The sequence below is a fragment of the Ptychodera flava genome, chromosome 3 (genome assembly GCF_041260155.1).
Source record: "Ptychodera flava strain L36383 chromosome 3, AS_Pfla_20210202, whole genome shotgun sequence".
Classification (NCBI taxonomy): Eukaryota; Metazoa; Hemichordata; class Enteropneusta; family Ptychoderidae; genus Ptychodera; species Ptychodera flava.
The window spans coordinates 10,136,635-10,199,283 of record NC_091930.1 but is presented as its reverse complement, the minus strand read 5'-3'; the positions used below and the strand labels follow the sequence as shown (position 1 = coordinate 10,199,283).

Sequence of the window (62,649 nt, the reverse complement as noted above, 5' to 3'; positions counted from 1 at the left end):
ACCATTATTAAATAGTAAATGCAGACACTGTGAAAACGTGGGTTTATGTAAATTAAATTGCCAAATTTCAATATTCGGGACCTTGAACGTCAATCTTGAAATTGTTAGCATGAAATTCATTTATTTGGACACAGACCCAGAACACCATCTCTCTAAATAGTAAATACCTATTACCTGGTCATGAAGGCTATAGCACCCGTCTATTACCCTTCGTGGCAGTGTGTTACCAGAAACACATGGCTAATCCACGAGGACGTGGGCCGAGGGGTATAGCGATGTGTTTCTGGTAACACACGGCCACGAAAGGTAATAAACGGGCACTATAGCCCGAACAAAGACCAGATTATAGGTGTTTTATAACAAACCACACGCTTATGTTGTATTATGTCAGTATACATAGTTTTTAAAGTGTTTCGATATTTTTCACCGCAACATTCCATTGTGACAAGTTTAGGAGGCGATGTTTCCACAGCGGTTTCAGTTGTACGTGATATCATTTTCTTTCAAAAAATTGTCTATGCATACCCAGCAACATGCTTAGTTGCACTTTATCTTTTTCGTCGATGAGCTGTTCAAGTTCCTGCGCTGTTGGAATGTAGGAAAATGTTAGAAAATCTGTTTTAGAGAGAGTCTCGTCGCTTATCCAACCATTGTTGCAAAACTGCAGACGACACTACGGTCACGTGACCGGGCACTTTTCCAAATTTGGTCAAAACTATTTCCCTAGGGAAATAGCTTTTCAAAAAATACCCTCTGACGTCACTTTTGTCGATTCTGTGGGGACTAGACGTATCTATTTTATCGTCACGTGACGTATTCTGGCGAATCAGGACACGGAATGATCATGTGGCGTGTCATAAAACTTCCTATTAAGAAATGAATCTATCATATATATCTAATATATCTACAGAGTGTACACAAGATTACACAATACAAAGATTTCTTTAAGATTATTTATTCACCCAGTCTGTAATAATTATTCTTTATGCTATTGCCTCTTGTATTCAGGTATAGATATCATTGCTATTTTGTACAGGGGAAGTATACATCACCTCCTAACCCAAACACCAGTTTTTGATGAGCAAAGAATAATTATAACGGTGATTCCTCTTTCAACGTCATGGTCTTTATCATTATATTTTCAATGCAAGAAGGAAGGACATATCGCAATGGCACCGTATGGTGTCAGTGTCAAAAGATCCATTTAATGATCACCGTTATGTCATGAAGATGATAAGCAGATTTTGATAAAGACATTTTATTGCTTCAAAACCCATTCACAAACTTTGTGAAAGTCAAATGGAAAGTTGTCAGTATATGTAGGCAGGTCAGTTGTATTGTCAACATAGTTGTTTAAGAATTGATGAACAATGGAATGTTTGCAATTTTTACAGGATGTATCTGTTGCCTATACCTCCATAAATGACCCTTAACATAAAGATATGTTACGCTCATCCTTTGATCTACGTAATGATATAATTAAAGTATATCCCTTTAGGGTTTTTATCCAAAATGCTATAGTAAGCTTAATTATAAGAAAATTGTGTCCCCTTGCTACAATGACAAGGCGAATGAAAAGTATTGTAGGGGCTTTGAAATATATATTGTTTTCACAGAAACGCTCTCTAATATCATGACCTATTTTGATTTTATCAGTGGAAATGCACTGAGCGCACTAAGTTACCACAACAGCTCAGAATGATTCTAAAGAGATGATCACGTTCACCATCACAAAGTAACACAAAGTTGTCTTTAAATCTATTTAAAGAATTACAGAAGTTAACTTGATGTCCTACGAATACATCACGGATTGCTATTTTGTAGGTAAAAGGGAACGAATATTTTGAGGTGCCTTCACTGTGTTTATTTGTGAAAGCATGACAGTGATAACCAGTGAAAATACTGACAGGTATTCCACTGAGGAAAGAAGTCAATGTCGGCGTAGTACTTGTGCTTTAATTAAGCAATAAGCCACACCCATCGACGGTATACCACGAGATTTGACCAGTTCACGACATATGTGCACGAGCGATAGTGAATGCATATACGTGTACGGAGTGAAATGGTCGAAATCGAGTTGTATACCCGTTGCCGCGGTGGTTTATTGTTATTACTAGCAATTTTAAAGTCTGACATGAGGCGTATATGCAGTCACTATTCCTCGTGTTCTAACCGTATTACATCGCCAATATAGCACGATTATTTTCACGTCGTCTCGACCAATCGGATCGGCAGTATTTGCGCGACCAATATACTGGTATGATATATAAAATGGCATCTCGCTTAATGCTATTTTTTCAGGTATATGTTTTGCTTCAGTGCGTAGCTGATCGGCATGTGTTGTACCGAATCCCAACGACATTCACCTTATGACACGTTTACCAGTCCAAGAAGCAGTAATTGTCCTAGTGGTGCATGATTTCTGTCAAATTAGTATTCTCCGTTGATAATGACTCATCGTTACTTTATAAGCATACTGAAACAATGATTACGAATCATAATTTGCATTCTACTGATTAAAAAGGGAGTCTGTCGTCGTAACTGCGCTCAAGGTCGTACGGGACCCATACGACTAATGTGAACACAGTATCCAAGGTACATTGGCGATTGATTAATGTTAAAACATGTTTGTTGTAATGTACACCTAAAGATTTAAATGTTGCCTCTATTTTGACGTGATGCATCTAGATATCGTGTAGGAACTACATTGTTTGTCAACAAGAAAGTCTTACAGGCGTGGTTCCGACGACCCCTCCAATATGACTCGAATCCATGGTAGAGATGGGTGGTTTACCCAGTCGTGTTGTGGACTTAAAATCTTGATTTCCACGGTCCTCCGTAATGAGGGAAGGACTTCGGAAATTAAAGACAACATTACATTCCTGTAAAAGGTCAACCCATCTCCACATCGGATTTTAATACCATTGTGATCGATGAATACATTTTACTTTGTGAAATCAAGCATAAGATAAATTGAAGTACTTATGCCACGAAAAAAAGTTTTCTAATCGATATATACCCTAGCGATAAGAATCATGAGCTAGGTCACTGACTCGAATGAGGAAAACAGGACACTTATTGTCCTATATCTTTCGTGGAAGAAAAGGCTTACCTTCAGACTGGAATAACTGTCAATAGAGTTTTACATGGCGATGAGGGCGCATTGCATTAAGAAGCCACGTATAACTTGATAATATTTCTATGTGAACAATTTTCGAGAAACAACACCCGTGACAAAATTCCTCTGTTTCTTACATGACAGTATGTACACCACACGTGACTCAAAAGATCTCGCAGAAGAAGAACATTATTATTGCCCAATAGGGTATTCTTATGTCACAGAAGGTATTGGCACGATAACTGATTTAAGTATTTTGCTTTGTTAGATTTTTATTCGTGTATTGTTCAAAAAAATTGAAGTGCAGTGGATTACAGCGCAAAAAATAACACAACAGTTACTTAACGGTCGACTACCTACGGGCTGTCACCGCGTGCTGTCATTCCACAGCGCCATCAAGCGACTGAAATAATAAATTTTCACACATCGTGAAATAAGGTATCACACTCTTAATCTGGTTATATGCGTCTACACAATTTGTATAGAACAGGAAGATAGACAACAACGGGTATTTTAAGCGAATATTATTATTTGGAACGCGTGGTCCGACGTCATTGAGGGTGAAATGCGGTAAAACGGAAAGTTACAATTTATTCGTCCTCAGCGAGCTCGTCCACTCCATCGTGTCACTCGCCTTATTGAGTTCCATCGCTTTGCTTCCTGAAGTGAGACAAGCCTGTGAAAAAAGACACATTCAGAATCAATCCGTGAACCAACAAATTACGTGTAATGGATCCTAGTCATTCAAAAGTACATAGCAACGAATCAACTACGAAGGCTTCTGTCGTGCGAGATTAACATACATGTGTTTTCAATGAGCCAATATTGAAATATGATTATCTGAAGTGGCCGACAACCAACTAAGACGCTTTGAATAACATTCTTTGTTTGCCGTCCGCGTGCTGGTAGGTTTTCAGACAAAATTAAGAAAACAAACACAATGTTAACACTATTGCAATTAAAATATTAATTTTCCAAAAAGAAACCAAATAAAAATTGAGCTTATGTAAATACACTTGTGTTTTTTGTCTGTGTTGTTTTTTTTCCCTGGCTGGCTGGTAGGTTTTTCAAAAATTTCAAGGACGGCAAACAAAAAAAATTCTTTAAATGGCCTAATGATAAGACCACATGCACGGTATTACATCAGCTATCAGAGCCTAATCGACTACAAGATTGTTTGCCTTGCCTACCGTTGTTTATCTAACCGAAAAGACTATCGAAGAAAAGCTACGTGTCGCAATGCGCCGCCTGTACGCTTTAAATAGACGGTTGAGGGCGCATGTCACAGTAAAGAAGAGACAGCGAACGAGACGAAATACGAGAACTTATTGAACAAAGTGTGTATAAATTAGAATAAATAGAATGCCCCTAGGAGACAGATATTTCGACTCTTAAACCGTTACAATACTTTTCCCCTCAACCACTTTTGGGGCCCCATTTAGAAGCTCGTTGGACACATGGGTTGCAGCCATTTGGAATTTCCCTATGCCGGGAAATTTTGGGTAATTTGTTTCGATAGTACCAAAACTAGCAACGGTTGCTCCAATGTTTTATTCGGAATTTGGAAAGTTTCTTTGAGGAAAGTTTGAGCAAACATTATATGAGTCTTTCAATTTCAAGACGTGTACCACTTTAATACAATTACAGTATACGTGACAGGCCTCGATGACGTCACGCAAAATTCATTTTACATAATCGTTCAAAATGCAATTTTGGATAGTGTTGAGCGAATACAATTCGCACTGTACCTGCAACCGCCCCTTGGAACGTCGCCACGTTAATACCAGCTTCATTCTGAATCCAGTTCCTTCGATGATCGAAATAGCATTCCCTCTCGTCCGGTCCGCCTACCAACCCTCCGTACAACGTCTGAGGACTGGGGTCAGGCGAATCGCGTTCTTGCTTACCACACAGTGCGGGCAAATCGGGACAGGATCTTCGTTTTAGGAAAAAAATTGAAATGAATTTTAACACTTTTGGTGTTTTACACACTTTACTTCAGTATTAATTGGAATACATGGCGACTGTAATTGGTCAATGAAGCAAGCTTAAGAAATCGACAGCAATTTACTGGAAACATGTCAAAAGTCGACAGCAATTTAGTGGATATGTCGACAATATACGGGCCGATGCCGATGCGCGCAGAGAGAGAGAGAGAGAGAGAGAGAGAGAGAGAGAGAGAGAGAGAGAGAGAGAGAGAGAGAGAGAGAGAGAGAGAGAGAGAGAGTGAGTGTGTGTGTGTGTGTGTGTGTGTGTGTGTGTGTGTGTGTGTGTGTGTCTGGTATAGGTGAGTGGACAATTAGAAGGAAGCATATAGAAAGACAGATTGACAGCTAGAATATAAGTCAGAGAGATATTAGAGACAGACTGCGATAGACAATTTAAATAAAACTTTAAATATTTTAATGGTAAATTATTGTTAAACAGTGAAGCGACTATAGCTTATCGAGGTAACTTGTATTAAATTTCTAACATAGAAACGTACTATTTATAAGGATTTTGATGACATTTTACTTTTTCAATTTTTTTCACATTGTTCCTCATTTTACATGCATTGTACGCTGATTGTTGAGTAGATATAAGCTTCATTACAATATTTGTTCGATATGAAAGTTAAATTTATTCAACACATTCAAGAATAAGCAAATATATTGGGACTTACGCGCCCCTGTGATGCGGTCGGATGGGGGGATATCGTCCGAAGCCGGTCAGGTAGCTTCTACCTCCATCACCCAGCATGTAGTGGATTTGGCCACGTGCAAAGTCCAAGTACTCTTTGGTGTGAATTCCGTGTTTAGCGGCAATCAGAGCCAGGAAGCTGATGTCCGCTGGAATTGAAGGGCCGAGTACATTTAAATGGTGGTGATGCTAGAACTCTATGCGTCGAGCACTTTGTGCAAATTTTAAGTTCAAGTTGAGTGTACTTATTTGAAAATATTATACGCTGTTTCCAACAAGGCATAATTAAGGTAGTACAAGCCTTGAAACTGAAATACACACCTTTACTCAAAATTTCCTCAAAGAAATAATCCACTGTTTTCTTTTATAATCAGGAGTAAAAATTAGGAATTACCTGACACAATTTGGTACCAAATAAACCAAATTACACAACCTAATTTACATTAACAGCTTCAAAATAGACCACCACAAATGGTAGATCAGAAAAGCATTTTAAAACTCTAAGAGGCCGAGTATCTGTCTAAGAGCGCCATCCGACCATCTTCGTCGTCGTTGGCGGCGTCATCGATTTCATCATCATCGTCATCCTTATTCCATTCCTCATCATGAATATCACTTGTAAAGTCAATGTGTTTTCATCGTCCTAATCATTATCGTTGTCGGCGCCGTCGATGTCGTCGTCGTCATCGTACTCATAACCATCATTATGTCCATTGTCATCGTCGTCATCGTCGTCATCGTCGTTACGTGCTAGTCGTCCTTGGTGGCTAAAAAACGATAAGCAAATCAACATACCGGCTCTTTTCATCGGTCTGTTCCAAGTATACATCGCCAGCCCCTTCCTGGTGTAAGTACACTTATCTCGTTCCCATCGGGAAAGGCCATCCACAAATGGTTACAAGTATTGATCGTCGTTCGTGGTCAGGTACATCATTAACTATAGAAAAATAAAAGTATGAGTGCAGTGTATATTTCTTTGTGAAACTTTCCAGTACATTTTGAAAATTGTTGACCAATGGTTCGCATATTGAATTTACTTTTCCAAAATATTTCGAACTGATTTGACTTGGAGAGATCCCCTCTGCAATGTGATTTAAAAATATTCCCTCCAAGTTGCCAGTTTTCCCCTCTCTCAATTCAGCTCTCTCCTGTTCAAGTTATAAGTCCCCCCTTTCAATTAAACTCCCTGCCACAAAAAGTCAACAATTGCCATTTTATAATACGCAAAAGTCCTTTCCAAACCGAACCATTTTGCGTTCTCTTTTCAGAAACGTATGTACGTAACCAACCAACACTGCGCCATGCTCGCTCGCCAGGCTTTCCACAGCGGTGTAAAATTTCTCTGCCCGCCGGTGATGATACAGCCCGCTAAGAATCTACTTGCGAATACCTTTATACAAACATCTTTGTCGGTTTCACCTTTGTATTTATAAACTCTCCACATGGCATATCACTAGCGCCCCCTACGATACCACTCACCTGGAGGGCGATTGTAACCCTATTTCTCGTGAACAGGGCGTCGGTCTTCTTCAGGTTAAACTCATCGAAAAATTCTTTGGCGTCGTCCAGGTAACTCGTCTCGTTGGTGGCCAGGTACATCCAGAGAGCGGCGTTTGTGAGTTCGTCTTCGTAATCCCCGCCCCTGGAGTACAAATATCGTTAGAAATATTGTGTATGAGGTACGGTGACTGAAGGGCCTTCCATTGCTGAACGCAGTTGGAGCACAAAAGGGCAACAGGCATTTAGCTTTTGCCGCGATATTTGTTACTAAAATAAATAAATAACTAATAGTAAATACTAAAAGTACAATTTCGTACTGTATTGTCAGTTACAATGTTTAAACATAGACAGTAGAAAACTACTGTCTACGGTTTAAAGGGAATGCCGAGAAAGTATATTGACGGACAGCTGTAGCTGTTGACCTTGGCATACATCACAACCCAGGAAAATATACATGTATGTAATAGTATGTATGTAGGTAGATATAGCTAGGTTGCTAGGAAGGCATGAATGCCTGCCTGCCTGCGTATGTATGTATGTATGTATGTATGTATGTATGTATGTATGTATGTATGTATGTATGTATGTATGTATGTATGTATGTATGTATGTATGTATGTATGTATGTATGTATGTATGTATGTATGTATGTATGTATGTATGTATGTATGTATGTATGTATGTATGTATGTATGTATGTATGTATGTATGTATGTATGTATGTATGTATGTATGTATGTATGTATGTATGTATGTATGTATAACAGTGTTTGCGTTTACGCAAAAAATGCGTGGTTTACGCAAAAAATGCGTGTATTACGCATTGAAATTGACTAGTACTCAACGCATTTTTTTTCATTGTAATGCGTTTTTTAAACGCAAAGGAAAAGAGTAAAATGTTTTCGAAACCACTGAACTACGTTGCTAATTTTCAGGCGAGCGATAGTTCCTGAAACTTGCTACACAAAATGAGTGAATAACAGAAATGTTGCCACAAATTAAATGCCAACCGTGCATCGTCATCGTGTCTCACTGTTCCCAAAATTTGATGAAAGCACACATGCAGCATGGCGTCGAAGCAAACACCTCTACTTTCTTTCAACTTTGCTCCACAAGTCCGTGAAAAAAATGATTCAGAGTGTCAATCAAAGGACACTTCTTGGCAACCCAACATGGAGAACACGGCCGAGAAGCGCACTGAAATTGAATCCGCCGTGTCAAAATCAACGTATTGTCCTGCCGTCGCCGATACAACAACAAAGGATCAGCGTCACAGTGAAGCCGTTAGCCATGATGATGATGCACAGGTTACCAAAAAATCCCGTTCACAACCACACGCAGGCTACCAAGAGCAGTGTTAGGCTGAATATCCATAGCTACATTTTGACGTATAAATATAAGTGCCAGTGCCTGGATAAGCTGCAATATAACTCAAACCTTTGGGTTGTTAGATGTGCTTTGACGGTAGCATTTTAAACCCTTCGCTGTTACGTTTCAGCTAGCTTTGGAAACGCAGCTATCTGTGGCGGGTAGCGTGCGTCTATGTGGTCATCAAAAGGTCAACCCCGCGATGGATAGCTGTGGGCCACCTGGCAGCGAAATGGGTAACTTACGACGACCCGACTTCGGTCGGGACTTCGAACGGCAAAATAAACCAAGGTGAGCGTAATTCAATAAAATGACCCGTATCTGCCTGAACTCTGACCGGCCCTCTCTCTGTTCACGTTCGAACGCATGACGTTCTTATTAGCATATCAATGGAAGTCAAAGTCCGCTGTCAGAGTGGAAAATCTTGAGTAGTCCTTGGAAAATCAGCTGATCGAAATATGTAAACAATCCATAGATTTTTTAACAAAAGAATATGATGAATATCAACATCCTTTGACTTCGTTCACCTAAAGATATTGAAAAAACCTCCACCGACATCAGGAGCGGGGATTACGAAGACGACCTCACGAACGCAGCTCTGTGGATGTACCTGGGGCTACCAACAAGACTCACTACTTTGACACGGCTAAAAGTTACTATGACCAGTACGCAATGTCCAACAAGAGTCCCCTGTTTTCTCGTAACAGAGTTCAAAACGGTCTTCAGGTAAGCCGCTGAATAACGATGGATAGACATAATATATTGTGTGTAATCGTGGCCGCTGCGTTATTTTTCACACGTGCATTGTAATATTGCATATTGAATTAGCAAATGAACTTGTCGCCCAGACGCTAAACTGGCTACAAGATTATGGTCTGGTGTAGAATATACCCTTTGATCATGATCACTTTATGTTTGTAACATCAACAGGTTGCAAAGTAAGGTGACCGCCGGAGAAGCCAACTTACAACATCTGTAGCATGTTGGCAAGGAGATTCTTTGGATTAAAGCAGAGTCATACGAATTTGAGCGAATTTGTAAAAAAATCACCCCCACAATAATGAAATAAAAAGTCCCCTACTTGTCTATCATAATTTCCAAAATTGGTTTGCGGGAACTCAAACGTATTTTACTGCAGAATTTTGTTTTATTATTTTATCACTTGTCCGCAAGGAATTTTTATTTCATTGCAGCTAATGATGTATATCGCCACCAACGACTCACCGTACTTAGATTCGTTCGAGAATGGCTTAGCAAGGTGGGGACCTGACTGGATTGTGTACACGAGCAAGGGCCTCGCTATATACACTTGGAATCGGCCCATGAAACGAGCTGATATGTGAATTGCCATGGTTGTTTGATGCTGACAATAGACATGATAATAAAATTGATAGTCTCCGCGACATTGAGTATGATGGCAATTATGGCATATGAGAAAAATTCGCTTTGAACCTTAGATGTCATAGTTAGTGCTGTATATATATATATATATATATATATATATATATATATATATATATATATATATATATATATATATATATATATATATATATATATATATTCCTAAGTTGGTGACTTGTGTGCGAGGCCCTGTAGAATCCCGCGGGATCCTTAGGTTGAAAGGTTAGGTGATGAGTTTAGCCGCCTTACTCACCATCAACGCACAACGAATGAAAAGCCCCATCTAAGAGTCAGGACCGCCCACATTGGACCGACTGATCCATTAGCTCAGTTGGTAGAGCATCCGTAATGTCTACGGGGTGTGGGTTCGAGTCCCGCATGGGTCACTTTTCATTCACCACTATATTTCATATAAAAAAAAAATCGTATGGTGAGTCATTTCAAATTTACCCTTCTCTGGCTTTGCATCATTCATAAGATTGATCCTCACTACCAATAACTGATTCCTAAGTTGGTGACTTGTGTGCGAGGCCCTGTAGAATCCCGCGGGATCCTTAGGTTGCATGGTTAGGTGATGAGTTTAGCCGCCTTACTCACCATCAACGCACAACGAATGAAAAGCCCCATCTAAGAGTCAGGACCGCCACATTGGACCGACTGATCCATTAGCTCAGTTGGTAGAGCATCCGTAATGTCTACGGGGGTGTGGGTTCGAGTCCCGCATGGGTCACTTTTCATTCACCACTATATATTATATATATATATTTATATATATATATATATATATATATATATATATATATATATATATATATATATATATATATATATATCCTGACTTTCGATTAAAATACTCCTTGTAGTTGGAATTTAATTTCTTCTTCAATTCCTATTAAACTTCAGAGGATATCAGTTTCCTGACTCTTGTAGCCGCCAAATACGGAATTAAGAGCGAAGAAAACTTCAAGTTTGCCAGGAGTCAAATCCATTACATGCTGGGAGACGGTGGCAGAAGTTACCTGACCAGCTTCGGACGGTATCCTCCTCTTCGCCCGCACCACAGAGCCAAGTGAGTAATGTGAACGTCGAATGATATAATTCGAGATATGGAAATATTGTTGTTACAGCAATACTTGCCAGTTTTCTTTTCAATATGCTTTCATAACGGGTCATTTTCGAAACAAGATACTTTGAACGACTTATGTTTACCAGGCAAAAATCACTTGGAGACGAACAGAAACGACTATCTCTGTTCTACTCAAGCTATGTATTCTATCAATGAGCTTAAAGACTCCCTAATTAACTAAGGAAAATGCTGACCTTTGGTAGAGTACATTAAACTTCATTCTTACCACATACCTTGAAGTGGACCATCATGTTTTACCTATTCGTAAACCTTACAGCTCAAGGATGTAGTTTTAGAAAATGAAAATAAGCAAAAAAATCGTCATTTTAACACAAAACAAGAAACAGCGTCAAATTTAACGACTGGAAAAACTATTTGGTCTTCTCCAAGAGATACAAGCGACACAGCTATTTACCGGACCTGGTTCTTTTTTTCTCTCTATCAGCTCGTGCCCTTTAGAGTCTGTATCGTGTGGTAGTGCAGAGCGTGATTCGCCCAATCCAAACCGCAACGTACTTTACGGTGGACTTGTTGGTGGACCGGACGAGAGAGACTGTTATTTCGATCATCGACGAAATTGGGCACAGAATGAGGCTGGAATAAATGTAGCAACATTTCAGGGAGCTGTTGCAGGTAATTGGTAAGCCTATAGATTAAGGGGCACACAACTGCTTACTGTATGTATTACTGCTATTTCAAAAACAGTTCAGAAATATGTATTTATATAGGTACGTATGTATATAGGCCTATGGATGGATGGAGGGATAGATTGATGGCTCGATGGCTGGGTGGCTGTTCGTAGATGGATGTATAGATGGAAAGATGGATGGATAGATACTGATCTATCTATCCATCTATCTATCTATATATTACGTCCACGGATGTGTTTCTGTAAATATTCATTGTAGCTATCTCATTATGTATCTCAGCATCATCAGTCTGTCTGTCTGTCTGTCTGTCTGTCTGTCTGTCTGTCTGTCTGTCTGTCTGTCTGTCTGTCTCCCTTTCATATCCTGTCTACTAAAGTCTGTCCGTCTGTCAACGTTGCTGTATGTTCGTCTGCATATCAGTATGGCAGCCGTAATGGGAGCTGAGGTACGGAGGATCTGAGATTCTAAATATTTTGGTTTCCTACGCTTAATGTTTCTGTTCTCTTTCGTAGGTTTGTCTCATTTCCGGATCGAAGCTAGCGCTAATCCAGAGACGATATCCGAAAAACGAAACCTTTTCACGTGACGAAATAGAGCATGACGTCATGAAGACGTGACTCTTGCCTGTCGTAAATAAAATTGAACTAACTAACCGACATTAAATCGGATTGCTACTGTATTATTTCCATTTTATAGTTCAAAATTTCTATGTTACAAATCACACTTTGTTGGCACCATTTAACATTGCATGTTAGATAAGCTTATAGAGGATCAAGAATTTTACGTGCTAGAGGAAATTGTAAGTTATTGTTCATAATTATTTATTTTTTTCTTTTAGATAATGATAGTATGATTAACATTATCAGTTATTCTAGACATTGATACAGAAATCTTGAACTGACTTAAGACAAGACCTAATCATAGTGATCTTTTGATTGAAATTTGTAAGACAATCGTATCGTTTTTTCAATATATCACGAATGTTTGTTCGGTAAACGGTGAACTTTCTCAAGAAACTGCCAGAAAATTTTAATACTTCTAATTTACATCATTGTGTACTTCGAATATACGTGCCTTACTTAAATGAATAATTAGATTCCTAAATTCAATAGCAATGCCTGTCATCTTTTATTTTCAAAATAAACCTTATTTCGAATTTAGTAATAGGCCTAACCGTCTTTGTAAAATAGTTTGGCATACTTGTGGAAAATTTGTAGAAAGGTCCTCTTAACCAGTGTGGGCATTTGACTGTTCAATTATGACAAACGACCAACATAATTTGATCACACAAATCACGGATTCTTATTTATGACTATGTTTTTCAAAAACTGTAATGTTTGGTTTGTAGATTATATACATCTAACAGTATTAGTACCAATAAAGTTCCACTTCTGTAATTAATTATAATCATGTTGAATTTTTCCTATATCAGAGTGAGAAACCACAAGTTGACAGGCAAGAACGTGTTGTCTATTACGATGAGGCAATTTTATCAGGAAGTTAAACGGTCTTCTTTGCATCATGAACGGAATAAAGTTATCGTCAACTTAGCGATATAGAAGACGCCTTTGTCACTTTTTCTGATCGTCTGCATGTTTTGTGAATGTTTTGATTGGTCAGTCTATAATCTACGGTATGTGAGGCTTCGACTTATTCGGACCAGGTTACATTTCAATGATTAAATTTACAGACGTCAGATTTATGTCACCGTCGTTTGATTGTCGAGATGTACGGTTGCCATGAGAACAATGAGGAGATAATTGTATTCAACATATTGAGATGAGAAACAAGCTAATAAGCTATTTTATTCAAATCGAAAGCTGACAGCATCATCAGATTCTACGTGACTGGCGCTGTGAACAAAATTGTACGAAAATGAGATTAAATCGTTCAAATTACGATCAGAACAACACGAAACACATTCTTGCGGATATCTTATCTAGTGTTAGAGCCAAAATATTCTTCTTGGAAGATATGTGATGGTATTATGTTAAGGTAGAATTTGCCTCGAAGACTGATATTCAGACTCTAAGATTTTAATATTTCTTTAGGCAGCGGGGACTTTTTTGAAGTGTTTTGATTAAGCAAATCAGTCCCATGGTTGGCAGGGGGGCGGTTTCTCAAAATTTCGGAGTATCCGATGAAATTCCTCCGATCCCCCAGGCCGTAAATAATGACGGCTCCCTTATGCGAGAAATCATACTCCTGAGAAGTAAGGGCAGTTAGCTCATTTTTTGACCCTTTGCTTTGGTCGTTCATCCCGTGGCAATAAAGGGAAAGCAACTTCCACATATCGTTTATATCTTAGTTGTTTCCATTTGATGAATGATATTGTGTATAATGTAAATTATGTCTGGCTGTTTTATGTAAAGTGTTGATTTGCCATGGCGAGACGTACTCGGTATCTACGCGTCCTACTCTGAACCCGCACTGGAGAGGAGAGACTCATATGACATTGCAATCCTTTGACGCTACGTTTCGAACACAGAGTTTTTTTAATTAGTCGCTTAAAAATAATTTTGGTCGGTGAAACGTGTGGAGTGATTGATAGATTGTACATGTATGTCACAGTGTTACCATGTTGCTCCACTGAAGTTTGTTCTTCAGAAAGGGTAGCTTGAATGTGTACGGTTCGGTCTGGCTGTGTTTGTGTATGCTCGTGTGAATGCCATGGCTTATCAACACTTTAAATAAACAGCCAAACATAATACTAATATATTAAATATACCAAACATAGGCTGATTGACTTTGCTGGCAAGATGGACTCTTAGCTTAGTGTTGGACTGAAGCGAAATATAATGAAAACGGCCGATGATGAACAATTATAGAAATCAGTCTTCACTTGGTGTTCGCACGAACGCAGCCAGGGCACGCCTCCGTCTGGCCAGACCTCGATCGTAAGTTGTATACGTAAGGGCCCTGTCACGCTCTTGTTCCCTAGCATCTAGGTTGTGTCTATTGTGTCTGCGGTCATGGGTGAAGATCATGTAACTATGGCTAGTAAAACGTCCGCACTTTGACTTTTATTCATTTATTCGCCACCATGTATTGCAAAAAGCATACCAGGCAACAAATAATCTCAATAAAATATTTATATTTAGGCTTTCCTACACTAACACATTCAAGTAGATGCAAAATTTATTTACATTATATTTGTAAACTTGGTATTTCTGGATACATTATTATATTTCTGGTATCAATAATACCGGACAATGATACAACATTGAACAAAATTTCATTAATTGATCGTTGCCTGCATTGATTTGTATTCATTCATGTTAATAAACTACACTGTGTGCTACATTTTTTCTCACAATTTTATAACTCCAGGAGTTTCAATAGACTGGGTGGGCTGGGCCCTGCGGCTTGGGCCACTGTCATGCGGCTCGCGCGACGAATACGACAGTGGCCCAAGCACTTGCAGCCCACCAAAGCTACAATTACTGCAGCTACGGATTATCATATGTTGTGGAAAGTTTCCTTTCGCCCAATTTGGGCCGGAGGGGTAAATTATTGCTTAATTATATATCATAGCTTTGTCAATACCAGTGAACTTTGTGACTTCATACCCTGAGGTCATGACTGATAATGCATACGATTATCCAGCATTGTGGGCTAGATGTTTTCTGCATCTACAAGCTATGGGTGATGTTAACAAAATCTGAGTGTCCCTAGCCTAGAAGTCGTGACTCGAGAATGTAGCTTACAAAGTGCAGTTGTTTACACTACGGTGTACGCCCTTCACGATACTGTAGTGCAGCTGAGTGGAAGCAGAGACTGTATCACCCAGAATGACGTCAACGCAAACATACCTTATCTCATGACCTCACATGACCGGTGCCCCTAAAGTAGGGTACTGATAACATGGAAATAAAACTGTGGCCAAGAATACCTAGCTCACTGACAAACAGCGTTATCACAATACCGAACCTCACAATTTGCATATAACCATTCTTTGACGATGCCTTGTCTTTCATGTTTTAACAGTGGGCTGTTTAGCGGAATTGTACGTACCGACCGGCTTGCTAAGTCAACGCTACAAACTACTTTTTTATGACATTATTTGGATTTATATGAGAGGCAATAGAAATCCGTTAACAACGTAAATTTACAACCACACATTGTCGTCTTTTTGACGTGATCGATATCTGCGAAGCCTGACTCAGCTCATGCTACCTTACAATGTGAATATAAATCCAAGTTTAGTTCATTCATGGCTTAGGACCGGTCAGTTTCTATGGCCAGGAGGATGGGGGTTACTATGTTCTGGCAATGATCGGGGTCAGTGTGCTCGTTTGAGGGTAAGATACTGACGCATAATTGTGTGTACATGGGAGAGAGAGAGAGAGAGAGAGAGAGAGAGAGAGAGAGAGAGAGAGAGAGAGAGATAGAGAGAGAGAGAGAGAGAGAGAGAGAGAGAGAGAGAGAGGGAGGGAGGGAGGGAGGGAGGGAGGGAGATTAACGGATTAGTTTATAAGGAGCTCTTTCACAAATTTTCAACATTTTGGCTCACCCTGTCTTCGATAGTTGGTAATAGGGCGGGATGGGGGGAATCACCAGGTTTTTAAATCATTACCGTGAGGATGCGTGTAAACAACTTTTTGATGTCTGCAAAAATAACGTAAATTTACAACCACACATTGTCGTCTTTTGACGTGATCGATATCTGCGAAGCCTGACTCAGCTCATGCTACCTTTACAATGTGAATATAAATCCAAGTTTAGTTCATTCATGGCTTAGGGACCGGTCAGTTTCTATGGCCAGGAGGATGGGGGTTACTATGTTCTGGCAATGATCGGGGTCAGTGTGCTCGTTTGAGGGTAAGATACTGACGCATAATTGTGTGTACATGGGAGAGAGAGAGAGAGAGAGAGAGAGAGAGAGAGAGAGAGAGAGAGAGAGAGAGAGAGAGAGAGGGAGGGAGGGAGGGAGGGAGATTAACGGATTAGTTTATAAGGAGCTCTTTCACAAATTTTCAACATTTTGGGCTCACCCTGTCTTCGATAGTTGGTAATAGGGCGGGATGGGGGGAATCACCAGGTTTTTAAATCATTACCGTGAGGATGCGTGTAAACAACTTTTTGATGTCTGCAAAAAATAACTGCCGCCCGCAGGCCGAAGAAACTGACCAGTCCCCTAGTTCTATCGAAAATACTTAATTAAGTGTTCATAAGGAGAAGATGTATGTTGCTGTGCACGTCGCCATTGGCAATAATCCAACTCTACACAGGGTCAACTGATTTAGTGATCAACAGAGCTATGTGCCAATAGTTTGTTGACTCTATCAGCTTGTATATGATTTATAGGCCCTACTTATAGTTTGCATTGCAATGCTGTTGTGGGAACCGTGCGTAGATAAAGCTGAGGACCACGAAATACAGGTAGCTCTTTGTGTGTAGTGAGTTCCTATTTCACATGAATACTCACAGCTTGAGAAATTTTAAAACAATCAACCAAAGTGCAATATAATAGTATTCATTATGCATATTGTATGAATGTGTATTAGGATGAATGCGCCTCGGGACAGATATTCGGACTCTTAAACTTTTCTTTTCTGATATACCACTTGTGATGTTCATTTCAAAGATCTTGGTGTAAAAAACTTTTTACCGGCTTAATTTCCGAAATCCGAAAATGTTATTTCTCCAAAGAGTTAACTCAGGGATAGCGGTCATTTTGAATTGTAAATATCGGTAAATCTTGGGTTATTTGTTTCTCTAGTGCTGATACTGACATATCGTCTACATGAGGAACTCGAGCGATGAGGTACTTAGCGATCAACAGAGCAGAGGCTCACGAGGGTTTAGACTGGTTTGAGGAGTGTTTATTGGCTTGATTTCACCATAAAGTAACGTGCACGTAGCCAGCAGACATTCTCCCTTAATGAGGGAAATTAAAATCAAATCGTGATGATTTACGAAAATGGTCGTCCATTGGGCACAGATTAAAATACATTTCCATTCAATGTTAGGGTCTCAAAATTACATCGAGTGATTGGTTCGCACTTGATTAAAGCCGGTTTTGTAAATGTCCTTGATTTTTCCTTAATATATACTTTCTATTAAAAGCAAGATATCTCCAGCAAGAAAAAAAAGTTTGCTGAATCACTGATACTCCTTGAACTGTGCTCATATTGAAGTCCGTTTAGGTGCAAGGTGATTGACCTATAACTAAAACTAATATGAGTCCGTAATTATTAGATACGTAACAGTAAATACATATGAATATAAAGGGTACACAATTCTTGCCTAGTAACAGTACCAAAATTAGCACGGTGACTCCCGATTTTTATTCTTGATTTTGAAAGAGAATGGTTGAAAGATTCTTAAGGAAAATTTGAGCAAAAGTTTAAGCTTTTTCTTTCGTGGTTCACACTACCTTAAGCATAAAAATGTTATGCTAACCAATTATATCAATCGAACATATTCAATTGCCTTGGTTTGCGCACTATGTAAAAACATTCGCTGTAATTAAACATGTAGGATTTTAACAGTAAATAAAGACGTTTGAACTGTTGGAGAATTTTAAATCTTTAATTGCACTTCTAGTTTGGACATCAACCGAATGTAGGTTATTTTCACGAGTTACATTTACAATGGCAGGCCGCAAATGGCATATAGAGCTAAGGCTTACCAAACTTTAGTTACAATATGTACATGCTATGATGATTTAAGAATGACTAAAATGCCGGCCCGGTTTTGTTTGTTTATTTTTTCTTTTATTTTCGCTTGAATTTTTTTACAATGACGGCCGTAATACGTATCCTTGTTCAGTGCATCCTCGGAATAGGACATCATTTACTTGTTTGGCGGTTCGTTTACTTTAAGGCAAATTAATTTCTATGTAGACTGAAAAAATTGAAGAAAAATTACACTAATAAACTGTATTACAATTGTATTTGACTCTATATTACATTTTGTTTATGACTTTGTCTCAAGTTGTTTGTTGTTTCTTAAACACATACTGTTCTCGTATGTTTGTTTCTTTAATCGTAGTTTGCAATTTATAATTAAACTTGTGTGAAAGTTTGATTGAACGAAACGAAGGAATACGTTTGATTCTGCGGATTTATTGTCGTTGGCCAGGTGAATATCCGAGCTCGGTTGAAGAATGATGACTCTTGTCTTGGGACAAACAAAGAATGCCTTGTCGTCAGAAAGATTCTCCTGACGACTAACCTAAGACTGTCCTACATACTAATTTACGTTCTTCATAAGATCATATGATTACAATTCTTAACAGAGTACCTATAATCTATAATTCAACAAAGTGTTCTAATTTTTTGAAACCCAAGTCTGCGAGAAAATTCATAAGTACACTGATAGAATAGTCACGATACTGCACATCGTAAATAATAACAACAGGAAAACCGGTATGATGCGGAACAGTGGGTCTAGTATTTGTCTAGTTTTCTCTTCTTTATCGAAACCTGAACTGAGGTGAAAAGAATATTCCTTATCGATCAGAGACACACATTCCTGCAAGGCAATTCATTATTTTATGACAAAAAAACAAGCCAAAAAGCAATGCCGGGACCTTCGATTTTCTGTTTAACATCGCTCAAATGTAATAACTGCGGGCCTTCTGTCTAAATGACAAGACATATCGGAAATATTATGACAAATAAATGAATATTTGGGAAAGTTTTCATACCCTCAACGCCCCGACATAAGCCAGGGAGAAAAGCTATTCACAAGACAAGTATTCTGTCAATTTCGTTAGCCATTTGATTCAGCAATCCGCGACGATAATTTGAAGAGAATGAAGAGTTTCGGAATTTGTGGTTAATTTTGAACATTTTTTGTCAACATAAAAGCATATTGTTTCCCAAGGCCAACTTCACTTGTTACTTACGGCGAGCGAGAACATTCAATATGGGGAGATCTTCCACTCTAATCCACCCTCTTGTCTACCATGGCCATCACTATATCCGTAAAGTAAAACCTGTAACAAGGGCAGCAAACTTTCTCACTGCCACTACCATTTTCATCATCATCATCATCATCAGTGGCAGCAGTTGCTGCAGCATCACCTTATTTCCAAGGTGTGCATTTTGATTGTGCTAGACGCCGTTACGAATTTTGTTCGCTTATTTACGCCATTTTTATCCTATTATTTTTATGTGTTTGTTTGTCCATTAGTAAACTATTTGCCACTTCAATGTCGTCTGCTTCAAATACGTTTGACATCGATATACAGCGCTACAAAGATAGGCGCTTGTCGAAGAAGTAAAGCATTGCATAGACTGTCATAAAAAGCGATTCGGATGAGTAACAAGCTGTCCGATTATAACAGAACAAGGTGGTATTGCGAAAGCAGAGCGACTACACGGCACTATACTTGCACTATCTTTCTTATAATAGTTTTATTTAAAATTGGAAGTGAATTTTTATTTGATACATTTGACGTTACCCCGAAATAATATTTGACCAAGTCTGACCTTTTTGATGCTGTGACGACCATGAGGTCATTCTAAATGTTATCTCTTATACCAGTCATAATATTGTATAAATATTAACTTCAGGTGACGTATTTAAACCCGTCCACTTCTCTACGAGCAAGAACACTACATAGTTGCTCACCACAGTGTCGCACCGTTCAAAGAATTTTCCAGAATTAATTGGCACCATGTCGAGTACACAGCATCACAGTCGAAGGGGAAGTACTGACAGTAGTGGCAATGGAAGTGCCGATGAATACACTGACGGTGATCGTCAGCGAATTGCTGCTGAGACCGACGCCTCCATTGCAAACGTTCATGCCATGGGTCCTTCCGCATTCGCTACAGGTCACCTGCCCGAAGACAAGGACGACGAAGCAAGGGCAGATACTGACCAAAGTTGGAAGAATGCTTCAAACTCTTCTGTCGAGAATAACAAGCCAAAGTAAGTACATTACATTCAGGTAATTTGAGGTGACTAAAACAAGTCATCGTTGATGACACAGTCCCCACTTGTTAATCGGTACTTTGATTGCAGGTCCTCAAAGAGGATAGAGTCCTCTTCATTAGGTCTGTGATAAAAATACTTTTGAATGAATTCGCTTGATACATGTCTGAGTTATGGTTCAGGACATGAAAAAAATCGTAACAAAATGGTCGCACAGCGGCCATATTGGATTGCATCACAAAACAAATTGATGTGCATAGCTATGACATGGTCGATGTCCTTGTACCAACTTTGAATAAAATTGGTCAAAACATGCGGATATGCCTGAGAAATGGCTCTGTACATGAAAAAGTCGTAATAAAATGGCCGCCTGGCGGCCATATTGGATCGTATCAAAAAACAAATTGACGTGCATATGTATGACATAGGTCAATGTCCTTGTACCAACTTTGAATAAAATCGGTTGAGATATGCCTGAGTTATGGCTCTGTACATGAAAAATCGTAATAAAATGGCCGCACAGCGGCCATATTGGATCGTATCACAAAACAAATTGCCGTGCACAGCTATGACATTTGTCAATAAGCTTGTACCAACTTTGAATAAAATCGGTTGAAACGTGCCTGAGTTATGGCTCTGTACATGAAAAAATCGTAATAAAATGGCCACCTGGCGGCCATATTGAATCGTATCACAAAACAAATTGATGTGCATATCTATGACATTGGTCAATGTCCTTGTACCAACTCTGAATAAAATCGGTCAAAACATGCCTGAGTAATGGCTCTGTACATGAAAAAATCGTAATAAAACGGCCGCCTGGTGGCCATATTGGATCGTATCACAAAACGAATTGATGTGCATATCTATGACATTGGTCAATGTCCTTGTACCAACTCTGAATAAAATCGGTCGAAACATGCCTGAGTAATGGCTCTGTACATGAAAAAATCGTAATAAAATGGCCGCCTGGCGGCCATATTGGATCGTATCACAAAACAAATTGACGTGCATCTGTATGACATTGGTCAATGTCCTTGTACCAACTTTGAATAAAATCGGTTGGAACATGCCTGAGTTATGGCTCTGTACATGAAAAAATCGTAATAAAATGGCCGCCTGGCGGCCATATTGGATCGTATCACAAAACAAATTGACGTGCATCTGTATGCCATATGAAGTAATCCTTCTATCAAGTTTGAATGAAATCGCTCCAGGCATCTCAGAGATATCTGCGTGAACGGACGGACGGACGCACGCACGCACGCACGGACGCACGCACGCACGCACGGACGCACGCACGGACATGACCAAACCTATAAGTCCCCCCGGACGGTGTCCGTGGGGATTAGTAAACCTCAGGTGATAGCCCTAAGCTGTACCATGACAACTAAAGAATGTACGAATGCAGATTATGACCAATAAGCCTTATCAGGTTACACTGTGGTGATATCAAAGCATACGTGCCATTTTACGCTGAACCGTCATGTTTGCTGACCTCGTTTTAGTGTGTGGCTTCTTCACGTCGTGCGACTCTTTTGGACTTTGCTTTAATATTCATTTCACAGAAGAGAAATATATCTGCAAAAATAAATCAAGCTGCACAACTCCTATTTGTTGGTTTATACATAGAGAGAGGGTTTACTGGACAAACAGAAAGGCTAAAAACAAACAATAGCTACTTCATGACATTTACAGTATTTGCATAATATATCAAAGTTAAAAATTCAAGAAACTATTAAAGTGTAATGTCACTAATGAAATAACGTCTGAATGTTGACGAGGTAAAATGCTGGGCCATTGTTAAACTAATAAATGTTTGAATCTTGAAAATTGATTCCGAAATAATAATGGACAGTCCAATATTGAATGCCCACAAGCAAAAACACACAACATACCATAAATAGCGACATGAATAAATGTCCCCATGTTTGCACATATGCGTGATAAAAGACTTTGGTTTGTGCATTCTCACTCATGTATATTTGCATGGAAGTGTTTCCATTGTTATTCTTGTGGGTGAAACTAGATAAAACGTGGACTTGCAATTTAAAATACTGAATTCACCAATTATCCTTGGAAATCTAAAGACGCAGGAAGTTTTGCGTTAATAACGGAACTTGATTTTGTCATCTGGCAGTAGTGCGGATTCTCCACCCTTGCAAGCAGTCAGAACACAGTCATTATAATGCAGAAAAGCTGTGTCTAAGATTACATCAATAGAAAGCAACTATCGAAGGTAATAGCGTTTGCAATGTAATGACTGCTTTGAGACGCTGAATGCATCATTATACGCGAAGATGCCTTAATAATGTGATATACCTGTAATATATTCAACTTTTGACCTTTCTCCTAGAAATACGCATCAGTACACTCTCCTACTTATCTTATTTTCACAAGCGATGTTGCAGCTATTCGCTTCTAAACATCAGTATTGCCTATCGCGTTTTTGTTTTGTTTTTTCAGAAAGAATATGGGGAATAAGGCATTGATAGTCAACCACAGTTGGGGAGGTTCAATCCAGGGAGGAGTGACTGATTCTGTTCATCTACTAACCCGTCTACTTCATAAACTGGGTTTATCAGTCTACTGCACCGCCCTCACAGCAACAGAAGCAGAAATCAAGGAAGCCAAAGCATATGGCGTTGAGCTCATTGTGCCATCACCGATTCGAAAATTCAAAGCCAGAAATGACAAACCTGATTCCGATTGGCTGTATAACCACAAAAACTACTTCTCAGATTTGAAAGAGTTGGCAAACGTCAGATTTGTTTTTGGAATTGGAATGGTAACATCAGAGGCGGCCTTTGAAATTGAACGAGACCTCTTCCCGAGAGCAGCATTCTACTTGATAAATCTATTTGACAGTAATCGTATCACTCCTATCATTGCTAATTGCTGTGACTCTGACCTTGACATTCGTTTGGAAGACTTAACAAAAGAAGGACAAGATGCCAACTCTGTCTTTTCTGTTGGAGGAAGTATCTTCAGAAAGTACAAAATGTGTACCGCTCAGCAACCAAAAACATAAAACACTTCAGATTATCACCAATGGTAGATAAAAATGACTTTCAACTTCCTTCTCCAGAAGCCCTCGAGGAGAACGAAAACTTCCAAATATTGTCCGTGTTCCAAGAACATGAACTAGGAAACCTCAATAGGGACAGCGTTATTGTACAGGCCATGAACTCGATGGCCAAGTCCTTTTATAAACACATGAAATCACCACCGACTTGGAAAATTTTAGGAGTTCCAAAGCGATGTGAATCTGAACTTCGAAACCGTTTGAATTTACATTCTAAATTAGATGTTGTGTTTGCGCGAATGCCTTCAGACAAAGGACTTAAGGATGAGCTTTGTCAGTGCCATCTTGTTCTAGTTCCTCCATCATCTACACATTATGTCAATTTAACACTGGCAGCAATGTGCGCTGCTGTTCCTGTTATTATCCCCTGGGGTTCTCTTAGCCATGACTTAATTAAGCGACATTTGCGTGACCATGAAAGTTGGCTTGTTGTCGACATGAACGAGTCTGACGCGTTAAGGGAAGGTATCATGAGATTCCTCTGCCAGTACAATGTCGCCCTTAATAAAGCAAAGAAAATTAAGGAGGAAGTGTGGAACAAAGTAGGGCAAGAGCTGGAAAACATCAATGAAACATTCCTTAACGTGGTGAAAGAAGATGCAGAGGCCATACATAGCGTTACCTTACGAAGACAGCAGTCACCACAGGAACAGAAAGATGGTATTGACTTTTCACACGAATTGTAACATCCCTAAATGCTAGAAAAGAAAAAAAATAACCTTAATATTTCAAGTAGAATAAAAGAGTTAAGTGAAAGATTTAAATATGCTGTGATTTTATCCTTTTATTTATCCCCATTAAGTTATTTTAACAATGGACTGCAAATGTCACCAACTGCGGCAATTTAGTGACCAATTTCCAGAGTCACACTGGTATCTGTCCATCGCATTCTATTGTGATAGGATCATTATGTGTATTCTAAATCTTAATATATTATTTAGTTTTAAAAAAATTAGAGAGAACATACGGCTTTAAATATCATAATTGATGGAACAAGAAGGCGTGTGATAAAATGTCTGATTGTCATTCGTACTTTTACAGATCGTGAAGACGACAAAGAAAAGCAAGCGGTTCAAAGCGAATCAAATATGAGTCCAAGGAAAAGGAAATGGCAAGGACGTGATCCAGGTATGAGTGAATTTAAAACCTGAAGGAGCGTAATTGGACAAGGAATATTATATTTTGTACTCCTAAATATAATTTTTCTGGCTTCGCCTGTTCGTATAATTATGGTTGTTTGTGTTTTGTTGTGAACAGACCCTGCCCCGCGACTGCTATTAACATAATCAGCATACAAATTTTCCCCAACATTCATAGGTGACATGAAAGTGAGGATGAAAGTGAGCGAAGTAGTTCCAGAGAGAGGAAGAACAGTCCAGGAAGTTGAGAGGGGTTTTTATGAAAGTGATGAAGTCAAAAAGAAGACGGAAGAAGTCGGTCAGTCGCTTGATGGGCAACATGATAAGATGAACGTGAAGGGCATTGGTCATGAAAGTATTTCTTACACAATGTCCTGTCAGTCGCTTGATGCTCTAGAATGCCTGGTGGGACAATATGAGAATGGGAAACTACAGGATCTGATGGAAGATGAGTTCCTATCTGATGAACTTCTTGATAAAATTGGGGCGTATTACCTAGCGATTGATGTAACCATAGACTATGAGGAGTATTTGATGTGCAGGAAGGAGCTTATCCAGATATATGGTAAACAGTTATTATTACCATAAGACGTAACCTCTACATTCGCATCTTTGTCTTAACCCTCCCAAAGCCATTGACAATACCTTCCTTAAGAAAATGTTTCATACAATAACTTAAACATGCTTTTTGAATTAAATGGTTGTGTCTTGGTCTTCAACTATCCCTTTAATGTTCAGACTGCATCCGATATCTAAATAGTTTTATTGTTTATGCATTGAACTTAAGCATGCAGAACTAGCTCATATTACATTTCCCATTGATATTCCTTTTTATTCAAACGATGACTGCCAACTTATACAATGCCTATACTTTTGCACCCTATACGCGATACCCTTAACAGCATTAGTTTGAAAATAATCCCTAGCCAATATCATAAATCGCCATTTGAAGAGTATCCTCCTTACCGGTTGTAGGTATTTGTAATGTCAGAAATTTCACCCGATTGAGCGATATGACTTCCTGTTTGAATGTTAACATGATTGAGCGCTTCTTCGCCGATTACATATGTCAAAGTGTTTTTCCCACTCTCAAAAATCTGTAATACAAATTCATTGCTTCTTAACGAAATTGTACAGTTTTGGTATTTACAGCTCTGTGAATATCTTTCCATATCAATGCAGGACTACCTTCTGAGACAAATGACCAAGAACAAGATACTGACAAAACTCGATCTATGAAGTCACAGGAGATTGATGTCTACAAGATACCCAGTAGAGTAAACAGAGCCAGAGACCTTCTAAAAGAATTTGAAATGGAGGGAGAAACGGTGACTGAGACACAGATAAACACACTTGACAAACTTTTGCAAGAAAAGGCACAGAGACGGCTGTTGGATCACCAACAACGTTTACAGGAATCTGCAAAAGGCAAGTGAGAAAAACAGGGAGAAGCAGAACCTCATGACAAATCATGATGATTTATACTCTCACACTCACGGACGCAGACATTAAAATGTCCCTAATTACATACATACTTAAATATATAAACATTGGGTTCGTCTATAAGATTGAGTACATGTCAGATAAACACACAGACAGACAAACATAGATATATAGAGATAGATATATAGACGGACAGATAGATGGATGAATTGATGGCCGGATTGACAGGGAGATGGCTAGGCTGACAAACAGACGGATAAAGATTTGAATATGTATGGACACACAATATCATGCTTACACACATCACACATACCTTCGTAAATACATACATACATACATACATACATACATACATACATACATACATACATACATACATACATACATACATACATACATACATACATGCATGCATGCATGCATGCATACATGCATGCATGCATGCATGCACGCACGCACGCACGCACGCACGCACGCACGCACACACACACACACACACACACACACACACACACACACACACACACATACATACATACATACATACATACATACATACATACATACATACATACATACATACATACATAAACCAACAAAAGTCAATCATCTTATATTCTTCTAAGTTTTGTCTTGAAACACTCTACTTGTGTATTCCAGCAAAAACAACTTACAGATCGCTCTTACTTCACAGAAGTGACTAATGTGCATCTGCTGACGGATGAAGAAATCACGGAGAAGAATGAAGACCTTGTGGCAAAGGTCAACGAACTTACGATAAGTAGTGGAATAGTGAGATCGCAGAACAGAGACAGGGGTCGTGGAAGGGAAATTTTACAATCGGTAGTGACTGATGGAGACAGAATAGAGGAACGAAAATTAAATACTATTTTCAGTGAGTTTGTCGAAGTGAAGTGTGAGACAAGAGACCTCGTGACCAACTATCCTGAAATGGAGATGAAAGCTGAGAAGTTATCAGCGTATGCAGATCATATTGTCCGTGAAGCAGAAATCCCTGAAGAAACAAAAAAAGTGTATATGGATGTGAGACGAGCTGAGAAAGGTTGGTTTAATTTTTGTAATATTGTTAATTTCCTCATAGGTGTACCTTAAGGTAGTATGCGCCTCAAAAGTAAAAGACTTACACTTTTACTCAAACTTTCCTTAATATGTAATCTTTCAACTATTCTCTTCTAAATCAAGAATAAAAAGCGAGAGTAACCGTGCAAATTTTTGTACTAGGGCAACAAATAACTCAGGATTTACAGATATTTAAAATTTAAACTGGCCGCCATCCCTGTGTTAACTCTATCGAGAAAAATAAAATTTTCGAATTTCGGGAAAATAACCCCCACGAGTCGTGTATCAGACTTGCGCTTTATTTTTAGTGCAGCAATCCACAGTTTTGACAGCTTAACATGTAGCTTAATATATAACTCTGTGTTATGCACTATCGTCGCACATTTTGCGTTTATTTTTCATTTTATTTCCCCGTAAACATAAAAAAGTTGACGCGGCAGGTCTGAATTGTCTCGCGCGAGGATGAGGAAAAGTCTTTATTTTTCTTGGCCTAGTAATGATGAATTATGATGAATTGAAATAGACAGTTGGCATTCTTTAACATTACATTGGGAGTATTTGAGCCTTTGAATTATTTATGCTGCATGGTTCATCGCGAGTGAAGCAAATTAAGAGCTCAAGTATTATTTCAATTTTTATGCATTTATGGTACTATTGTTTTCTTCTACAAAGTTTCTTGTTCCATCCTAAAATCAAATTGAAATAACGAATTTTCAATTTGTCAACACAGCCTCTATGTTGATTTTGTCGAATGCTATATAGTTGATGACTGAATTCACCAACAATAACATTGCACAGTGCCACATTCTGTTGTAAGTCCAAATCTGTCATTGTCATCATCGTTTTAAAAGAGGAGAAAATAAACTGTGTTCAAGATCGTTCAAGTAACAACTAGTTTAAACATCATTAACAGGTCATTGTAAATGACACAGTTCCAAGCTGTAATTTAGGTGATTTGATTACATGTAACTGAAGTCAAATAAATAGCAATTACTATGTGTGACTGGCAAGCACAGACACTTATAATCAGAGTTGTATGTCATAGTATATTGTCTTTGAGCACAGGTCTTATCATGTCTGAGTAATGGCTCCAGCCTGACGAAAATCAAAACAAAATTGCCTCCAGATGGCCATATTGGCTAAAAGCACATAAACAGTTGATGTAGATCTATACTTTCAGGTACCTTGGGCTTGTGCCAAGTTTTATTGAAATTCTGCTTGAATTTCTAAGAATGGGTCTGGAGAGACAAAATTACAAAAATGACTGCAAAATGGCTATATTAGATCACACAACAAACTGTTGGCAAAAGGGTAAGGGACTGGTCAGTTTCTTCGACCTGGGGTGGATTCATGGGGGGGGGGGGTTTCAACCTGTCTTTGACTTTGGTGATAGGGGTCACAATGTTTTTGAAATGCCAAATAGGGGGATGGGTCAGTGTGTTTTTGAATTTCGACACAGGCTCATACTTGCCTAAAATGCATTGTGCCAGCCACAAATTTTATCATTCAGGTGCATTTTTCGGCGAGCCCTTCGGTCACATAACTTTGTTAATAATAAGACATATTTTTCAGAGCCCCCTCCAAGTGCGAAACTTTAATATATCAGACACTTATATGTCAGAGATATCTGTATGTTTAAAATTTTTCGGCACGTCCTTTTGGTGCTTTACTTTAAATTATCACACATGCAGGCCTTTGCTGCTTACCTCCCCGTTTTGATGTCTGGTATGCACACATTGTGAAACGGGGAGGTATTAGCAGCAAAGGCCTGTATTCAGCATGCCCTTCAACCGCATGACTTTCATATATCAGATATATAATATCAGAGATATCTTGATGTTTAATATTTTTCGGTGAGCCCTTCGGGCGCAGTACTTCAATTTATCAGAGATATGTATCAGAAATATCTTGATGTCTGTAAATTGAAAGTATGTTTTATAAAGTGTACTAATCATTATGAAATCTGCAGTTTATATGAAAAGCATGCCAAGTTCCTGATATTTTTTTTTGTTTTCTTTCACAATCACATTTTTCTTATAACAGTTCTGGACATCTGGTTATGCATAAAAAGTGTGGAATACATTCGCAGCTCATTCCAAATACTCTATTCAAACTTTTAGAATTGACAGATGGGGGAGGGGAGGGTTCACTCAAAATATTGAAAACTTTAAGGGAGTCACTCAAAATGTGGAGTGGAAGAAGGGGGTTACTCAATTTTTTGTGTGAAATAAATTGAAACCCCACTCAGATTGCAGTATTGCACACATCATTTTCTCAAAATTTTCGATGCTCGTGTTTTTCCCCCTTTGGGTATTCTAACAGTTTTACTAGTAAGAGACAAATTGAAAACACTTGTCAGATTGCACCAGACTGCACTATTACACAAATCAATTTCTCAAATTTTCACAGAATCTATGACAAAACTGAACTGTTGTGAATTCATCCTTTATCATCACAGAAACTAAAATTTAATTGACTTCAGTTTAATAACCATTTGGATAACTAACCATACCATATTCAGGCTTTTCATTAGAAGCTGGTAGCTGGAGAATCGACACAAGAAGGTCACAGATTATCCATCCCTGCATCTTCGATCTCTTGCAAACTGAGAACTGTTTTTCACAAAATGTATTGTCATTGTTTGGTTGTTGAATATTGTTACTCAAACACTGATCATGCAATAATGTAATAAAATATCAGTGTTCACTGTCATTTTCAAACAATTTTACCGAGTGCAAAATAAATTGAAACACCCTCAGATTGCACCATCACACACATGAATTTCTCACAATTTTCTATGCGAGAGGGGGAACCCCCTCTTGTGCTCTCCCCCTTGGGATGTTGTAACAGTTTTACTAAATAAACAAATCATTGACAATGACATAGTCCCTCCGTGTAAATGGGAATTTATCAATGGAAATGACAAAAAAATTGAAGTCGATATGATGCACATGAAACAAGGAATGCGGGTGCAAAAGTCCAGTGCGTGACTGATGCCCTTATTGGATTTGATTGTGAACAAGAAGTGGCATAGGGTTATGTCCTTTTACCAAGTTTGACAGAATTAGGTATGTCATGCCCTGGCTTTTTAAATGTCAAAATTCAAATTATATGCAAGAAACTGGTCCAGGCAAGTCTGAGTAAGGGCTCTTGACATAAAAAAGTCAGAATGCCAGATGTGAACCAAAAATGTCCTCATGTTCAGTAAAGAAGAGACTTCCTATAATTAGCTATTGATACTGCTAAAATTAAAACGCCTTTCTTGACTGGTAAATCTTTGTATGATCAACATCTGCAGCAAGTGTCATCAGATTTAGTGCAGTCATTCAGAATATAGATCTCTCATTACAAACATTGTTTCCCTATTCATCCAATCTGGGGTGCCACCCTAATCACAAAAGGTCATTAAATAAGTCAATAAATAATTTATCAACAGGATGTCACTTTTCAGTTTTACGCTACTGGAAGATCAATATCTGATCTATGTTTCATAAAATTTGATGCAGGATTTCTGGACGTATCACACTGATAAGGAAAAGTCATTAATTATGCAAATTAGAAAGCAATTTACATGATACTGATAAATGTCCTTACACACAATTAAAGCAAGATGAGCTCAACATCTATACAAATCATAGCTGAAGAAGTATTTCTTGACGTATTATGAAAATCATTAAATATGCAAATATATAATTAGTTGACATGATATGATTAATGTCTCGGCATGCTACTAAAACACGTTGAGATCAACATCTGTACCAAGTTTCATCAAATTTGGTGCAATATTTTTGATCATAGCACATTAATCAGGAAAGTTCATTAAATATGCAAATTAGAAATTAACACTCTACTGATAAATGTCCTTATACACAGTTAAAGCAAGGTGAGCTCAACATCTATACCAAATTTCAACAAATCTGAAGGAGTATTTCTTGACATATGAGCCTAATTATTAAAATTCATTAAATGTGCAATTACGCAATTAATTGACATGATATGACTTTGCATGCTACTACAACACTTTGCAATCAACATCTCTACCGAGTTTCATGAAATTGCAGCAATATTTCTGGACATAGCACACTTATTAAGAAAGTGCATTAAATATGCAAATTAACTCTTAATTGACAAGATACTGCTGAATGTCTTTGCATGCTACTACAACACCTTTAAATCAACATCTGTACCAAGTTTCATCAAATTTGGTGGCAATATTTCTGGACATAGCACACTAATTAGGAATGTTCATTTATATATGCAAATTATCTATTAATTGACAAGATACTACTGAATGTCTTTATTCGCTATTACAACACTTTGAGATCAACATCTATGTCAAGTTTCATCAAATTTGCTGTCGTATTTCATATATCCTTAATTACAAAAAATCATAAATGACATGATCCTGTTAACTGTCTTTGCATACTGTTACAGCTCTGGTATATAAGCATCTGTACCATGTTTCATCAAATTTGCGTGGGTATTTCTTGATTTAGCACCCTCATTACAAATATTCATCAAATATGCAAATTAGCTATTAATTGACATGATCTGTCCAAATGCCTTTGCACAAAGTAACATCTCTGGTATGTATACATATGTAAGAAGTTTCATTAAATTTGATTCACTATTTATTGGAATATCAGTGGAATTATGAAAATTCATAATTATGCAAATTAGCAATTAATTGACACAATAATGACAAATGTCTTTATGTGGTATTAGAGCTATGTGTGACCATCATGTATACAAAGTTTCTTCAAACTTGGTGCAATCTCTTAAGAAACAGAGCTCTTTTTCAAAAACACAGCTCTTTTTCAAAAATCACTAATTATGCAAATTAGCACTGATAATGCGTGCCACACCTAAAACAATGGACGTGCATATTATGCCATAGTTTACTATCCTTGTACCAAGTTTGAAAGGAATTGGCTCAGATATGTCTGAGATATCTGCGTGGCCGGACGGATGGACGGACGGACGGACGGACGGACAGAGGGAACCAAAACATAAGTCCCCTCAGACTTCGTCTGCGGGACAAAAAAACAAATTAATAAATACCTCTCAGATTGCACTAGACTGCACCATTGCACACATCAATTTCTCAAAATTATCCATGCAAGAAAGGGGATAGCCGCCTCTGACGTACGCTTTCCCCCTCAGCCTCTCACGTGTTCTCCCCCCTGTACTTTCAAATTCTGGCAATGCATTCAGATATCTTAGTGAAAACCCTGTCATGATACCCATCCAAATTAAACAATACTATATGGTTGGATACTGGTTATAGCGTGAGCTTTTACCTGTACATCTGTATTTTTTGTTGTTATTTTGAATTTCATTTTGTTGGTAAAATTCACCTTTTTCAGCTATCATGAGATAACCTGTGATAATCTAGCACTGGTTAAGCTTTTTATCTGTATTTTGTTGACACTTTGAATTTCATTTTGTTGGTTTGAACTTTTTCAAACGTCATGAGATAACTGATGATAATCTAGCAGGGTACTTCAGGATTTGAAAGGTCTTTACTATTGCTGTATTTTTTATAAATTTTACAAATACATGTATTGGTATTTAACTTTTGTAAGTGGGAGGGGGGTCAGTCAAATTTTGAGTTAGATAGGGGGATTACTCAAATTCATCATGGTTGGCGGGGGTGGGGGTAGGGGGGGTGGGGAGTTACTCAAATTTTGGAGTTTCCAATGAAATTCCTCTGACCCTCCTAGGCCATAAATGATGACGGCTCCCTGGGACAAATCTTTGCACAATGGACCCTGGTTTTATAATTTATTTCGAAAGGGAACAAGTTAAAATTTCCTTAACCCTTTGAGTGCCAAAGTCAATTTTTGTTTCCTTCATAAAAAATACCCAATCACATTTTTTTTCAGAATTTTGCCAAAATTTTGATAAAGAATTGCAGCAAATAAAATGTGATGTCCATTTAGTCAAAAATTATCAAAACAATTTCAAAAAAAATTGATTAAATGTTGCACTAAAATTTTGCTGGGTAAAGTTACAGCTCTCAAAGGGTTGAGGAAGATCGTGATTTTACTCTGGAGCTTTTATGCTGGTACTGTCCGGTATATTAACATGCTATGAAAACATGACATACACGTATACTGACATTGAAATTTGTACCTGATAGAATTCTGTAATCTCTTGTGTTATCACTCCTTGACCAGCCACCATCAAATATATCAAATCCATTCTGTGTCAATAAAATAGTGAAAATTACGATATTTGAAAAAATGAAAAGAGGCCATTTCATCTTCAAAATTTCCATTAAAACAATGTTGTAGGTCTCAGAAAAGTGTGAAAGCAGCATCTACCATGAAACTTTCTAACAGTATATGGTCATTCTTATAAGAAACACTGCTTTTAACATATTCACAGCACAATGTGATGAATACAGTCAAATCTCCATCATCATTACTCCAAACAGTGTACAAATATTGCCTGTCTCATATTGGAGGGGGTCTGTCATAGAGGAATCATAAGAGTATGTGTTGCCAAGGTCGTTCCTGTTTTTACGTTTTGCATGCAGATCTAGAATTGGGGTTTTCAGAGAAAACTGGAATTTCATTTTTGTTTGAAGCTAAATATATTCCATCGACTCAGACCTTCAGAGAAAGTGTCTTTGTTTCTTGCATATACATGTCAATAAAGGTGTCCTGAGTTTGTGAAAGACATCCATATGTCATAGGAAAACAAATTACTCTCACAGTAAACTAGGAGTTCTTCAATCAAGGTGTGCATGTGCTGTGGTTTTGTGTGTACATCACTTCAAGTCATGGCCATTACATAAAAGTATACTCTGACTGTACATCATATGATGAAGTAAATAAAAATGTGTGATTTAAAATGTCATCAGTTTGGTGTTCATGGTTGACAAGGGACTGACTAGATCATGGACATCGATATGTCTGGTAGAGCTTTAAGATTGTATAAGTAGTTCAATATTTGTCAACATTAATTTGGGGATTCTGTAACAGACATCTGGTAACCATCGAGAAATTTCTGGTTTGGAAACCAGAAACTCTGAAGGGGCCATGGTTATCTGACTGAAACCACACCGACACAGTTATCTTACAGACCACTGGATTTAGCCCGTCCAAGTTGCAACGTACCTCAATAGACAGTGGTTACCACCATTAGGTTCTGGACAACCAACCAGTCTTTGCTTCCATTGTTTGAAGTCAATAGATAAAATTCAAAGGCGATCAATAATAATATGCACATTCTAAAAGTGTCACCTGGTCATTGCGAGCAAAGCTATGTTTTGCATTCCTAATATTCATCGTTGATTTCCCAAAACATGTTGCCAGAAATAGCTTTGTGGTTAGTGATTTAGGGTGAGGGCGCTCAAGCAAAAATCTGTAGTTTTCTGGTGTAGGCATGCATTGTTTAGGGCTTGTAGGTGGTGTTAATGTGAAGTTTGAGGTTTGGTTAGGTTGAAATAAAAACACTGTAGGCAAGTAGTGAAAAGGGACAGAGTGGATGGGAAGTATCACTGTCTTTATAAAATTGATGCAAAACTTTTTATTTCACTCAAACCTGAATCATACTCATATAAACTGCAAAATCTCCTGGTAGCCTGGTTCTGACAGAATTGCCCATTCGGTTCTGACAGAACACCGCAAATTGAGGTGTTCGTGGAAATAATGGAAATACACACTGCTGAGAACAATACTGTTATGTAGGGAGTGTGGTTTGAAGTACCGGGTACAGCAAACCCTAATGTCTTTGTTAAAGGTTTAGTCTGTGGTCAGTCTTTAACATTCATCCATTTAGGTAACTTTCTGTCAGGCAGTCAGCTGATTGAACATTTAATATCATTAAGGATACAGGCTGAACCTACCTCTACCTCTTAAAAATTTCAATTTACTGGGCTTTACGTTTGGGTCAGACAGTAAAATTCACACCAGTCAACTGGGAACCGGATCTAAACACTGCACTTCATTTGATAATCTGGGTATATTCAACATTGACTCTGATGCTAAACTTCCCTTGGTTTGTTTCTAGCCTGGATCACAGGTTTCTGGTGGGTTAAGATGGTCAAAACCTGGAGCATCTAGAAGTGGTAATGCAATCCACTGTCAAAAGTTGGAAAATACTGTAAAATGTCTGAAAAAAATTCCCCAATTGACTTTAGATCACAGAATGACCTACAATACAAATCATATTCATAGCTAATCCTTATTACATTGCAATAAATTTTCAAAGTAGACAATAGTTCATGACGGGTAACAGATGTTCAACAGCATCTCAGGAACACATCAATGCTATCTTGCCATTTTTGCAGGGTTTTTGTGTAGATGGGAATGATCGCAGTTTCTGATATTCTAGTGAAAATTTAGCATGATTCTAAATGCATTCTAAATCGTAAGACTTCCATCAAAAATTTTACTCAATATTTTCAGTATTTTGCTCCGAACATACAGCAAAATAAAATCAACTGAGTCACCTAAATGTACATTGATATACGACATATAGTGTTGTCTTTGTGTTAGTTTGTACATTGTTATATCATAATAGTACACTGACGGTGCAAATACTGCAATCTCCTTGGTCGAGACACAAAAGGAACCATGGAACATTCACGATATAGCACGCTTGGCACACGTGCAAGCTTTGGCAAGATCAAAAATTTGTTTTTGATGTTCCATGCTAGAATTTCAATATACTGTTATGATCTAATAGCAATAAATCACACCCAGCGATGGTATACCACTTGATTTTGACCAGTTCACTTCATAATGACTGTACTCCCTATTGCTCATGCATACATTTCGTGAGCTGGTCAAATCTGGTGGTATACCATAGCTGGGCGTGCTTTATTGCTTAACTATCTACTGGTAGATATTCTTCAGAGCTTGAAGTACCTGGGTGGTTGTACCATGCACTGCACTATAGATGTATATGTCTATGATACCTTGGTGCAGGCTTTGCCCTGTCAATATGCACACCATGCATGTTGAATGAAATACAGCATGTATTTTAACCTGCACCTGGAAAGACAAATTTGTTTTTTTCACTGAAAAAGATGATGGACGCTTTCAATTTTTATATCCAAGAAACATTACTTGACTCACAGACTGACTACAAATCTCTAAGACATTCAAAAACACAGAAAGTGGAAATATATTATGAAGGCTTTTGTCGTTCGAGATTAAGATTAAGATAATGGGAGGCTAGGGTGATATGTAATGTCTCATTGATAAACTACATGTATGGCCAACTCAGTGTGCAGGTACTTGCAAAACTTGACATGCAGAGTGTGCATGTCGGCAGGAAAATTCTCTTCCAAGGGCTAATCTAGCATATACCGTAACTTCTTACTTGCAACTTACCTGTTTCAGTTGGCTAGGATCAGCTGAAAAAAGAATCAAAATAAAAGCTCAAAGATTAAAAATGCAAAAAATTATAAAGCATTAATAATTAAATAAATGACAAATATTATTGGTATACGGTAGTTCTCTTTTTGGAGGATGTGATGGCCCTGAAAAGGGCCGTTTGGTTTGTGTGTACAATATGTACACGATATAAAATTTCAGGCTCAGTTGAACCCAAAGACATCTTCAGGGTCTGTTTTCACATCTGGGTTGGTGAATGACATCTCCATTGCCTTATTCATCTGTCTTCATGTCTTCATAAACTCTGACACCTTCAGTGGGATACAGCCAATGTCGGCATCAAAGGCACTTCATCACAGTGGACATGTTGATCTTGTCTGGGATATCATCTCTCATTCTGTCAGCCAACCTGATTTCACTTTCATGGCCTTCAGCAATCTGACTGAAAACGATTTCTTCAATAATCTGTATAAAATGTAAACATCGATAAAACAATAATTCAAAAAGAATTCAAAAATCCAGGCATGTAAAAATGTATAATCATAATCCCAATTGTTTGAGAGTAAGAAGATGGTAATAGAAGATGTTCATGGTTTACATGATAAAGAACATGATGCAACTTGTCATTATAATTCTGCAAATGTCAAGTTTCTCACAAAATCCATTTTTCCATTAGAGTAGGAAAAAATGCCAAAAATAGAATTAACGACAGCCATGACAGGTACTTTTCTTTGGCAAATATCCTATTCATTTTTCTCATCGGTAGAAACACTGTGATTGATAGGGAACACAAATGCAAAAATTTGCTTACTGAAAGAAATCAGAGAGAAAATCTTGGACATAACATAGTCTTAGAGCAACAATTTTGACAGCATTATGTATGGAGGCAAAAGGTAGTCACATGACAATTTATCAAGCCATCTCATGCATGATGCACTAGTATGAAATGTATACCAACAACCGTACGACACACTGAAAGTATTCAGCTGTGTTTGGGGATCCCCCTCTGTTGACATGTTTGTACCCCCAGTACCCCCCTCCCCCATGAAATGGTCCCAGTCACACCTCAGAGATACAAGTAGAACACATGAACTTGTGAAATCCCCTTAAATTTTCTGGTAAAGGAGGAAAATCACCCCTGTTGATGCCATCCTGGATGAAACACTGATATCAGTGTGAGAGTGTTTGCATGGTGAAGAAAGTTTTATAAATACATGAAAGATAAGGAGAGTTGATGAAAGTAATTAGACAGATATAAGGTACAGAAACACAATAACAGTTACTAACTAAGATATGGTGACACTAGGATAGCGAGATAGACCTTACAACACATTCACATGGAGATAACACTGGCAGTAGTCTGATGTTCAAGGTATGGTGACACTAGGATAGCGAGATAGACCTTACAACACATTCACATGGAGATAACACTGGCAGTAGTCTGATGTGCAAGATCATAATATCTAGAAAAAAATCTTTGGTTATTTTCTTCATCAGTGGAAAGATGGGACAAAGAAACCAATTTGTGGGATAGGAAAATGAGAAATGAGAAATGTTCAAACATTTTCATACCGGTATACATCGTCCGCTCGCACGAGTTTGATGGAATCAGAAAATCAGGCGGACCAATCAGAACACACGTTACACTCAAAGAGAAAACCACGCCTACCTTCCCAACGCCGACCACCGCACTGTTTGTGCACAGCTTTTCTCTCATTTTACCTACTAGTGCGTGATTGTGAGCATGTGAGTTGTGTGAACGTCTTGAATGCAATGATCTGTGTTCTGTTTTCATGTGAAATGTGTGAGTAGGATTATGTGAACGCGTTGAGTGGGGTGAACGCGATACAGGGGAGTTTTACACGGCACAAACTAACTCACTACTGCTGCTGCACAGACTAAATAAAAACGCGTTCGATCGCCACAAAATTTTACACGAGGAACTTTTACAAATCATTTTATTTTTTGAAAATTCACCAACTTGAATCAAGTCTCTGGTTTAGCTTCGTCCTGTGACACCCTAATGGCTCAAACGGAGATTTAGGAGTGGGAAGGCAATCTTGCCCGAGTTTAATACAGGATTTGATTGTCATGCATGGGGAAATCTTATTGCGTGGTGGGGATAAAGTTACGGGCGATTTTCTCGTCAATCAGAGAGGTGGCGAAAAGTTCCGTTTCAGTCATCGTGGGTTACGAAATGTATGGCAACGCTTTGTATCGTGTAAAGCGTTAGATATCTCCCAAAGAAAAAAAATCGACGAATAAATATGGCGATAGTGCAGAAGATGACTTTGAAAAAACTGACGCTTGTAGTCCATATGAAAAATTCACCGATGAGTAAGCTTATATTGCTTGCTGACGCTTGTAATCAATGAAAAATTCACCGATGAGTATATTACTTGCTGTGATGAATAGGTTAATTTTTTTTGAACAACATCCAAACAAAATCCGGTTCTTTTAATTGATTTCCAGTATTTCACAAAGTCCTAGTCCATGTTTTCGAGCAATGCTTCTTGTTGTTTCTCCCGCGGCGTGTCGATGTTCTGTTCTGGTAAATCCTGTTCATCGTCTCACAATGTTTACAATTTTCAAAAGATATGAACAAAAGAATAGCTGCCGGCCTTGTTGACAGGACCACAATGTCTGAACAACGTCTGAGTAATGGGTTTATCGTGAAATTTTGAGGTCAAAATTGGAGGAGTGGTTTAACAGATTTACTTCGGCGAGTAGAACTTTTCTATTTCGCGCCACGATCTTTTGAGTTTGGCGGGTTGATTTTTTCACCTTACAAGTTGAGCGACAGCTGGGAATATCTTGCAGTACGACGCGCTGGCGGCTGGGCCTTTGTTTTGACGTTTTGAACACATCAGTTATTTCAGCAGTAGATTTCAGTAGCATGAAATGATAAACAGTGACCATGAATACTTGTAAATGTAACACCGAGAAAAAGTGGGAAAAGACCTATACTACTACATTCGTAGTAACCGATTATCTGATTGGCTACTTACTGGTCACATACAGTCGTGCAGTGGCGCTTTAAAAAACACGATTAAGGGGGTCTATCAGCCAAGGTCTGATTTCGGGAAGCATCCAGCTGCCCGGAGTGGAGACCTTGGCAAGCGAAGATGACCGGTATATGGATCAGTCATTTCTGGCATAGTCATTTTCACGCTCAAAGTAACTTTTTGAACGTCTCTTCGCCAATAAGCAAACTTCGTCTTGAAGTTGAAGAACTTTGTGACCTTACAATAATTATGATCAACCAAACAAAATTTTGTGAGGATCAAAATATTCATCTATAAATACATGAAACAGCAAGCTCAAAAGACTAGTGTATAAGATAATATTAAAGAAAAGGACAAAAACTTAATCCATTTTGTTACAAAGAGACACCAAAAATTACACATGTGATTATATTTTTTGACAGCTCACAAAAGCTTAAGAAAATAATCACTGAACAACAGAATGCATCATTACATGTTTTGAGGGCGTGTTGATCTGAGAGAACAATTGAAAACTGTGAAACAAAAATATTATTTACAATGGCCAACATAATAAAGAGGACATTCAACCATAAACAATTGCAACAATTATCATATGAAGAAAGAATGAAAAGGGCCAGAAAATCTTAAACAAATTTTCATTTTGGCCAAAGTTAAAAATCAAAAACACAAAAAACAATGGTCAAGGTCATATGTTCATTTACGGTCAGAAACCATCTTCAAAGAAGCATTCGACTATAATCAATGAAAAATCTTAGTGTGGCCTTAAGCATAACCAAACAGAACGATAATGAACAATTAAATAAACTGTCAACATTTCATGAAATACATGTAAAATAAATCCGGATCACAGTTGCCAATATGGCAAGAGAAATTGAAAATGCTAAACAAAATCTGATTTTAGTATGGCCTTCAGAATCATCCAATGAGAAGAAGTGTCAGTGTTCTCCACAAATGAAAATTAAAGGCGGGCGGCTAATTAGCATATGTATTTGCATAATATTTGCATACAATTTACATATCACCAGGGATTCACAAGGCACTCCAGTGATGAGATATACTTCTGACATTCTCAATATTTTCTCCATTCAGCAGTGATTAATGGCAAGCTATACAATTTATTTTTACATTTAAATCCTGTCTATTTACTTTAAATAAATAATAAAACATCAAAGTGAAAAAAAAACACATTGAACTATTATACAAACAATACACAATTTAGTAAATATATTGCACAATACGAACATGAAAATTCAAAAGTAGGCCTACATGAGAAGTAATTAGTGTTCGAAATAATCGGTGGCAAATGGTGGCACGTTTTCATGTGACCTTCTGTTACTATATGTTTGTCTGTAGCCGGATTGGTAAAGCCATGAACGTCTTTTTTTTACGTCCATGACAAGTTGACACGGGACTGAATAATGCACTAAGTTACAATGCGGAGTCAGCGGAGCATGCCTGCAGAGAAACATACGTTGACTTTAAAACTCAATTCATAATAAAGGGAGGCCGAAAAAAATATTTCAAAGAGAAAGATTTGAAATTTCATCGACTCTTAGTTCGGCAAACGTACAAAACTTCGACAACTGCGCGGCGTAGGCTGCCATGCATGTTTGTGTGGAGCACGCTGGCGCACAAGATCTCGATCACACGCGACCTTTGAACTATACAGTGGCCTACAGAACCGTATGTACGGTACATAGCTGCTGTATTCGGATGATCACACGAATGATGATTTTAGCTCGTGCAGTTTCTTTTTACTTCATTTCATTGTGCCTTTGATATTTTAAAACGGTCGGATTTGAAACTTGATCAAACGCAACTGCTTCTCAAAGTCAATCGAATGAATCCATGCAAGTTACGAATGCGTGACAGGAAATGACACACATGGCTTCAACGTCATGTGGACGTACACGGATCTCAAAATGGCTAACTTGGCTCGGATACGCAACGACCTGAGCACGCCAAGTACCATACTTTTTTGCATCTGATATTTGTCTCAACCAATCGTACGATTTTAGCCAGATCTGATCGAAATCACTTTTCCTGACCTTCGGATCCTTACAAGTACGAGACATTGGCGGCAATGGCAGTTGACAATAGCATAGATGCTTTGACTGAGTGTCCGCTGGCAAAAATGCAACACCGAGCCTTCGAGTGTACCGTGTCCGTTGTATGAAATGGACGGTGTCTGTACGGTACGGTCGGCAGCTTAACACATTTCAAGCTTTTTGAATTGAAGTCTTAGCCAGTGTTCATCGGCACTACGGCCGTTTCACACTTGAAAAGCTTGCTGAAATAAGAGCGTGACAAAATCGCCGCTGAGAAACATAGGTCTTCAACCACATTTACTAAAGAGTATCGGCGCCGGCGGATATGAAACAGGATCGGGCGAAAACAATAAAAGATCGGGGCCGTCGGGGCCTGGGGAGAACATTGAGGATTGCATGCAGTCGCAAAACAAACCGACAGATGTGTGAACGGTCCCTCTTTATTACACGACGTTGTCAGTTGCTGTCATTTTTATTCAATAGGCTTTCAGATATTGTTCGGACAACTGACTGTGAAAACAGTTTAGGCGACAGAAAACAAAGGTGGGCGGGCGAGATTAAAGGCGGGCGGGCGAGATTAAAGGTGGGCGGCGACAAAAAGAAGCCGGGCGCACCGCCCGTCAAAAACCCCTTGTGGAGAACACTGAGTGTGTTACAATAAATCAAAAGGTCAAAGGGTGAACACAAAAATTTGCCAAGCTTCAAAATCAAGTTTCCAAAAACATACATGGAAATGGTGCACAAACAAAATGTTTATTGCACACAGTATGCAAACAAATAAAAGATACCAATCAGGAAAAGAAATTAGAACTTCAAAAACATTACATTATTAAAAACTGATAAACAAATTACAATTGAGTGATGGCAGACACATCCCACAAGTAAACATTAATCCAGGATTAGTGGTAAAAACAACTGAAAAACACCGTACCTAAAATACCTAAAATAAATAATTCCAGCATAGCCAACACAACAAACAACAAAACAAACAAGTTGACATTTGAACCAATCATTATATTTGAAAATTTTAGGTCAGAGATTATTTGAAAAATGAAAAAGTAAATCTATACATGTATTTACAAAATCAATTTGTGAAGAAACATGACATTACACACTTTAGGAAAAGATGTAAAGCTGGTGAAAACCTAGCAAATAGACAGTACAATGAACTAATCAGCAGACATGTATTTCAAAACTGAAACACACTTAGAAAGACGGAGATACCGGTAGGTATTACAGGGAAATTTCAGTGAAGGCATTAAGAAAAACAAAAATTAAATACAGAAAAAGAATACAATTTGAGAGAAGAAAGGAAAAATACGTTCCTTACAGAAAACAAAAAGAAATACAAAAATATTGTGTATCTGTGATTGAGGTCCAAACAAAACACAACACAACAATTTATGACCTGGCAACTCTCTCTGTAAAACATGAGCTACAGTAATCAGCAATACAAATACCAACCTACATGGACTGAAAACCACACTTTCAACAATAAAATGCAAATATGTTGCCATGGAAACATGTGAGTTACATCAACATGTATCTATAATTGCAGTGTTCTCCCTGAATAAGGTAACAGGGGCGTGGCGCCCTCTTGTAAATTCCGAGCGCCCCCTTGCCAGAAATGAAAAAGATTTATTTTTTTGAAAAATAAAACAATAAAATGTACGGGAAAAAAAGTTGACAGTGATTTACAAGCAAAATGCGAGCGTGAGCGTCGATCCTGCAGACTGCAAACGTAATTCTCATCGATCTTGCAAATCTCGCGAGTTTGTGATGTCATCCGAGATCATAAGCCCATGTGCAACTCATCGAAGGCAGCCATATTTGCATGGCTCAGTCCGTAACGTTACGTTAGCCACGGTCCCTCCATAGGGACCGTGCATTAGGTAACCGACTTAGCTGAGTAAACATGGCAAGGAGCTGGAGGGTAACCAAGGACAGCAGAGTACACTGAAGTTTTTATAGGAGGTTAGAATTTCGTTTGTGTATTCCTTCCCAAAGCAAAACAACCTAATTTTAGGCTCGGTCGGACGTGTATCAGGATGAGAACACGTGAGTGTTATGGTGCTAATTTTGACATCGATGAATAAATGTATGTTTCTAGACTCGCTATGTTTTCGTTTTCAAAAAATGTAATCTTCATTGAAATCCGTGAACTGTAATAAAAGTTATGGAACACTGTTTCAGATCTCTTTTCCTTTGTGTTTTTTATACGAAAAAAATCTGAAAAAATGCTCCCCAAGCCTGAGTTTTATGGTCACCGTGATCATTTTGACATCGATGAATAAATGTATGTCTCTCGCTATGTTTTCGTTTTCAAAAAATGTAATCTTCATAATTGAAATCAGCGAACTGTAATAAAAGTTATGAAACACTGTCTCAGATCTCCTTTCCTTTGAATTTTTTATACGAAAAAAATCTGAAAAAATACTCCCAAAGTGCCACCAAATAACACCATTTTAATCTCTGTTTTCAAAAGCTCCAACGGCAGGAGGGGGGACACCCCCCTCCTGACCTCCCCCCGCGACCGCTTGCGCGGTCGCTTGTGGTGCTTCGCACCACGTCTTCGCCCTCTTCTAAAAAATTCCTGGGGAGAACACTGATAATTGTCATTGAAGCCAAAACGCACAACAATTTACAACCATCTGTAAAACAAGAGCTAATCAGCAAAAAAATACTCACTTTATGGACTGAAAACCACACTTCCAACGATAAAATGCAAATATGTTGCCATGGAAACATGTGAGTTACATCAACATGTATCTGTGATTGATATCAAAACACAACAAAACAATTCACAGCCTTGCATTGCAATCATCTCTCAAGTAAGAGCCAATCAGCAATGAAATTACTCACTTTAATGACTGAAAAACACATTTCCATCAGAAAATGCAAATATGTTTCCATGGAAACATGTGGCTAACATGAACATGTATCTTTGACTTTGGTTAAAAAAAAACAACAAAAAACCGTTCATGAAGCTGGCAACTCATTTGTAAAACATGAGCTGATTAGCAATACAATGACTTACCTTATGGACTGAAATCTCATTTCCATCAATAAAATGCAAATATGTTGCCATGGAAACATGTGAGTTACATTAACATGTGAGGCAGTTGTTCCTTTAAATGTTCCATGTGTTTGTGTAAACAAAAGATGTTTGCATTCAGTCAAAATTTGTGAGATCTGAAAATCTTTGACTTCATAGAAATTGTAGTTTGCAACCCGACCTTTGACCTTTGTTTACGTTTTTGTTTTTCCCTAGGCCATCCGGTCAAGGGGAGTGTCCTTGAAGTGTTTGGGTCTGGATCAATGCCAGGACAATTTGATGGGGCCAATGGAATATACATCAAGAAGAACGGTCAATGGGTTATATGTGATTATTGACAATATTAGAGTTCAGGTTATTGATCCAATCAAACTCTGCTGTGATCTCATCTTACAATTCCATGCATTCCCAAAGTCATTCTTCCATGGAATGTCACAGTGGATGAAGACAATGACCAATACTTTATGAGTGACCGAGGGAATGGCCAAGTTGTGGTGAGTTCTGGACAAAGCAAGATTTTAAACTGTTTTGGACGCAAAGAAGGAATTGATCCAACCGGTATCTGCTTGAGTCCTGATGGTTTTATATTCATTGGTGACTTGAATGGATATGTGAGAAAATATAATAAATCTGGTGAACACATTGCAAGAACTGAAGAAGGACAAGTCAGTCATCCCTGGGATCTGATTGTGAATAAGAAATGTATTTTTGTATCAGATTATGTCAGGGATTGTGTTCATGTTTTGAATCACCAGATGCAAAGTATAAGAGACATTGGCAAGGGACACTTACAGGAACCCTGGGGTTTGTGTTTTGATCACCAACAAGATGGCATATATGTTTGTGATCGGAGTGGGCATAGAGTGGTTCACTTCAATTGTGATGGTGAATTTCTCAGCTATAAAGGTCAAGGTCAGTTAGAGAATCCCCGTTACATTGCACTGTGTAAGGATAATCCATACAGATTAGTTGTAACACAGGATTACTGTGTTAAACTACTGTACATATAAGCAGACATGACACCACATCATGTCAACTCTGCAGGGATATCTCTAGTGAAAATCTACAAATTTTCTGACAAATTTTATACAATTGGCAGGCTGTAAATGTGTATTTTTTGCTGTCGTTTCAAAAATTTGCATATTTAATGGTAATTTTGGATCAAACATCAACGTATCACTTCAACGGACTGTTATATCAAACTGTTTTGTAAAATGCAGTCAACTGTATATTTTTTAGTATAATTTCAACTTTTTCTTTCAGCAGCCTGTTGCAATATTTTGTGAAATATTTGTCAGAATAATTTTTTGACTTTCACAGATGTGTGCATGAGTGTACAGAAACATACATAGAAGCAGACATGACAATATAACATGTCAAGTCTGCAGGTATATTTCTGGTGAAAATCTACAACTTTCCAGACTCGTTTTACACAACACGATGCTACGGATGGGCTAAAAATGTTGAATGCTTGCTGTAAATTTGAAATTTTAGGTTTTTTTCGGTTAATTTGGATCAAACACAAAGATTTATCCCTTAAATGACTAAAATAGCTCGTGCTGATGTGAAAAATAGAAAAAAATACATTTTCGTGTTTTGGATAAATCCGGCAGCAGATTTCGGATCGTTCGTTACACAGACAGCCCGTTGCACCGTGTTGGCAAAAACTTATCCGAAAAATTGACGATTTTTCACAGAGATGTGTGTGCGAAAACATACCTGGACATTCCAGTGACTTTGTTGTATGTAGCGACGCCTTGATTACTTCAAAGCGAGTATAATATCCGCAGTTTTCATGGATTTCATGGGGAGCGCGGACGGCGACCATGAAGACAGGTCGCCATGTTTCAACTGAATGGCCAGTTGTGTTTGCAGTTCAACTGAAATTCAACGTGTCGCAAGAGGGCGCTATGACCAATAACGCTATCAGAGAATGTTTTCCCATCAAATCTACAAGTAGATTTGACTTCATTTGACATTTTTGTTGGAAAATATATTTTCAAAAGAAAAAAAGCATATTGAGAATATGAACTGCAAAATTTGGAATATAATAATTTAGCTACTGTTTAAAGGATGATAAAGTTTACCCTAAAATCCCATGTTATGAAACTAATTTTGCTAATCTTCATGGGTGAATCCAGTGTACTTAATTTATGAGATGGTGAACAAAGTCAATGATTTGTGGCTATGGTTTCAAGCCTGGTATAAAGACTTGAACAAAAACAAATGTTCAATTATTATACCCGGGTTTGGGTCGGCAACTTCTTCTTGCACCTCCATCAAAATAACAGAACCCCCTATTTACTTGAAAAAGAAAAAGATATATGAACCATCCCCATCCTTGCCCCTAGGGTGATAAAAATTTTATCACAGCCCCCATCATTTCTAAAGGACTTTTTTATTTTTATATTTCAATATTTGTTTTTTTTCTGTGAAACCTACAGAAACTATCTTTGGTCAGGCATTCAGTATTTATGTTCCATATATCAACTACAGTCTCTAGGCCTACTTCCGTTAGTGTTTTGAAATACCCCTGGCAGTATTGTCGATTAAACTTGTCGGTGTGTCATGTGGATTAATTGTTATTGTTTAAAACTAATGTTCAAGTCTGGACCTGAATTTGATCACCAATGCTGCAGGACACAGATGTACAGTTGATGTCAACAAGCTGAGAAATGAGTATTTCAATACACTGTGGGAAGTACACCTAGAAAGTCTTGCTGACACATGCAACGAAAACCTGAAAACCCATTGTCAAAACTTACAGCTACTTATCCTTTATATACACATATGTTGCAATGAGCATTATTTGGTGTGGAATCACAGTGGATATATTAATTTAAGTCTATTTTAATCTAGAATTAAGTTAAATTGTGAGCAATATATTAGTCAGTGTCTATACATATAAATACTTTATGTTAAGAGGAACATCAATGACTTCATATGTTTTGTGTTGTATAGGCCTATTTAATCAGTATACCTGCATCACACAGTGCAATTGTTCTCAAATATATATACAGTGTATTATGAAACTGTTTATATAGAAACTTCAAAGTTATATTTCTGAAATATGCTCTTTCCTTAAGACACACAAACCATGGAGTAAACTTAAAATAATTTCAGTCAACTGTCAAATGTTTTACGTAATATTGGTGCATGTATAGGGTATAGGCAGAGCAAAGCAAAGCCATATCCCATAGGTATTCACTTTCTAAACCTTTATTAGAAAGCTGCTTATATTAGTGCAATAAATGTATTATTCAAATAGATTGATCTTACTTTGATACCGATACACCATGCAATAAAAGTTGTGTCTAGTATCATTTGTTTTTGTGTTTATATATAGATCAATGTGTAAAGTATATGCTAAGCCATGTCTCATACCTTGTATCTAACTTTAGGCACAGCATGGCAATAAACTGTCATTGCCACTCTGCTGGTAAAAGTTGTTGTAATACAAACCTGTATAGACTTGCCAAGTCAAGAAATTGATGAGACAGAAAACATATGTACTTGTATTTGACCACAGTGTACTGACTTCAAACACACGGAGAATCCCCTTTTATTTCCAGGAATGTTTTTATTCACTGAATCATTGTTTTTGACAGCGTGGAATTGCATTTGTCTACTTAACTGCCTATTTAGAGTTATGTAGATTTGACTTTCTATCTTATAAATGCTGGAATAAATTCATTTTCAAATAAAAATGGTGCAGATCTTGCAGTCGAAGATCATAGTGTTCTTAGATTCTGTCGAAGTTATCTTTGTTTTGTTTTTCTTAGGGTTTGTTTAGGGCTTTTGTGGTAATTAATGAATACATAATATTTGAGAAAACTCAGATTACTGCCCAGTCATCGATGAATATTTCCTTTTTATGGACCGCCAAACTATTAAGATGGCCAACAGGTACATACAGAATGGACTTATGTCTATTCCTGGTTGCACAGTGTGACCCTGAGTACTTGGTGGGTAAAACGCTATTTATTCGAAGAAATATTAGGGCATAAAATATGTATATAAAGTTTTAGAGATACGTTGTAAATGTCTTTCATTTCAAAGTTCAGTTCAAAGTGTACATGTAGAAATACTGTAATGAAACAAGTATTTCAGATCCATTGTGGGAGTGTTGAGATTATTTGACACATAATGTAATGTCTGTTAATTTCTGTTGCAGATTTCTACTCTCTGCTTCCCTTTTAGTCTTAAAAGAAATAAAACTGCAGAATGTTAATCTTACCGGCGGTTTTCATGTGTTTTGTTTATGTGTATTCGTTTGTTTGTATTATAATAAAAGTCGATGAAATGGTTTGCTTTCTGTCATCTTCCGTCCACGGGTGAAGGAACGGCGCTGCGTAGTATAATGCCCTCAACGTTAAAATGTCGGTCGAAATATTTGCATCCCTATTACGACGAAACGGTAACGTGCATTGGCATGAAGGGGCAGTTTCGGTATGGAGGGGAGTAAACTTCCTTTTTTTTGCATTATTGTTGTAATTGTGCCAGTGTTGTCTATAACGCATCAATTTTACTGCAAATACGGAAAGTTCACCACATGTCACGAACTTTTGGCCCGTGACTTTTGATGACATTGACATAATTGAACTGTCAAGAACGCCTAATTCAGATGAAGTTTTCACATCCTAAACATACACGATAAAAAATAATAGGAATGTAAGCCATTGTAGCTGGCCAATGTTTTTCTTCTTTGATTTTGTAGTGATGAATAAGACTTTAACACTAGTAAATAAAAAATGCTAATAATGTAAATTTAATTGCCAAATTTCAATATTCGGGAACTTGAACGTCAATATATTAAAATTGCTAGCATGAAATTCATTTATTTGTACACAGACCCAGAACACCTTCTCTAAATAAATCTTCATATTAAGAAATAAATCTACCATATTTATTTACAAATCGTACCCAAGATTACAAAATTCCAAATTTTTTTAAATTGATATATTCACGTACCCAGTCTGTAATGATCATTTTCTATGCCATTGCTTCTTGCATTCCTTACGGGCTACAGGTATATCATTGCTACTTTGTGCATTGGAAATGAATTGAGATATACATCGCCCCTAACCCAAACATTAGTTTTTTGATGATCAAAGGCTAATTATAATGGTGATTTCTGTTTCAATGTCATGGTCTGCATCATTATATTTCAAACACGATACAACTTGGAAGGACATGTCTGAATGGTACCGTATGGTTTCTGTGTCAAAAGATGCTTTTAATGATCGCCGCTATGCTATGAAGATGATATCCAGATATTGATAAGGGCATTTTTATTACTTCAAAACTCATCAACAGACTTTGTGACAGTCAAATGTAAAGTTGTCAGTGTATAGGCATATACAGGCAGCAGGTCAGCTGTACTGTCAAAGAAAACATGATTGTTAAAGAAGTTATGAGTAGTAGAATGTTTGCGATTTTTACATGGTGTCTCTGTTGCCTATACGTCCATATATGACCCTTAATAAAGATACATTACGGTAATCATTTGATTTACAATAGTAAAAGAATAATGATATAATTTAAGTATATCCCTCTAGGGTTTTCATACAAAATGCTCCAGTAAGCTTATTTAAAATGAAATTAAGGAAATTGCGCCCCCTTGCTGCAATGACAAGAAGAATTTGAAGTATTGTAGAGGCTTTGAAATATACAGAAACGCTGTGTTACATCGTGACCTGTTTTATCATTGGAAATGCACTGAGCGCACTGACCTGCCACAACTCAGCGCTCAGAATGATTCGAAGGAGATGATCACATTCATCATCACAAAGTAACACAAAGTTGTCTTTAAATCTATTTAAAGAATTACAGAAGTTAACTTGATGTCCTTCGAATACATCATGGATTGCTATTTTGTAGGTAAAAGGGAATATTTTGAGGTGCCTTCACTGTGTTTATTTGTGAAAGTATGACACTGACAACCGGTGAAAATACTGACAGGTATTCCACTGAGGAAAGAAGTCAATGTCGGTGCAGTACTCGTGTGCTTTGATTGAGCAATAAACCACACCCGGCCACGGTATACCACGAGATTTGACCAGTTCACGACATATGTGCACGAGCAATGGTGGATGCACATAGTGTATGGAGTGACGTGGTCGAAATCGGGTGGTATACCCGTTGCCGAGGTGGTTTATTGTTATTACTAGCAATTTTAAATTCTGACATGAAGCGTATATGCATTCACTATTGCTCGTGTTCTAACCGTACTATATCGCCAATATAGCACGATTATTTTCACGTCGTCTCGACCAATCGGATCGGCAGTATTTGCGCGACCAATATACTGGTATGATATAATAAATGGCATCTCGCTAAGATGCTATTTTTTCAGGTATATGTTTTGCTTCAGTGCGTAGCTGATCGGTATGCGTTGTACCGAATCCCGACGACATTCACCTTATGACACGTTTACCAGTACCGGGAAGCAATAATTGTCCTAAGATATTTTGATTTCTGTCAAATTAGTATTCTCCGTTGATAATGACTCATCGTCAGTTTATTTGCATACTGAAAAAATGATTAAGAAATATACTTTGCAGTCTACTGAGTAAAGGAATTGCGCTCAAGGTCGTATGGGACCCATACGACTAATGTGAACACAGTATCCAAGGTACGTTGGCGATTGATTAAAGTTAAAAACATATTTGTTGCCATATAAATCGTAAAGATTTAAATGTTTCAGCTATTTTGACGTGATGCATTAAGATATCGTGCAGAAAATACATTGTAAACAAGAAAGTCTGACAGGTGCGGTTCCAACGACCCATTCCCTTCATTGCAATCTGATTTAAATCGACTGTAGAGATGGGTGGGTATATTACGCAGTTATACTTTGGACTTAAAATCTTAATTTTCGCGGTTTTACGTAGTGAGGGAAGGACGGAAATTAAAGACAACAACACATCGGAATAACTGTCCACTGAGTTCTGCATGGCGATGAGGGCGCAATTGCATTAAAAAGCAACGTATAACTTGATAATATTTCTATGTGAACAATTTTCGAGAAAACAACACGCGTGACAAAATTCCTCTGTTTCTTACATGACAGTACACCACATGTGACTCAAAAGAGCTCGCAGAAGCAGAACATTATTATGGCCCAATAGGGTATTTTTTATCACAGAACATATTTGCACGAGAACTGAATCAAGCATTTTGGTTTGTTAAATTTTTATTCGTGTATTGTTCAAGAAAAATTGAAGTGCAGTGGATTACAGCGCAAAAAATAACACAACAGTCGCCGCGTGCTGTCATTCCACCGTGCCATCAAGCGACTGAAATGATAAATTTTCGCACATCATGAAATAAGGCATCACACTCTTAATCTGGTTATATGCGTCTATACAATTTGTATAGAACAGGAAGATAGACAACAACGGGTATTTTAAGCGAATATTATTAATCGGAACGCGTGGTCCGACGTCAGTGAAAGTGAAACGAAAAGTTACAATTTATTCGTCCTTCTCAGCGAGCTCGTCCAGCCCATCGTGTCGCTCGTCTTATCGTGTTCCATCGCTTTGCTTCCTGAAGTGAGACAAGCCTGTGAAAAAAAGACACATTCAGAATCAATCCGTGAACCAACAAATTTCGTGCAATGGATCCTAATCATTCAAACTCACATAGCAACGAATCAACTACGAAGGCTTCTGTCGTGCGAGATTAACATACATTTCAATAAGCCTATTTTGAAATATGACTTTCTGAAGTGGCCGACAACCCACTAAGACGCTTTGAATAACATTCTTTGTTTGCCGTCCGCGTGCCTGTACGCTTTAAATAGACGGTTGAGGGCGCATGTCACAGTGAAGAAGAGACAGCGAACGAGACGAAATACGAGAACTTATTGAACAAAGTGTGTAAAATTAGAATAATAGAATGCCCCTAGGAGACAGATATTTCGACTCTTAAACCGTTACAATACTTTTCCCTCAACCACTTTTGGGCCCCATTAGAAGCTCGTTCGACACATGGGTTGCAACCATTTGGAACTTCCCTATGCCGGGAAATTTTGGGTAATTTCTTTCGATAGTACCAAAACTAGCAACAGTTGCTCCAATGTTTTTTTCGGAATTTGGAAAGTTTCTTTAGGAAAGTTTGAGCAAACATATGAGTCTCTCAATTTCAAGACGTGTACCACTTTAATACAATTACAGTATACGTGACAGGCCTCGATGACGTCACGCAAAATTCATTTTACATAATCGTTCAACATGCAATTTTGTGGATAGTGTTGAGCAAATACAATTCGCACTGTACCTGCAACCGCCCCTTGAAACGTCGCCACATTAATACCAGCTTCATTCTGAATCCAGTTTCTTCGGTGGTCGAAATAGCAGTCCCTCTCGTCCGGTCCGCCTACCAACCCTCCGTACAACGTCTGTGGACTGGGGTAAGGCGAATCTCGTTCTTGCTTACCACACGGTGCGGGTAAATCGGGACAGGATCTTCGTTTTAGGAAAAAATTGAAATGAATTTTAACACTTTTAGGTGTTTACACACTTTACTTCAGTATTAATTGGAATACATGGCGACTGTAATTGGTCAATGAAGCAAGCTTAAGAAATCGACAGCAATTTAGTGGATATATGTCGACAATATACGGGCCGATGCGCGCAGAGAGAGAGAGAGAGAGAGAGAGAGAGAGAGAGAGAGAGAGAGAGAGAGAGAGAGAGAGAGAGAGAGAGAGAGAGAGAGAGAGTGTGTGTGTGGTGTGTGTGTGTGTGTGTGTGTGTGTGTGTGGTATAGGTGAGTGGACAAACAGAAGGAAGCATATAGAAAGACAGATTGACAGCTAGAATATAAGTCAAAGAGATATTAGAGACAGACTGCGATAGACAATTTAAATAAAACTGTTTAAATTTTTAATGGTAAATTATTGTTAAACAGTGAAGCGACTATAGCTTATCGAGGTAATTTGTATTAAATTTCTTACATAGAAACGTACGATTTATAAGGATTTTGATGACATTTTACTATTGTAATTTTTTTTCACATTGTTCTTCATTTTACATCCATTGTACCCTGCATTGTACGCTGATTCTTGAGTCGATATAAGCTTCATTACAATATTTGTTCGATATGAAAGTTAAATTTATTCAACACATTAAAGAATAAGCAAATATATTGGGACTTACGCGCCCCTGTGATGCGGTCGGACGGGGGGATATCGTCCGAAGCCGGTCAGGTAGCTTCTACCTCCATCTCCCAGCATGTAGTGGATTTGACCACGTGCAAAGTCGAAGTACTCTTTGGTGTGAATTCCGTGTTTAGCGGCAATCAGAGCCAGGAAGCTGATGTCCGCTGGAATTGAAGGGCCGAGTACATTTAAATGGTGGTGATGCAAGAACTATATGTGTCGTTGCTTTATGCAAATTTGAAATTAAAGTTGAGTGTACTTATTTGAAAATATTATACGCTCTTTCCAACAAGGCATAATTAAGGTAGTACAAGCCTTGAAACTGAAAGACATACTTTTGCTCAAAATTTCCTCTTAGAAACAATCCACTGTTTTCTTTTATAATCAGGAGTAAAAATTAGGAATAACCTGGCACAATTTGGTACCAAATAAACCAAATTACACAACTTAATTTACTTTAATAGCTTCCAAATGGGCCACCACAAATGGTAGATCAGAAAAGTATTTTAAAACTCTGAGAGGCCGAGTATCTGTCTAAGAGCGCCATCCGACCATCTTCGTCGTCGTTGGCGCCGTCATCGATTTCATCATCATCATCATCATCATCATCATTCCCTCCTTATCATGAATATCACTGGTAAAGTCAACATGTTTTCATCGTTCTTATCATTATCTTTGTCGGCGCCGTCGACGTCGTCGTCGTCGTCGTCGTCATTGTTTTCATAATCACCATCATCTCCATCATCGTCGTCGTCATCGTCGTTACGGGCTAGTCGTCCTTGGTGGCTAAAACACGATAAGGAAATCAACATACCGGCTCTTTTCATTGGTCTGTTCCAAGTATACATTGCTAGCCCCTTCCTGGTGTAAGTACACCTATCTCGTTCCCATCGGGAAAGACCATCCACAAATGGTTCCAAGTATTGATCGTCGTTCGTGGTCAGGTACATCATTAACTATGGATAAAAATAAAAACATGATTGCAATGTATATTTCTTTGTGAAACTGTCCAGTACATTTTGAAAAAAAAAATGACCAAAAGTTCGCTTATTGAATTAACTTTTCCAAAATATTTCGAACTGATTTGACTCGGAGAGATCTCCTCTGCACTGTGATTTAATGATATTCCCTCCAAGTTACCAGCTTTCCCCTCTCTCAATTCAGCTCCCTCCTCTCCAAGTTACAATTCCCCCCTCACAATTAAAGGTATACAGTAACCTGTTCCAGTATTCCCACAGCTACCGTGGAAAGAGAAAATCTAACCAATCACAGATGTTAAGCGGGTGGCCGCTTATTAAAAACAGCGCCCTCATATGAGCATTTTGTATACCAAGGAACGGACTGTATACCTTTAAACTCCCTGGCACAAAAGTCAACACTTGCCCTCTTATAATACGCAAAAGTCCTTTCCAAACCGAATCATTTAGCGTTCTCTTTTCATAAACGTTGTACAGGCTTTCCACAGCGGTGTAAAATATCTCTGCCTGTCAGTAATGATGATGCCCGCTAAGAATCTACTTGCGAATACCTTTATGCAAACATCTTTGTCGGTTTTCCCTTTGTATTTATAAACTCTCCACAGGGCATATCACTAGCGCCCCCTACGATACCACGCACCTGGAGGGCGATTGTAACCCTATTTCTCGTGAACAGGGCGTCGGTCTTCTTCAGGTTAAACTCATCGAAAAATTCTTTGGCGTCGTCCAGGTAACTCGTCTCGTTGGTGGCCAGGTACATCCAGAGAGCGGCGTTTGTGAGTTCGTCTTCGTAATCCCCGCCCCTGAAGCGTAAATATCGTTGGAAGATTGTGATTGAGGTATGGTGACTGTGAGGCGTTCAATTGTTGAACGCAGTTCGAGCACAAAAGGGCAACAGGCATTTAGATTTTTGCCGCGATATTTGTTACTAAAATAAATAAGTAGCTAAATAGTAAATGCTAAAAAGTACAATTAAGTACTGTATTGTCCGTTACAATGTTTAAACATAGACAGTAGAGAACTACTGTCTATGGTTTAAAGGGAATGCCGAGTAAAGTATATTGACAGACAGCTGTAGCTGTTGACCTTAGCATACATCACAACCCAGGAAAATATATATGTATATAATAGTATGTATGTATGTATGTATGTATGTATGTATGTATGTATGTATGTATGTATGTATGTATGTATGTATGTATGTATGTATGTATGTATGTATGTATGTATGTATGTATGTATGTATGTATGTATGTATGTATGTATGTATGTATGTATGTATGTATGTATGTATGTATGTATGTATGTATGTATGTATGCATGCATGCATGCATGCATGCATCTGCATGCATGCATGCATGTATGCATGTATGTATGTATGTATGTATGTATGTATGTATGTATGTATGTATGTATGTATGTATCTATCTATCTATCTATGTATCTATGTATGTATGTATCTGTGTATCTATGTATCTATGCATAAGTGTGGGTATATAGGTAGATACTACTACTATGTAGCTAGTTAGGTAAGGAGGGAGGGAGAAAGGAAGGGAGGAAGGAAAGGAGGCAAACAAGTAGGCAGGCAGGTATGAGTAAATGTGTGTGCATGTGGATGTTTGTATACAAAGCAATCCTAGCTGGCTAAATGTTCAAAATTAATACATAGCACTTACTGAAATTCCAATTCGGGTATGTTGTCCTGACATGTTCCCCTGAACTGTTTGGCGAAGTCGTAGAGTTCTCTCGCGTGACGCAGTAATTCATTTGCATATAATCCATCTGTATGAATGAAAAAAGGGGTATCGTTATCATTGGGACAGCTTGCCCCCTATCTCCTCGTAAGGAATAGGGCATTACATTTTGTGGGGGATGGTTAAAACGGGATAAATATCAGCAGAAAAAAAGTACTATTTTTGATAGAAAAGCCGATTTCTTACAAATGTGTAAATTTAGGGGGAAATTATATATTGGGAGGTGGGGAGTAGCCGAGCCGAGTTTTGATCGCTGATGTCTCCACTAAGTGGGTGACACTGTCGGTCGTGAATTTCATCTGATCTAGAATTTAATGAATTTATATACGGGCTGTGGAACAATCCAAACAATCAAACAATCCACAGCTAGCCACATCACAATTATTTTTATCTGTCACGTGTTCAAACCCCGCGTTTTTTTTTCTATTCAACGATTCCACTCGACATATACTCACTAACGTCTTTGAAGACCAGGTATGACGCCGCGAGAGAGGCGACGCCGTTTCCCGCCACTTCAGTTGCAGGATGGGTTTCATTTGAAGGGTAAGCTGGTCGATCCATCGTCATCTCTTCTGGTCTGCCCCAGTACTTGTGATCCAGTTTAGGGTCAGCCACCTGTTAAGTTCAAAAGAAGGCAAATATCACCATGTTTTTCATTGTACCTCTATATTGATGGTGTAAAAATATAATTGGTAGGGCCGTTGAAGCGAGGGTCGTCGAGACTGCGGCTGCGCGTACGGGAACCATGTAACGGATGTCTTGGTATGCACAACATATCCCAACATCCCCTGTGCATATCTAGATTTTAAAAACAGCGGCCGGGCATATATAAACTGGCGACAGATACCGTAGGAGCTCCGTATAAACGAGGGGGACAACCAAACTTTACTTCGCAACCTATTGCAGTTAAATTGGAAGGACACAAAACTGGTGAACTATAAACACGCTTGCATCAAATACTGAATTTTCTTCACATGAGCTAGACATTCATCGTCAATCTCTGTGATACGACGCACTGTTTATCAACGCCGCCGCAAGGGGGACAACCCCCTCTCTTTGAAACACCACTGCTGTATTGGCCATACAGTATACTTGAAACACGAGCGAAATCTCCAGTTGTAGAGAAAACGATGTTTTAACGTTTCGCACTAGAATATTATGTTGTTAAAGAAATCGCAATCATACCAATCCATACTCCGAAGACATTAGGTCAGAATTCGTAAGACAATAGTTGTAAACATAGACACAAAACAACACAAAACAGACAGTAAATAGACGGTACACAAACAAAGTCATATTCATGAAAGAAAGATATATGTTGTTAAAGTGTTAATAATTACTGCATCTCAGCAAAGGTTATACCTTTCTGAGTGTATTTGACCAGTTCACTCTGTATATGCACATTCGATCGCTTGTGCACATTATGTCGTGAACTGGTCAAGTTCTTAGTGTATGTATGCTCGTTGACGGCTGATGTTTACTAGTTTGTCTCGCGCCAAGGGCTCAATGTTGATATTAGGCGCACCACAAATATCATGAACAAAGTGAAATGGCCTTGGGATGGCATGACGTGTAGAAATACAGCGGCATAGTTTTATTCACAAGAGTTCAGCAACGCACGTTAGGCCTACATGCACTGATTGAAGTAATCGCAATGGACATGTTTATTAATAACATTCAGAGCAAACTCTGCAAGACATGATCACTATGGCTCGTATTAGCTTGATTCATACTGATATTGAAATCAAACATTCGCATATTGGTATTTTCACAACATTTATGTTTGCTATGGCGATAGCATTCCATTGTCGTCATTTATTAGTGATAAGGCAATCTAGTTTTACACTTTCGGAACAATGGTCCACAGTTTACAGAAATCGCCGACCAACAGGACCTCGAAATATTATGGCACCATTGTGTCGCAAAAACACATACAGATAACTATGTCACCGTGGTAAACCCTGGTGAAAATTGAACAGGTGTTCATATATGTCAACTTTTCAATAATGGATTATTTTGTGATCGATTATGTTTGTTCTGCGCAGCACAACACACACATTATAATAGTGACATTACTGACATACCTTTCGAGCCAAAACAATTTTGATATGCCTGTCTTCAGTCGTGTATTAAGGATTCGACGCGTGTTTACTTTATTTGGAATTTGGACAGCTCTGAAAAATATGACTTAGGCCCAGAATGTTATCGGAGCTTTACATCTTGTTTGAGTCAGATACACAAAACCCGTATCGGTATATATATTTTTTTCAGATTTACTCACTTGCTGGCAATTTTTGCTCGTCTTTTTCTTTGTAAGTTTACTTTGTTTGTGGTTTGTTTTTTAATACAACTGAGATGTGAAGTCATATACAAGACTAGTCACGGCACCGATCAGTAACACTGAGATTTCATTTTGCTCACATTGTAGTCAAGTAGAAACATGTTTAAATTTCCTGACGGTAAAATAATTTAGGGCAAAATTTCAGGGCTGGTGTTCACGTTAGAGATGACGTCACATGCATCGTCGGATCCACACCTGAAACGGTAAACTATAAAGTCGGTACGATAATATTAAACGATGTATAGGGGACATAATCATCATGGAACTCAGTGACTAACCATAGACTCTCGAGAAATTTCTCGAGAGTCCATGGACTAACTAAGACATCTAGTGCAATTTACGAGGTGCAAAGTTGTATGCAAATGCGAACAAGTGTTGCGAAGCCAAATTAAGTCCCGACTTAAACACGCTGCGCATTGATATTTCGCTGTTATTTGACTTCTTTTCCCAGCCTTCGTTACACTCGCAACACTTCGATACCTAGCGAGAGGGGAGTCTATAAAAACTTTGCGCCTCGGATCTTTCAGTGTATAAACGAAGAGTGCAGAATTTTACGCTTGCTTGCCAGAAGAATAAATAAGACATGTACTAAGAGACCTACGTGTACATAGAACTCGTTGGGTTTGGTGTGTAGTTTCATGGTGTAGTTGTTTCCCCATACCAGCGTGTCATAGAAGACATCGACGAGGTCGGCCTCTTCGTACGCGTCTCTGAACTCCAAGAACGCCCAGGCCAGTTTCCACACCGTGGCGGTGTGCTTGAACGTGACCTTGATGTGATCTCCGGCTGTTGAGAGGGTGAATCGATGACTTGATTTGTCATTGTTACGAGGGAGAGAAACGGTGGTTAACAATTATACGATTCAAAACTGATAACGATGAAGGGACCAATCATTATAACTTTGGAGGGGTAACCAAGGTGAGGTGCTTCTATCGGAGAAAGTTGCCCTTATATTAATCAATCCTGATTGATTGTAAAGCAGGAATTAAGGTAGTATGCGCCTCGAGAATTGAAAGACAAAATTTTGCTCAAATTTTCCTGAATGAAACTTTCAAGTATTCACTTACCTCGCAAAGTTGGGAACTAGCGAAATAAATGTGGTCTATACCAAACATTTAGCGATATTTGAAATTCAAAATGGCCGTCATTACTTTGTTAACTGTAGGGGGAAAATGAAGTTTTGGGGATTCGAAAAACTATAAGACGGTGAAAGTGTTTCTTTCTCCAAGAGCTTTAAAATGAGCCCACATACGTGGTAAATCAGAAAAGAATTGTATACATCATGGAATCCGACTATCCGTCCCCGAGGCGCTGTCTATACCTTAAGGTTCCAAGATAAGAAATTGACCTTTTTAAGCTACTATTTCTCTAGTGCTTTATAAGCTCAGAACACCCGTAAATTATATATTTTCGAAAAGCCGAGATATAAGGAAACATTTTGGTTACCATAGTATTACCATTGTTTTCATAACTATCACGTGACAGGCAATTTGCATAACCTTTCCAAAATCGGTTTTCCCTATGTTTTGTTTCAATGCTTTGAGATATATGGCTGAAATATGTGTGAGTGCAAGCTGTCCTAAGGATGTTCCAAAGTGTGTCTCAGAATTGTTTTAAATCATGTCAGAAAAAACTTTCAGAGCGGAGAACTTAACCCTATTCATTTCTTTAAAATTGTGATCCAAAAAAAACTAAGCAAGATAGAAAAAATCTGAGAAATATTTTGGAGAGGCGTCGTGACAGCTTGCATTACAGTAAGTTTGAGTCTGATATTTTGAAGTATTGAGACAAAACCTAAGGAAAACGGATTTTGAAAGGTTACGCAAATTACCTGTAACGTGATAGTTATGTAAGCAATGGTGACACTGTGGTTACCAAAATTTTCCCCTGTATCTAGCACTGTATAAATGAAGAGTGCAGAATGTATCGAGGCTTTCAGAAAATGTATAATTTACGGGGGTTTCGTGCTTATTAACCACCAGATAATTGTTAGATAAAAAGGTCAATTTCGTGTCTTGGAACCTCAAGGCACCTGTTTTCATGGAATCCATCATTACGTTCGATATAGCAGGTTGAAATACAATGAGAAATAACGATAACAATGGAAGATGGATTATGCTAAGATGTCAAACACTCAAACACTCTGACTAATAACCTGACACGTGATGTAACCGTGGCCTTTCGATCATGCACATACGTAGTGCCGCAGAGACAGACAGACAGACAGACAGACAGACAGACAGACAGACAGACAGACAGACAGACAGATACATACAGATAGACAGACAGACGGCTGGACACACAGAGAGTGACACGCAGGGAGTTCAGCATGGAGAGGAATATGATCAACATCAGTCTTGAACGAGGTTAAGGATACATTGAGTAATAAGTGGAAAGGATGAAAGAAATTCCAGGAATACTCACCGTCATACAATCCACCTGTGAAATCCTCACCATGGTAACCCGTGTCCATCAAGACAGAGTCTCCTCGCCATGGAATTCTGTTACCAGAAGGCAAAAGTCCTGACCGCTGTGTCTCGTAGAACATGATGGTCTTGGAGATGACGTCATCATAGTCGTATTCTTTGACATTGAAACGAGAACGGAGAGACCAGAGTACACGAATTAATGCCGGTACACATCTAGAACGGGATATTCTCCGTTTGTTGTCAAATAAAGAATCGGTGAAATCATGATTTTAAAGCAACTATAGAGACCAAATATACAGGGGGGGGGGGTTTACAAGAAACATTTGTTGTGGGCGCAGTCCCCCTCTACCCCTGGTCTGGAAACGCCCTGGTTTCCTCGTGACAGAGCTAGATTTGGATGCAAACATGTGATGTACACGTCATTTTACCGATTGCATTACAACTTCTTAATGTTTTCTGTACTGTTGATTTAAAAATTGCAACACAAGACGCCAGTTTACTTCCAAGAGACTTCAAACTATAAATTTATTCACGTTTTATGCGTGATTCAGCACTTACACGTGACAAGTATATGAGGAACAGAATGTTGAGGTCTTCCAACAAGGGCTGCAAAATCAATCAGAAAATGGCACTGCTTAAATGTTTTTCTCCCCTTTAAAAGCTGATTTTTTGACTTGACACATAAAAGCATACTCCTTTACATATTTAAAACGATGAATCGCCGATTTCCTTGTGCATCAGTTGGAAATAACCCGTAGGCCGTTTGGTACAGTAACATACCTACTTCGATACGATTTTCGGAAATAGAGTGGATAACTTTCGAAGGAAACATGTATTGCAGTCAATATAATAAGAGGTATTTCATATCTACATGTAGCTAATGATGTATCTCACCACGAAAGATGAAAAATATTTGAAGCCGTTCGTGGACGGTCTTGCTCGATGGGGTTCAAGTAAGTGTAGGTACACGCGGAAGGGCCTTGCGATGTATACTTGGAATCGGCCAATGAAAGAGCAGGTATATTGGCTGTCTTGTCGTAGTTTGACTG

The 62,649-nt window shown here is 38.2% G+C and overlaps 3 protein-coding genes across 3 annotated transcripts; 1 reads left to right on the top strand and 2 right to left on the bottom strand.

Annotated features, from left to right (window-relative positions):
• Nucleotides 1-3,278: 3,278 nt before the first annotated feature.
• On the bottom strand, nucleotides 3,279-7,433 carry LOC139129542 (uncharacterized). The gene is made up of 5 exons (XM_070695192.1): nucleotides 7,277-7,433; nucleotides 6,593-6,734; nucleotides 5,781-5,946; nucleotides 4,867-5,054; nucleotides 3,279-3,794 (listed from the first exon to the last, which is right to left on the bottom strand). Exons 2-5 carry the CDS (start codon nucleotides 6,624-6,626, stop codon nucleotides 3,754-3,756), a joined length of 429 nt encoding a protein of 142 aa, XP_070551293.1. The 5' UTR covers nucleotides 6,627-6,734; nucleotides 7,277-7,433; the 3' UTR covers nucleotides 3,279-3,753.
• Nucleotides 7,434-23,206: 15,773 nt separating this feature from the next.
• On the top strand, nucleotides 23,207-45,949 carry LOC139127283 (uncharacterized). The gene is made up of 6 exons (XM_070693201.1): nucleotides 23,207-24,479; nucleotides 24,861-24,947; nucleotides 25,137-25,523; nucleotides 26,141-26,386; nucleotides 27,096-27,464; nucleotides 45,354-45,949. The coding sequence occupies exons 1-6, from the start codon at nucleotides 23,786-23,788 to the stop codon at nucleotides 45,947-45,949; spliced, it is 2,379 nt and encodes a 792-aa protein (XP_070549302.1). The 5' UTR covers nucleotides 23,207-23,785.
• A 5,228-nt stretch (nucleotides 45,950-51,177) lies between these two features.
• Nucleotides 51,178-61,772, bottom strand: LOC139129540 (endoglucanase A-like). Its single transcript, XM_070695190.1, has 9 exons — nucleotides 61,596-61,772; nucleotides 59,773-59,957; nucleotides 57,286-57,445; nucleotides 56,753-56,858; nucleotides 55,717-55,879; nucleotides 54,914-55,055; nucleotides 54,098-54,263; nucleotides 53,220-53,407; nucleotides 51,178-52,503 (listed from the first exon to the last, which is right to left on the bottom strand). Exons 1-9 carry the CDS (start codon nucleotides 61,717-61,719, stop codon nucleotides 52,463-52,465), a joined length of 1,275 nt encoding a protein of 424 aa, XP_070551291.1. The 5' UTR covers nucleotides 61,720-61,772; the 3' UTR covers nucleotides 51,178-52,462.
• Between the last annotated feature and the right edge of the window lie 877 nt (nucleotides 61,773-62,649).

Excerpts from the sequence above, each read along its gene's own strand:
- LOC139129540 (XM_070695190.1), bottom strand. The coding sequence starts at position 61,719 with ATGTTCTACGAGACACAGCGGTCAGGACTTTTGCCTTCTGGTAACAGA. Across the intron at positions 56,859-57,285 it reads CCTGGTCTTCAAAGACGTTA|ATGGATTATATGCAAATGAA; the intron begins GTGAGTATATGT and ends TCATTCATACAG. Across the intron at positions 55,056-55,716 it reads GGGTTACAATCGCCCTCCAG|TTAATGATGTACCTGACCAC; the intron begins GTGCGTGGTATC and ends TTTTATCCATAG.
- LOC139129542 (XM_070695192.1), bottom strand. The coding sequence starts at position 6,626 with ATGTATACTTGGAACAGACCGATGAAAAGAGCCG. Across the intron at positions 5,055-5,780 it reads CGACCGCATCACAGGGGCGC|ATCCTGTCCCGATTTGCCCG; the intron begins GTAAGTCCCAAT and ends CCTAAAACGAAG. Across the intron at positions 3,795-4,866 it reads GTTCCAAGGGGCGGTTGCAG|GCTTGTCTCACTTCAGGAAG; the intron begins GTACAGTGCGAA and ends CTTTTTTCACAG.
- LOC139127283 (XM_070693201.1), top strand. The coding sequence starts at position 23,786 with ATGGTAGATAAAAATGACTTTCAACTTCCTTCTCCAGAAGCCCTCGAG. Across the intron at positions 24,480-24,860 it reads ACCACAGGAACAGAAAGATG|ATCGTGAAGACGACAAAGAA; the intron begins GTATTGACTTTT and ends GTACTTTTACAG. Across the intron at positions 24,948-25,136 it reads ATGGCAAGGACGTGATCCAG|GTGACATGAAAGTGAGGATG; the intron begins GTATGAGTGAAT and ends CAACATTCATAG.